This window comes from Natator depressus, chromosome 16 (assembly GCF_965152275.1).
Source record: "Natator depressus isolate rNatDep1 chromosome 16, rNatDep2.hap1, whole genome shotgun sequence".
Lineage (NCBI taxonomy): Eukaryota > Metazoa > Chordata > Testudines > Cheloniidae > Natator > Natator depressus.
In genome coordinates, this window is record NC_134249.1 from 7366316 (window position 1) to 7438404 (window position 72089).

The 72089-nt window shown below is 45.4% G+C and overlaps 2 protein-coding genes across 2 annotated transcripts in view; both read right to left on the reverse strand.

The window, feature by feature from the left end:
- Nucleotides 1-9812: 9812 nt before the first annotated feature.
- On the reverse strand, nucleotides 9813-37867 carry LOC142000009 (ficolin-2-like). The gene is made up of 9 exons (XM_074973988.1): nucleotides 37846-37867; nucleotides 29031-29081; nucleotides 27877-27912; nucleotides 26473-26505; nucleotides 18574-18609; nucleotides 15702-15829; nucleotides 12365-12494; nucleotides 11077-11215; nucleotides 9813-10062 (listed from the first exon to the last, which is right to left on the reverse strand). The coding sequence occupies exons 1-9, from the start codon at nucleotides 37865-37867 to the stop codon at nucleotides 9813-9815; spliced, it is 825 nt and encodes a 274-aa protein (XP_074830089.1).
- A 32710-nt stretch (nucleotides 37868-70577) lies between these two features.
- Nucleotides 70578-72089, reverse strand: part of LOC141999823 (ficolin-2-like) — a 12344-nt gene continuing 10832 nt past the window's right edge. Inside the window, exon 10 of the mRNA XM_074973616.1 lies at nucleotides 70578-71275. Within this exon, the coding sequence (XP_074829717.1) occupies nucleotides 71028-71275 (248 nt within the window). The 3' untranslated portion in view covers nucleotides 70578-71027. The remainder of the gene's footprint in view (nucleotides 71276-72089) is intronic.

Here is a 72089-nt window from a genome sequence, read left to right on the forward strand (position 1 = left end):
CAACCCTAATCTTCTATGATTCCCTGATTCTATAACACGGGCAAAGAACTTCTGGTTGAGCTATAGCAGATTTTTCAGAGATATCCAGTCTCGACCTAAAGTAATGGAGAATCCTCCATGTTCCTAGGTAAGTTGTTCCAATGGTTAATTACCCTCACTGTTAAAAAAGTACTTCTTTTTCTCTACTCTGAATTTGTCTGTCTAGCTTTGGCTTCCAATTGTTGGATCCCATTTTGCCTTTTGTCTGCTAGATCAAAGAGCCGGCTACTATCCACAATCCCTTGCTCATATAGGTCCTTTCCAGGCCTCAAATTATTCCTGTAGCTCTTTTCTAAGCCCTTTCCAACTTCTTTTTTGCAAGAATATTCAGAGTTGCAATAGTAAATGGTTTTAAACAGAGTTTGGGAAGATTTATAATCCCCCTGCTTCAGGACTGAAACCAATCTCTAATGCTTTGAGTTCAGGAGGAGACGTCCTAAGGCGGCAAACCATACCACCTCTGCCTACTGCAGCGTTTCTTGCACCTCTCACTGGATGCTCCAGTGCTGGACAATGTCAGAGACAGGACACTGGACTAGATGAACCATCAAGCTGATCCATTCAGGCAGTGCCTATATTTAGGCACAATGTACTGGCAAAGACAACGAGGAGTCCTTGTGGCACTTTAGAGACTAACACATTTATCTGGGCATAAGCTTTCATGAGCTAAAACCCACTTCATCAGATTTAGCCCATGAAAGCTTATGCCCAGATAAATGTGTTAGTCTCTAAAGTGCCACAAGGACTCCTCGCTGTTTTTGCTGATACAGACTAACACGGCTACCACTCTGAAACCTGTCACAATGTACTGGAGTACCATATTGATTTAGGGCCCAGTGCAGCTGCCACTGAAATAAATAGGATTCTTGCAGAGGACTTTATGAGGAGTTGGATCATGCCCTCCCCAGGTGACATTCACCCTGTGTACACAGTCAGCGAAGCGTCTACACACCACTTACATCCTGCTTCAGCTTTTATTTAGTGGGCTCAAGCTCTGCCTAGACCTTTTGCTGGCCTTCTGCCCAGGGGTGAATTCACCCTTATTGAGCAAATTATTAGCTGTTAGATCCTTTTTGCCAAATCCATGCTGCTCTGGAATTAGCAGGATTATTCTTCCTCCCTGGAGTACTAGTAAATGGACTTGGAGGGGTTTGGTTTTCCCAACACCAGGGCAAGGTTAGCACCAAGGTGAGCACAATGAGCAAAGTGTGACTGATGCATGAAACAAAGATTTCAGGCTCTCTTTCTTTAGGGAAAGAGGAAGCCCCGGAACGCTTGGGACAATAGGTAAGAACCTCTGCCCTCTCCTGTATACAGAGATTCGTTTTTAAAGTGCTAAAGTAACATGGAAACATGACTTAATTGTTGTACACAATTCTCTCGGCTATTCTCCTAAGTGATATTTTTCCTGAACGGTGAAACTCTTGAACCAACTTAGATATTAACTAACATGTGGCTGTCCAGATGATGCAACATCTGCAATAATTGCTCATAGGTTATAGCTGGCTGTAACAGGGCGGTTTGACTCACCACTGCAACGCCTCCTGCTGGTCACTCCAGGAATTAGCTCAGTGCAGCCATGGAGCACCCTCTGCAGCGGGTGTCTCGCCCATTGTCTGCTCTGTTGTCTCCACCTTCTCTCAGGGCCGCCCAGCGGATTCAGGGGGCCTGGGGTCTTCGGGGCACTTCGCCAAAGACAAGGAGCGGAAGGACCCCCGCCACTGAATTGCTGCCGATGACTCGGAGCGGTAGAAGCAGCAGCGGGTCCTTCACTCCGGGTGTGTTTGGCAGCACTGAAGGACCTGCTACCGAAGTGCCACCGAAAATTCTTGTGGAGGGAGGGGCCCTGAAAACTCTCGTGGGGGCCCCTGGGCAAATTGCCCCACTTGCTCCCCCCTCTGGGCAGCCCTGCCCTATGTGGCTGTCTCTGGACCATGGCATCCTCTTTAGGAAACAGCTTCCACTGCCATGCCCCCCAACTCCATTCTCCCCACTTTTGGGGTAATCGGCTGTCCTCAGTCCAGTCCCACCAGCAGTGGGTAACTGTAATTCCAAGTCTAGGCTATCCCTCAGGGGCAAACTGCAGTCCTTTTTGTTGGCCACTCCCCTTCCAGCAGAGCAAAGGGGGAGACCCAGACCTGCCCACTACTCTGGACCCTGGCCCAGGGACCCTTGAGCAGCAGCCACTTGCTGCCTTCCTCCACTCCCCTCTTCTGCCTGCCTTCCCTGGGCCACTTCCCCATAGCCCTTAGCACCCACTCAGCCTGTGTATCTAGGCCTGCAGTTTGACAGTGGTCAGCCAAAGCTCCCACTGCCCTGCATGCTGTCAGGAAGTCAGTCCCTCTACCAGGAGCCAGTCCTCCTCCCTTGGCGGTCAGGGAGAAACTGATCTCACCTCTACTCAGCAGCCTTTTTATAGGGCCCAGCCTGGCCCTGACTAGCTGCCCACAGGCCCTTTTTAATTGGCTGCCTGTCTGCACAGCCTCACTGGCCTCCTTTAACCCTTCTTCCTCCAGAGTGGGGCAGTCACCCCACCACATTGGCCCATGTCCGAGTACGTAACTATGTAACTAAAACCCCAGCTGTATAGGATATATGGCACAATAGGGATGTATGTATTTTACAAGCCTATCAAAGGTCAACCTGGCCGCCCACCCAGCACAGATGTTATGGAGCAGTTAGCGAATGCAGCCTGAGGTTGCATTCACTTTCTGCTAGTGCACGGTGGAGAGAATACATGCTCACCTGTCCTGATCTTTACCTCTTCCCCAGCCCTGGATCCCCCACCTCACTGGCAGGCAGGTTCTAGTGTAAGGAAAATTATGGTGCAATCAGCTGTCCCTAACCCTCTTCAAAGAGCAGACGAGATCTGCCCAGTGAGATGCGTCTCATCTAGTAAAGTCAGGGGTACAATTGGGACCTTACGTCCAAATAACCAGGTTTGAAGGCCTTGTCTACATTGCACTTTTTCCTTAAAATTTCCCACTGAGGTGGCTCCACCAGGAGAAGCAGCAGTGGAAGCACTATAGGTCACTGCATTGTGGCCGGGGGGTTGGCGAGACAGGCTCTGAGTGGGGTCAGAAGACATGGTGCCAAAAACGCTTGCACAGCCACTCTACATCAGCGCTGTCACCACTGGTGGAAGTGCATCCCTGGAAGAACAATGGTAGACAAACGGTTTTCCCATCCCATGAAAATCTGAGGTTTCAGAAAAAAACATCCTGTCCCAAATTGCCATGAAAAGTCAAAGTCTCCAATTGTCACAAAACTGAAATTCTTTTTTTTTTTTTAAAGTTGGTTTGGCACTGTCAGGCTCTGGGTTCTAGGTGATCTTGCCTGATTGTTGGAGCCATGGTCAAGAACAGGTACCAAGGGCTGAAGCCAGCTGTAGACTCGGGATTGGCTGAAACTGGGGTCTGAGGACTGGCTGTGCATGAGAAACGGGATCAGAGTCTGTAGACAAGCCGAATCAGGATCGGAGCTAGAGTCTGGATGCAGTCCGAAGCTGAGCTGGAGTCAGTTTGAGGGGCTGGGGGTCAGGAGGCAGGTGCAGGTCAGGAACAGGGCTGGAGCAAGGTCAGAGTAGGGCACAGACAAAGCTGGAGTGGGCTGGAACAAGGCTCAGGCAAGAATAGGAACCAGATCAAGGGCAGGCTGGAAGCCTGAGGAGACTAACCCCATGAGGCAGCAGGATGCTCCCTGGCCGAGTAATGGCGTTGTACTGACTAACTTGCAGCTCCTGCTCTGGTAGACTCAGAGAAATACTTGTGCCGTGGGTCATGTGACCCAGGCCCTGCCAAGGGATAGGCTGTTGAGGTATGCCTGGGGGCGTAGTCACTGCAGGCTTTGCTGGAGGGGTGAGTCATAGCAACTGCAGGAGCAGAGCAACTAAAAACACAGTGCTTCTATAATTGCAAAATATTCTGTTTCAATTTCAGCTTTTTGGTTTTTACACTATAAACATCCATCTCCCACTGAAAAGTCTTTCTGCGGAAATAAACTTTGTGTTTGATTTCAAAAGTATCCAAACAGGACATTGACAGTTTCTACACTTTTTTTTGCAAAACAGGAAATTCACCAAAACCAACCTTTTTCTACAAAAAAAAGTTTTGGCTTCAACAAAACTGCATTTTTTGATTGAAAAAACATTCCACTGAAAATTCCCAACCAGCTCGAATGTAGATGTTATAAGCTAGACTGAGGAAGCTGTTTGCAGTGCATATCAACAACTTTATTCTGCCTCCTTACTGATGAACATTACTATAGATTCCTATATGCCAATCTATAGAGTTCTTTAGATTAACTATCTACATAACATAGACCTCTCTTACATGGCACTCCCATAACAGACTCAGCTAGAAGGAGAGAAAAAGTATAACTAATATTTTAGAATCTCTGAATAGGACTTAAAGTAGCTTCCTCATGTATATCAGTGTTGTAACTTCAAAGTCTGAACTCTCAGGAACTTCCAGGGCTAGTAGCAAATACCATTTAGCCCATTAATAATCTAGAAATCTCTTTTCCAGTGGTCCATTTCTACTCCCAATGGATCCCAAGATAATTGGACTTTAAAAGTGTAAGTGTCCCCGGACTACCGAGGGGCCTTTGTGATCTTACACTTGTGTAACTTTGGAGCTGCAACCCCACATTTGAGGGGCGAAGGAAAATTTCTTTGCTACAATTATTCTTTGGGTTAGGTTTTTTGGGTTTTTTTGCACTTTTTATTTTTAAATAGCCGCTCTTCGAAGTCCTGGGGCAGATGGGTTCATGGATTTCCTTCCTTGTATCTGTATGGCTGGTTTGTTCTCTTTTGAAAGCAAATTGTTCTGGGAGTGAGAACGTGTCTGCCAAGGGCAGAAAAAAGATGCAAAATGAGAATCATTTAGGGTGGGCTATAATGCGCCTTTGCCTCCAGGTTTGAGCATGGGGTGCTGCATAGATTTACCCTTCCAAGAGCAGCCCAGGGAAAGGATTGCGCCAGGTGGGACATAAGCTATGCCACCCCTTTACTAGATTCAGATGAATCTTCCTCCATGCCTGGTGCTGGCTCATCTACCTTCTTCAGGGACCTGGAGGTCTACAATAAAGGCTTGGTCCATTCCCCTTTTCTACACGGGGCAGGAAATATTGATAGCACAGCTACTGCACCAGGCACCCAAGATTGGAGGAGACCATGCAGGGGGTTGTTTTATGCACTCGTATGCCCCAGTGCCACAACATTAGGCTCAGGTACAATATGGACCTCAAAACCCATTTTCACTGTCTTCCTCCTCCTACACAGGAGAGATGGAGCTGGAGAATATATACTGCGTGAAAAAAGGTGAGTTTCATATTCTTATGAGCCTGTTATCTCATATTCTGGTAGCATAGCTCGGTCACTTTGCAGTAGCTTAGGGTATGTCTACACTGCGGAATAAGGTCGAATTTATAGAAGTCGGTTTTTTAGAAATCGGTTTTATATATTCGAGTGTGTGTGTCCCCACAGAAAATGCTCTAAGTGCGTTGACTCGGCGGAGTGCTTCCACAGTACCGAGGCTAGAGTCGACTTCCGGAGCGTTGCACTGTGGGTAGCTATCCCACGGTTCCCGCAGTCTCCGCTGCCCATTGGAATTCTGGGTTGCGATCCCAATGCCTGATGGGGCTAAAACATTGTCGCGGGTGGTTCTGGGTACATATCGTCAGTCCCCCCTTCCCTCCCTCCCTCCCTCCCTCCCTCCCTCCGTGAAAGCAAAGGCAGACAATCGTTTCGCGCCTTTTTTCCTGAGTTACCTGTGCAGACGCCATACCACGGCAAGCATGGAGCCCGCTCAGGTAACCGTCACCGTATGTCTCCTGGGTGCTGGCAGACGCGGTACAGCATTGCTACACAGTAGCAGCAACCCATTGCCTTCTGGCAGCAGACGGTGCAATATGACTGGTAGCCGTCATCATCATGTCCGAGGTGCTCCTGGCCACGTCAGCTGGGAGCGCCTGGGCAGACATGGGTGCAGGAACTAAATTTGGAGTGACTTGACCAGGTCATTCTCTTTAGTCCTGCAGTCGGTCCTATTGAACCGTCTTATAGTGAGCAGGTAGGCAATACGGATTGCTAGCAGTCGTACTGTACCATCTTCTGCCGGGCAGGCAAGAGATGACGATGGCTAGCAGTCGTATTGTACCATCTTCTGCCGGGCAGGCAAGAGATGACAATGGCTAGCAGTCATACTGTACCATCTTCTGCCGAGCAGCCATGAGATGTGGATGGCATGCAGTCCTTCTGCACCGTCTGCTGCCAGCCAAAGATGTAAAAGATAGATGGAGTGGATCAAAACAAGAAATAGACCAGATTTGTTTTGTACTCATTTGCTTCCCCCTCTCCCCTATCTAGGGGACTCATTCCTCTAGGTCACACTGCAGTCACTCACAGAGAAGGTGCAGCGAGGTAAATCTAGCCATGTATCAATCAGAGGCCAGGCTAACCTCCTTGTTCCAATAAGAACAATAACTTAGGTGCACCATTTCTTATTGGAACCCTCCGTGAAGTCCTGCCTGAAATACTCCTTGATGTAAAGCCATCCCCTTTATTGATTTTAGCTCCCTGAAGCCAACCCTGTAAGCCGTGTCCTCAGTCGCCCCTCCCTGCGTCAGAGCAACGGCAAACAATCGTGCATCTGAGTTGAGAGTGCTGTCCAGATCGGTCAAAATGGAGCACTCTGGGATAGCTCCCGGAGGCCAATACCGTCGAATTGTGTCCACAGTACCCCAAATTCGAGCCAGCAAGGCCAATTTAAGCACGAATCCACTTGTCAGGGGTGGAGTAAGGAAATCAATTTTAATAGGCCTTTAAGTCGAAATAAAGGGCTTCATCGTGTGGACAGGTGGAGGTTTACATCGATTTAATGCTGCTAAATTCGACCTAAAGTCCTAGTGTAGACCCGGGCTTAATGTAATTCAAGTCAGCTCTTGTATTTCTAATGCGCCTACCCCCCGCGTAGCTCAGTGCAGATGTGCAACAGGGGAGCAGTGGAAGGATTATGCAATGCACTTTGGCCCTGATTTCACAAGGGCTGAATGCCTGCAGCTCCCAGTGAAATCAGGTGAGAGCTGTAAATGAAGATCAGATGCTGCAATTTTCTAACAAGAGCACAACTGATCCATTTCCTCATATCCACATAACTCTTTTGCTCAAGGAAAGTCCTTCAAGTATTTACATCTTCCAATTATAGGTCTTCATCCTGCCCAGGAGCAAAGAACTGCAGAGCGCCGTTGAGCAAGGGGTACCTCATGAGCGGCTGGTGCACCATCTACCCCTGTGACTATACGCCATGACTGTGCGGTGTGACATGGAGCCAGATGGCAGAGGATGGATTGCGAGTATGAATCAAGAGTAAAAGAACATGGCCAAGCACTCTTCAGCAAACCAGCCTACTACTCCTGCTCTAAAGTGGGATTGGAGCCCTTAGTACATGGGTTTGATAATAAAATTTGTTGTGCAAGCAAATTAAATATATAAACATACTATGGAATATTATCTAATTAGTTTTAAATTTAAAATTTGGCCTAAATATCTACAGCTCAGGGTGCAAGGGCCACATGTAATTTAAAAAAAGCCAATTGCGACCAGTGTCTAAACTAAAATCCTCCTCAGTTTACCCAACTCCTACTCAGATTAAAACTATCTAGGGCTTTACAATTTAAAACCAATGGCCCAGATCTTCAAATCAGTGAACGTTAGGAGCCTACATACCTTTGAGGATGTGGGCCAACACCTTTAATTGCACCCACAGAAGCGTGAATAGCCCAGTACAGATCCCTGAGCAGAATGATCCCATCGAGCACTCTCTCTCAGCAGGGAAGGAGTAGCATGCTGTGCTAGCTGAAAAATACGTTTTTCCCAACTGCATCACAGTGCGCCTGGACTCCACTGTCCAACTTGGACAATAGAGTGGCTTTAATGGGGGTAAAATATTTTCAAAACCTTATCAAAAATACCCACATCAAAATCTGTCTGCCTTGCCTACACAGCGTGATGGGAGAGCAGAAAAGTGAACCCGAGCTAATGTTGTCTAGGGTGACTAACGTTAACTGTGCAGTTCCGCCTTTTTGAATGTTAATTTTGCATTTTATAGCATTAGTAGTTTGAGAAAACCAGTGTTCTCCTAAGGGATTCCCCCACCAAGTCCCCTAAATTTAAGTGCCAGGTTAGCAAAGATTTTTCCCTTGCAATTACTGTGGATGCTACTTTTGGTCAGAGTTTTAGTTACATTACTTCCTTATAAGAGCTGGTGTAAAGGCTGATTGTGTCAACCAGGCAGTTTCTATCACTGTGCACAGGGAGGTGCACAATTCTGGGCCATGCTACCACACACCACCCTGACCATGAGCCATGGGGAGCTGAGCTGAGTCATGGGAAACAAATGGATTTGAACAACATGTCATGTGCTTATTCCCTATTCAGGATCCAGACCACTGTGCTGCCTTCCACCTGAGCCCTGCTCTTTTCCCTGCAGGTTTTCCAGAGATGGGCAGATGGGTCAGTGGATTTTCTCCCCGTGACGGGAACTCGTAGAGGAGATGTTTTGGAAACCAGCTGACAGAATTCTGGCTGGGGAATCACAATATCCACCTGTTAACGTCGTTTGGTAACTAAATCACTGATGTATTTTTTTCTTATGCTCTCCACGTGGACTGAGTGAGACAGACCAGTAGTGGTTCTGAAAATGCAGCCAGCAATACCCCAGCAAAGAGACTGCAAAACAGCCCTACAGCCCCTGGGAGAAGATACGTAATGGGGGAGATCCTCTAGGCCAGCAGACAACCAGCTCTTGGCTCCCTGCAAGAATCCCTGGTGCAGGAGAGGATATAGGGCATGCCAGGCTTAGATGCGGCCCGTTCCAGGGCTGGGAAGGTGTATGCCCTGTATGGTCCTGTTCCCTGGATAATCCGGCTGTAAAAGCTCAAAAATCTTGAGAAGCTAGCTACAAGCTGGGCAAGCCTCAGGGCATCCCTGACTCCAGTGGGGGGCTGAATTGCCCCCTGACAGTTCCAAGATTGGGGAGGGGAAACACAAGCCAGCCCCTCTTCCCTGTGCCAGGCTTTGCACTGGCTGACGGATGAATTGGGCCCCGACTGCATGATTTACCTACAGCTACGCCCTGGGAGTGGGGTGGAGCACAATCAGCTGGTTCAGAGTGAGGGTGGGCGGGGGCCTTGCATCCGTCCCACCTTTCCCTGTCCCCTTGGGAGCAATGTGCCTTCCCAAGGGCACAGGGAGTGAGCAGTCCCTGAGCACAGGGACAGTGTCTGTGACAGGCTTTTGTATGTCCCCACCATGCATCTGCACAAGAGACAGCCACAAATCTTGCCTTTAGATTATAAGTTGTGTTCAGGGCAGGGCATCCCTCGGGATCTGTATTGTAAAGTGCCATGTGCATTGATGGCATAGCTCATAATGATCCTCTGCTAAATCAGTGGAGCCAGTCAGGAGAGGAGCTAGCGTCTCCTTTAGCTCAATGTATCATGAGAGAGAAGAGATGGATAAAGCTTCTCTCTCCTTAGTTAGAAACAAAGTGCTTTGTTAATGGGCAGGTGTGACTCAGTGTATCACAGTAAGAAGAGACCTAGAATTCCAGTGTCGCCCTCAGCTTTCCTTCTTCAAGAACAAAGAAGAAATCCCACTCAAACAAGATTCTCCAAGCAGAAAACATTTTTATTTCAGGAGAAGCCTCCATAGGAAGCCGGTGCTCACCACAAAATGCACCTGGGAGGGGAGGGTGCACAGCCCCTACCTCACACTAGGGAAGGGGCCTGAATTTCATTTCGGAGAACTTGTAGGAATATTCATTCCCAATACCCTTGTTCCAGAGCACACCATGACCAGGACGATTATGGGCTCCTCGTAAATACATCCCATTCAGGTGGGAGTGATGGCAGCTATTGAACCACCAGGCTCCTTGGAAGGTTTTTGCACAGTTACCCGAATCCAGATCATTGTCACGGTCTGGGGTTGAAAACTTACTGTTCTTCTGGTAGGTTAATGAATCCCTGTAACAACACACAGACAGGGTTTAAACTTGAGCTTGTAGTTTCCTTCCCCTTAATCCTGGGCCAGTTAATTCTGAGGATTTAATCACCTCCGATGTTGCATCCTAGTGGTGCTGGAGAGCGGCTGCCATTATGCTCTGGGCCTACTTGAGGGTGCGGGGGTGAAACTGTTTAATAGCCGTTGCCAAGTTTGGGGTGGGAAGACTAGGAGGGAAAGACTAGAAGGAAAGTAAAGGAGGGGTGGGAGATGAGGCAACCAGTTCCTATTCGCCTGGCTGGAGGAAAGTGAAGGGAGGATGAGTGGCCCAGCTCTACTGGGTTTCCCCACAACCCAGCTTGAGGAAGTAGAGGCAGAGACATGCACCAAACTCTTCAGCTTCAGGGTGGGGCAGTGGAGGGAAAACACTCCTTGGGTGGTGCAATTCCATGATCAAGGACTATGGTGGAGAGTAAGTCAGTGCTTCTGCTCTGACCCAAAGGGTGACGTGCTGCACTGAGAGAAACAGGACAGACAGAATATGTGAGCACCTTCTGGTTCCCTGGCCTTATCAGCATGAGTACCTGAGCACCTCACCTTGGGGAGGGAAGAGACAGGGTCAAGGACCCTCATTACTTCCTTTGGATCAGGCCAAGGGCCTGTCCTGCCCCGCAGGACCTGCCCCTGCTGATTGGAATGAGGTTTTTCCCACTTGTTCCTGTGTAAATACCTGCCCTGTGCAACCAGGACGTGGTCTGGAAGGTCTCAGAGGACAGGTGGAAGCACTTTTCCCCCCTTTCCTCCCAGTTCCATGATGAGAAGCTGGAGCTTTAAAGGGACAATTGAAGCCAGAGCTTTACAGAGACTATGTTAAAATTAAAACTTAGGGCGTTTTTTAACCCTTAATTTTATGAGCTTGATGCTGCAACCCTGGGCCAGTCTTAAAAAGGGTAGGATTTGGTTTGTTTCTGCTGCAGGATGTCCTACGTCTCCATTGGATGGGCACATTTTTCCTCTGCTGTGAGCAAGTACAGCACCTACCTGCATCACCTGCCACCATGTTCCCTAGAATCAGTTTGTATTGCTCAGATTCTCCCAAAATGTTGAATGACTTGTACTTGGCAAAATATTTCTTGTTTTCGAAGTCTCCGAGGTCAATGCGCAGCTCGTTATTTCCTGGGGAACACAGGAGCAAAGTGAAATATTCACTACATTCTATCACTTTGCACAATGCTAGGTTTATTTGTGAGGACCCTCACCCACCTGGGCTTGACTCACCAGCCTGTGCTGACTCTGGGACTGCCTTAGCTAACCCAGTTTCCATCTCCCACTCTCATCTTTCCGTTGGCAAACAGAACCCACATCTAACACCCTTCACCCAGGCAGGAGATCAGAATATATAGCATCCATCCCTCTATGGCCTCCACCAGCAAGACACACAGGTATTTCTGTCCTGGCTCCATTGGTTCCAATGGGACTCTCTGTCACAGTGATTAGAACAGAATTTTGGATCTCAGGGTCAAATAGGAGCTCGAGTGAACCAGCAGGAACAAGGGCAGGGAGGGGGAACAGAAGCAGAGACAAAGCTGAGCAGAGTAGCAAAGGCTGGGTGCCCTGATGTATTTGGAATCCCACAGTGTAGCTGGATATTTTGCTACCTGTTGACCCTCTTCTGGCCAGCAAGGATCTGACAAGTGTTTCCACCATTCTGTCTACTAGAGTTCATGGAAAGCAATCCTCAGGGAGTGATACCGCAATATGGCAGTGACTGACTGGCTGGCACTGTGATGTCTCACCTTCTAGAGAAGATATATCCATGAATGCTCAAGGTTAGCCACTGCTAAGAAAGGGACAGTTTGGGGGAAACTCAGGTGTTAAATATTTGCTATTCAGACACCATATCAACCTTCAGGTTGAAGCAACCTTGACTGGAGCCAGCAGCACTAGATTGCTATCTATTTCACTTGCTCTTCCTGGAAGAGCTAAGTTCTAAGGCATAGGCGATGGTGATGGTGATTCTGGCAGCAGTTTTACCACTAATGGCCCAGTGCGGAAGGCACTGAACAGGGAGTCAGGTCTGAGCTCTATTCACAGCTCTGCCACTAACTTGATGTATGAACTTGGGCAAATTACTTCCTCTCTCTGCACCTTGCTTTATGTGAACAGACACCCTTCTTGATAAAGCATTCTGAGATGTACAGATGAATGTCACTATGTAAGAGCTACTGTAAGTGTTATGATCACTATAAGACATGTTGCAAAGAAGGGGATTGGAGGGGTGGGCAGAAGAGATTTTAAGAAAGACCGCATCCATGATTTCTTTACCAAGTGATGTCAGCAGGTGAATATTGTCATTTCCCAACCAAAATTCTGTCAGCTGGTTGCCAAAACCTCTCTTGTAGAAAGCCCAGTTACGATGAAAATCCATTGACCCATCCACCCGTCTCTGGAAAACCTGCAGGGAAACAGGTTGGAGGCTGGTCACATTCATTTTAGTTTTGTGAGACTGGCAGTTCAGGTTCCTCCAGGGTAAGTTGCTCAAATAGTGTATATTATGGTTAATCAGAATTACACAGCCCATCATTTTAACTTCCCTGTCATGAGCTCTTCTAGAAAGGAGAGAATTAAATTTAGAGTCCTTTCAATGGGCCTCATCTTGAGATTCTTATTCAATTTTTACTCAGTCTTTCCTTAGTTCTCTTCAACAGGGGTTTGCCTTAGGAGTGCCCAAGTAAAAAAAAATAAAAAATTTTATTTTATTTTTTACATTTTTTTATATATATATATATATAAAAATAAATAAATAAATAAATAAATAAATAAATAAATAAAAAAAGAGAGAAAGAGAAACTTCCCTTGTACAGAACCGGTATTTGGCAGAGTAAAATTTGAATAAGAATCTCAGATTTGGGCCAGTGTCTACTCACAATTACAAAAATTCACTTCTGTCAAATATTGAGTTGCTCGTGTAACCCCCATGTTCTTACACCATGGCATTTTATTTTATTTCAGTTCCATAGTAAGGGAAGGCTGTGATGCGGAGGAGGAACAGATTTGTTGGAAGGTTGCAAAGTCAAGCACACAGAATTAGGAAATGTCAAATTTAAGTTTGCCCATGCAACCTTAATTCAGCTCTTGAGAGTCCAATTTGGGTACTGAGTGAGCCACAGATCTCACAGGAAAAAATGGTATTTGATTTATGTAACTGAAGACTGTATAATAATGCATACACACAAAGGTGCTGAATTATATTATAGAGCCACTACAGTTTTCATTCTAATTCTGAAGAATCCAGTTGATACATACTACATATGGGAAATTCTCTCTGAAGACTGGCAAGAAAAGAGGTGTATATATATGTGTGCGCTAAAATTAGGGAGTGTAAATGTTATGCTGAAATCCTCCATTGCATTGCACATGTAACCCTTCTGCCAGGTGGAGTTGGCACCAATAAGGGCCAGGTTCAAAATCTAGGGGTTCCTCTTATAACAATACAAAACAGAACAGGCTTAAACCCTCACTCAGTAATCTTGGAAAACTAACCACCACCGTTAGGTGCCTCTAATAGGCAATACTTCCACACTTGCAAGCTTTAATTTGGGAGAGCACCACAACCACAATTCAAAAATAACATGTAATTGTAAGTAAACACCCATCCCATAGTGCATTGGGAAGTGTCCTTTGCCTCAGTTTTCCATCTTGCGGTATGAAAGTCTGACAAACGTATGTCTATTTAACACTCTACTCCCTCTGCTGCACCCCACTCACAGTTGTCTAACTTGGCTGTCATTGGTCAGCAAACACCTAGAGTGCAGAGGTGCATCCACATGCATTCACCTATCACCTCGGAGGTGCAGGGTGGCGTGCACTGAACAATGCCTCCAACTGCTCGGCAACTAGTTCCTGGCTGCTGCCACTGTTATCTCTGCCATTGTTGTCCCCTCGCTGCCATCTCTACCATTCAGTACCATCTGAGATGCTGTGTTCTGAGGTTCCCCATTTAGGCCCAGCTCTTAGGGATTTCACTGGATAGTGGGGAACCTCTGTACGGCTGCCTCTTCACTGTCTTTCACTGCAATGTTCTTCCCACACCAGCTCTAAAGCTTGGCCCCTACACTTGCTCATCAGTGATTTCAGCTCTAGTAATCACCTAACAGAAACAAGGAGCTTCTGTTGAGTCCAATCAGCTCTGGCTTTAAACACTGAAGAGAACATAAGAATGGCCATACTGGGTCAGACCAAACGTCCATCCAGCCCAGTGTCCTGTCTACTGACAGTGGCCAATGCCACTGTCCCAGAGTGAGTGAATCTAACAGGTAATGATCAAGTGATCTCTCTCCTGCCATCCATCGTCCCCCTCTGACAAACAGAGGCTAGGGACACCATTCCTTACCCATCCTGGCAAATCGCCATTAATGGACTTAGCCACCATGAATTTATCCAGTTCTCTTTTAAACTCTGTTATAGTCCTAGCCTTCACAACCTCCTCAGGCAAGGAGTTCCACAGGTTGACTGTGTGCTGTGTGAAGAAGAACTTCCTTTTATTTGTTTTAAACCTGCTGCCCATTAATTTCATTTGGTGGCCCCCAGTTCTTATATTATGGGAACAAGTAAATAACTTTTCCTTATTCACTTTCTCCACACCACTCATGATTTTATATACCTCTATCATATCGCCCCTTAGTCTCCTCTTTTCCAAACTGAAAAAAGTCCTAGCCTCTTTAATATCTCCTCATATGGAACCTGTTCCAAACCTCCAATCATTTTAGTTGCCCTTCTCTGAACCTTCTCTAATGCCAGTATGTCCTTTTTGAGATGAGGAGACCACATCTGTACACAGTATTCGAGATGTGGGCGCACCATGGATTTATATAAGGGCAATAAAGATATTCCCCGTCTTATTCTCTATCCCTTTTTTAATGATTCCTAACATCCCGTTTGCTTTTTTGACTGCTGCTGCACACTGCGTGGACGTCTTCAGAGAACTATCCACGATGACTCCACGATCTTTTTCCTGATTTGTAGCTAAATTAGCCCCCATCATATTTTAAGAGGGGAGAATCAAATGGTGTCCAGGACTCTTTAGGCAGAGCCTGCACCATGAGGAACAGGAACACCTGGCACCACCCAGTCTCCTCTTCAATGGGATTTAGCATCTCTACCTCCTGCTTAGCAAGTGAGATTCAGTCGATTGCAACACCCTCAGTCATGGCATGCTAAGCACAGTTCTGCTGCTCTTTGATCGTACAATAAAGAGAACATTACCCCACATTCAATACTAAAGTGAATTGTAACCCAAAACCAGCCAAAACTGATCACTTTTGCAAAGCCAGTCTGGCTGCTGAAAACCTAGGCAGAGTGGATATGTCCATACAAATACAGTCTGCTCCTAAAGTCTTTTCCCCAGGTCACTAGATGTCAGGGGAAAGCTCATTCAGGCCCCACTGACACACATAACTAATGTTTTAATAGGGAACTCCCTGTCAGATTCACTGAAGAAAAAGCTGTGAAATAGGAATTTGCTTTGTATTTAATATTCAAGCTATGGCTGCAGACTTTAACTTGTGCATATTGAAGACTCTGCCTAAGAGAACTCATTTTGAGACAGGCACACATTTGCATAAGCAGCCAGTGAACTTCATTACGCTCAGTTCTTACTTACAAGCCATCCCCCACCATCTGTGTCCATGTCACACAGCACGGTCATGGCAGCACAGCCATCGGGGTAGATGGTGTACCAGCCGCTCATAACGTGCCCTCTGGCTAACAGCTCCTTGCAGTTCTTTGCACCTGCAGAGAACAGGAATTTAAAACTTTAGTTTGCACCAAATGGGAAGGATTCAAAATTATCTTATTCTAATGATTTACCATTTTGAGATGTATAACTTAATTGAAAATACATGATTACTTATTTACAAAAGGCAAGAAATGTTTGAGTAAAAGGTTCTATAGCCATATAAATAAAAAGGAAACAAGGACAGAAGTGGGTGTTAAGCACGGAGGATGGGGTAGAGATTAAAGATAATCTAGACATGGCCCAACACCTAAACAAATACTGTTCCTCAGTTTTGAATAAGGGTAACGAGACACTTAGGGTTTGGCAGGGTGGTTCATGGCAATGAGAGTATGGAAGTCGAAATTACCACATCTGAGGTGGAAGTCAAACTCAAGCAGTTTAATGGGACCAAATTGGGGGTCCAGATAATCTCCATCCAAGAATATTAAAGAAACTGGAACATGAAATTGCAAGTCCAATAGCAAGAATTTTTAAAGAATCCATAAACTCAGGTTGACTGGTGCATTGCTAACAGAATACCTATTTTTAAGAAATGGGGGGAAAGTGATCTGGTAAACTTCAGGCCTGTTAGTTTGACCTCAATTGTATGCAAGGTCTTGGAACAAATTTTGAATGAAATAGTTGTTAAGAACATAGAGGTAAATACTATCTGGGCTAAAATACAACATCCTTTTACCATAGGTAGATTGATCAGGTTGGTCTGGCACACTTTCTTTGAGAAAATAACTGATTATTTAGACAAAGGAAATGAAGTAGATCTGATTTCAAGTAAGGCATGTGATACAGTTCCAAATGGGAAATTAGTTAAATTGGAGAACCTGGGGATTAATATGAGAATTGAAAGGTGGATAAGGAACCGATTGAAAGGGAGACTACAATGGGTCACGCTGAAAGGTGAACTCTCGGCTGGAAGGAGGTGACTAGTGAAGTTCCTGAGGGATCAGTCTTGGGACCAATCTTATTTAAAATGTTTTAGTGACCATGGCACAAAAAGTGGGAGTATGCTAATAAAATCTGCAGATGACACAAAGTTGGAAGGTGTTGTCAATCTTGAGGGGGACCAGAACAGCATACAAGAAGACCTGGAGGATCTTGAAAACTGATGTAATAGAAATGGGATGAAATTTAATAGTGCAAAGTCATGCACTTAAGAACTAACAACAATAATTTTTTCTATAAACTGGGGATATATCAGTTGGAAGCAACAAAAGTAGGAAAAAGACCTGGCTATGTTGTTTGATCACGGGATGACTATGAGGTGCCAATGTGATGTAGCTGTGAAAAAAAAGGCTATTGTAGTCCTAGAATGCATCAGGGGAGGTATTTCTGGTAGAGAAAGGGAAAGGTTAGTACCACTATACAAGGCACTGGTGAGCCCTCATCTGGAATACTGTGTGCAGTTCTGGTCTCCCATGTTTAAGAAAGATTAATTCAAACTGAAACAGGTGCAGAGAAGGTCTACTAGGATGATCAGCGGAATGGAAAACCTACCTTATGAGAGGAAATTCAAAGAGTTTGGCTTGTTGAGCTTAACCAAATGAAGGCTGAGAGGAGATATGAATGCTGTCTGTAAATACATCAGAGGGATAATTACCAGAGAGGGAGAGGAGTTATTTAAGTTAAGCGCCGATGTGGACACAAGAACAAATGGATATAAACCAGTCATCAACAAGTTTAGGCTTGAAATTAGACAAAGATTTCTAACCATTAGAGGAGTGAAGTTCTGGGAACAGCCTTCCACAGGGAGCAGTGTGGGCAAAAAACCAAACTGGCTTCAATACTGAGAATGATAAGTTTATGGAGGGGATGGTATGATGAGACTGCCGACAGTGACATGTAGCTGACACAGGACTGCTAGCAGCAAATATCCCCCCGTGGATGTTGATGGGACGTTAGATGGGGAGGGCTCCGAGTTACTGCAGAGAATTCTTTCCTTGTGCCTGGCTGTTGGGTCTTGCCAAAATGCTCATGTTCAACTGACCACCATATTTGGGGTTGGAAAGGAGTTTTCCCCCGGATCAGATTGGCAGAGACCATGGGGTTTTTTCTACCTTCCTCTGCAGCATGGGGCATGGGTCATTTGCAGGTTTAAACTAGAGTAAATGGTGGATTTTCTGTAACTTAAAGTCTTTAAATCAAAATTTAAGGACTTCAGTAACTCAGCCAAAGATTAGAAGTATATTACAGGAGTGGGTGGGCAAGGCTCTGTGGCCTGCGATGTTCAAGAGATCAGATAAAACTATCATGATGGTCCCTTCTGGACTTAAAGTCTATCAATCGGATGATTGAACACAGATAGATTTTCCCCACAGCATTTTCATCAGGACTCCCATTTCAAAAGAATTAAAATATCACAATCTTAATGAAAATGAATTCCTCAGCATCACACTGAAAATCTGTATATGAAGTTTATAAAATGGACTCCCTTCTAGTACTTAACTGCTGTGGCAGAGGTCACCTCAGCTGTTACTAGGCTAGAGATGGCCTTTTTCCTCATAGGGGACTCTAGTGGGACTATTTCTGTGAGTAAGGAAAACAGGATTTGGCGCATTGTCATTAGCAGAATTTATATGGAATGGAATTCCATGAAATCTGTTGCTGCTGACACAGCATCAGTTATATGATCTCTGTTTCTCAAAAAGTGAAATTCACACACTTTCCTCTCTTCATGGAGCAGATATACACTGGACTTTGATACCTGAATGGGATAACTGGCCAATTATTATCGCAAACTCACCTTTCTTACACTGGATATTGTCCAGCTGCCTCACATCTGTGCAGAGAAAGAAACCAAGTGGAAGTGGGTTAAAACCAGAGAAAAGAGCATTTTTTTTCTTAACTCTTATTCAGTTCTAACAGTTGTGTCTATTTTTCTGAGTCAAACCATTTATAAGAACACAAGAATGGCCATACTAGGACAGACCAATGGCCCATCTAACCCAGTATCCTGTCTTCCGGCAGTAGCCAGTGCCAGATGTTTCAGAGAGAATGAACAGAACAGGGCTATTGTTGAGTTATCCATCCTCTGCCATCCAGTCTCAGCATCTGACAGTCAGAGGTTTAGGGCGATTCAGAGCATGGGGTTGCATCCCTGACTATCTTGGCTAATAGCCATTGATAAGACCTATCTTCCATGAACTTCATTCTTTTTTGAACCCAGTTATACTTATACTTTTGGCCTTCACGCCATGATCTGACAATACGGGTTGACCGTGCATTGCGTGAAGAAAGTACTTCCTTTTGTTTTAAACTTGGAGTCAATAAATATCATTTGGAGACTCGTAGTTCTTGGGTTACGTGAAGGGGTAAACAACACTTCCTTACTCACTTTCTCCACAGAATTCATGATTTTATAGAGCTCTCTCATATTCCCCCTTAGTCATCTCTTTTCTAAGATGAACAGTCCCTGTTTTTTTAAATCTCTGGTCCATCGTCCTAATTGCCTTTGTTGCCCTTCCCTTAACTTTTCCAGTTCTACTGTATCTTTTTTGAGATGGGGCAACCAAAATTGCACTCAGTATTCAAGGTGGGGGTGGTACTGTGGATTTATATATGCCTTATGATATTTTCTCTTATTATTTATCCTTTTCCAAATGGTTCCTAATACAGTTAACTTTTTTCACTGCCGCCACACATTGAGTGGATGTTTTCAGAGAACTATCCATAATTCCAAGATCTCTTTCTTGAGTGGTAGCAGCTAATTTAGACCCCATCATTTTGTATGTATACACAGTTGGGATTATTTTTTCCAATGTGCATTACTTTGCTCTTATCAACATTGAATTTCATCTGCCATTTTGTTGCCCAATCACCCCAGTTAGCGAGATCCCTCTTCGTTGTCATCTTTGGACTTATTTTGAGTAATTTTGTACAGTCTTCAACCTTTGCAATCTCACTGTTCACCCCCTTTTCCAGATAATGTATTTGTTGAACAGCACAAGTCCCTGTCCAGATCCTTGGGGGACCCCACCATTTACCTCTTTCCATCTGAAAATTGACCATTTATTCCTAACCTTTGTTTCTTATCTGTTAACCAGTTACTGATTCATGAGATGACTTCTCCTACTCCATGACTGCTTACTTTGCTTAACATGCTGTGAAGGGACACAGCCTCACACTGGTATGAAAGAGACCAACAGCTCTTCTGGGCCTGTTCCACGCTAACAAGATGCACCTGCAAGGCTTGTTCAACCTGGAGGAGGAGGAGGAGCTTAAAAGGGGGAATTTCCCAGAGGAAGGGGTGGTGAATAGGAAAAAGGCTGCTCCACCTAGAGGCTGCCGGTAATAGAAGTAGTCCAGCTGAGGAAGAGACCGCTACAAGGCGCACCACTCCCAAAGCTGCCCTGATCGACAGCAAAGCAACACAACCCAGGAAGAGGGGTAGAAGGTAAACCATGCAAAGGGGCAATAGACTCTGAAAGACTAAGCCCTTAGAACTGAATATCCTGGGGCTGTCAGAGAGACTGGCCCTCTTTCCAGATGGATCCACATCTCTTACAAGGCGAATCATGGGCGGCAGGTGAACAAGCTGTTGGGAGAGGCTAACCCCCTTATGCCCCACCCCTCCCCCTCCTCCTCCTCCTCTGCCCCCACAGCCGGAGCCCAGAGCAGCACCCTGCCCCCTCCCGTGCACTCCCAGGCCTGGGCCTTGCAAGCACCAGCCCCAGCCTGCCTGCCCCAGCCTCTCCACCATGGAAGAGCTGGAAGGGAACTGGAAGTAGGCAGGAGAGAGACTGGGAGCGGAGTGTGGACAGGGCCATACTAGTCCGTTTGGGGAGGCACAGCGCCCCCCCAGCCTATGACGCCCACCGTTCATGAAGGGAAGGGAAGAGGGTGAACTGTTCCTCTGTCCGTGTCCAACAGCCTCAGAGAGCTTCCCCATGCGCTGCCAACTGGGGGAGAGAAGAGGGCAAATGACGGACAGTGAACCCTCCCCCCCAAAACTGTCGAGAATCTGGGCAAACTATCCCAGATACAAAAAAAAACAAAACACCCAACCAAACAAGCCTTAGAGCTGACAGAGCTCAGCTGTTCCGCACAGCCGGGGGGCCGCCAACAGCGATGCTGTTGAACCTGCTGCTTCAGATGCTGCAGCAGCTGATCGCCCCACAGCAGGTTCAGGCCACCCAACAGCTGCTGCTGAGGGAACGGATGACCCCGCAGCAAGAGTTCCCGAAGGAAACGTTACTGCAGACGACATCAGCGCTACGCCCGCATGCGGGTCCAGGGATTCACGCTTCAACTGAAGGGGTCCCTCCACCTGTACCAGTGAAGTTCACCAAGAAGGACTTCAAGTAAGTGAAGTCCACCATCTTGGACTATCTGGATATTTCAGAAGAAACCTACAGCCAACAGTTTAGAGCCGGGAGCTACCCCAAGGGGGCACGACCCCGAATGGTAGCACGATGACTGAAAGAACACTCCTGGAAGCGTCTCCATCCAGAGGAATGCTCAGGGACCCAAGTGGCTGAGGCCTTTGTGTCTAGAGCAATTTATAAAGATTGCCTATGGAAGGCACGGAGTGGAGACAATGGCATCTCCAAGGGAAACTATCAGAAGCAGTCAGGTTAATGGAGGAATTTGTAGAAGCCAAAGGGTCACTAAAGGCAGAATTACCTTAGGCATCAGCAGGACAAGGGACCTGGGTGGGGTGAGCCACAGTCCACAAGGAGGTGAATCCCAAAGGGGCCTCTCAGATGGCCACTTTGACACAGGGCAGGCCTAGAGGGTGAGTACAATGCAGCCAGTGGAACCATCAGGCACCCCAGAGAACTGAAGCTCATAGACAAAGGTCCAACCAGCACCCCACAGGCAAGCTTCCCTCAAGACTAGGAAAGAGGCTAGCAACCGCAGCCCATTAATAGGCTATTCCTGTGGGCTGGCAGGGCACATAATGAGGGCATGCCCACTGATGGAGTGAGAGTACGCCCAGGTGGATGGCAGAAATCCAGGCACAGAAGAAAACTCCCCCTAAGTTGATGGTCCCGGTGATGGTCCAAGGACTCGAACTCTGGCTGCAGCCAGATGGTGGTCCAGACCTCCATGGTGGGAAGTGACACCACTCCCAAGACAACAATCTATCTTCAGTGTATCCATGGCAATGTCAAGACCTACCCCAGCCAGCAACTACAGCTGGCAGTGGGAGCCCATACTGCAGTAATAACCGTAGGGATAACTGCAGCCTTAGCAGAAAAGTTGGCCTACCTTGTGATCACAGGCTAGGGTTGGCTTTTTTTTTTTGTGGGAAGTATTTAATACCTAGGCCTGGGCCACAAGCAAGAACAGAGGCCAAGTAGTAACACCAGCTCTCCGGAGCTTGGCAAGCCTTGGGGAAGAGATGTCCCAAGCAACACAGCTGCAGACCCCCACAGGGGAGAAAGAAGCAAACCATTAGGACCTGGAGGCTCTCTGATGGGATGGGAAGTTTGTGCAAGAACAGAGGAACGACCCTATGTTAAACCGTGTATATGAGCAACTGGTCCCCATAAACGGGGAAGCAGCATTCTCAGGGAGGCGATCAATACCTGCACTTTGCACTCAAGAAGGAGCACTTGTACCAAATTGAGAAGAATCAGCAAACTGGGGGGGTGAGGGACCAGCTGCTTATACCATGCCAGTACCACCAGTCCATCTTGCAGCTGGTGCATGATATGGGAGACAGAAGACACTGGCCTGGATATTCGCTAGAGTCTATTGGCCACAGGCATACACCATGACGTGACAAAATACTGTTCCTCCTGCCCAGCGTGTCGACTAGCCAGGAGCAGAGGGATCCCCAAGGCAGCCTTGGTCCCTCAGCCCTTGACTGAGATCCCCTTTGAAAGGTTCAAGTGGACGTGGTCAGACTGCAGCATGGCATCAGTACATGCTAGCGATCATTGACTATGCAGCCAGGTATCCAAAGGGGACGTGAATAACGTAGCTGAAGTTGACGTACTTAGATCCACTTACCACAGCGTCTTCACTGTGGTAAGTCGACTGCTGCTTCCCCATCGACTCCGCCTGCGCCTCTCGTGGTGGTGGAGTACGGGAGAGCGCTCGGGGGTCGATTTATCGTGTCTAGACTAGATGCGATAAATTGACCCCCCCGCTGGATCGAATGCTGCCCACTGATCTGGCGGGTAGTGTAGACATACCCTGAGTCTCTGCTCCCCATACTGTACTATGCAATGGATACTGTAGACTGAGGTTCCCAGGACTGGGGCCGAGGTTCCAGGTGCAATCCTCACACTTCTGCACAAACACCAACCTTCCCTGCTAGGGGGGTCAGATTTAACCCCTGGAACAAGCACCGCACTTAACAAGTGCACAACACTTATCTGACCCAGGCAAAGCCAGGTGCAGACCCAGGTCTGGATCCCCAACAGCAGTTACACAGACTCCCTCTCCCTAGGCACAGCATATAGCAAAACAGCTCTTCCCCATGCCTGGGTAGACACACGGTCTCTCTACCATGCGCCAATGCAATCCCTTCCCTCCAGTGAATCCGTCCAACCTGTCCATGCAGTTTTGGGCTGGCGCTGGCACGTGATGTGAGCTCAGCATCGTGGGTTGGCTGCTGGTCTCAACTCCAGGCTGGGCATTTACAAGAATCTCCTTTTGCCAGCAGCCAGTTCTCCTCCAAGCAGCTTCCTCTCTGTCCAGCCCAGGGCTCCTGCCTCTTCTTTGTTCACTTTTTCAGTTTCCCAGGCTTGTCTCTCATCCCACCCCCGTCTGCTCGTTCACTCAAACCCTCCCAAGGGTCTGAATTAATTCTGCATGTTTGACTGCCCCTTCCCCTTAGCCAGTCAGATTTGTGCAGAGTAAGGTTGCCAACTCTACTGGACCGGACACCATTGACACAAATGGGGATGCCCCTGCTGCAAAATGGGGTCTGGTCCATCCGGTCTGGGAGAATTGACAACCTTAGTGAAGAGAAATGGGAGAAAGCGGAAGGAGCTCTCTCACCAGCTCTACACCACTCAACAGGAACAAAGATCTGGTTTCTTCAAAAAGTGAGAGAGTATCTGGGCACCACTGTCTGTGGCTTATTTGAGATCAGGAACTTATTTCTCCTTCACCAGGAGAGCCCTGCAGGCTTGGCTGTATAAGAGGAAGTTACTGATTTAGGAATAGACGGTCCCAACGAGTGGACGTAGCAGTGTAATGGTCCTCATTCGAGGTCTGGTTGGGGGGTGTGGCCTAGTGGCCATGGCTGCAGTCCCTGGCTGCCAAGGGGGTTGTGGGGAGGGGAGCCTGGACCCTCTCACTCCACCGGGCTCTGACCCAGGGCCCTTTGGTCTACCAGTAGTCTGGCAACCAAGGCTGTTTAAGCTTGTCCTCCCCATGCTTCTTCCTCTCATCCCTTACACCCCCTGGGTCAATTTAGTCCATCTGCTCTGCTCTGGGCTGCAGGTCTGCTCACCTCCAGCTCTGCCACACAAATCAGCTAATTCCCAGCCTTTTAATTCCTCCAGCAGATGGAGCATTTGCTGCAGGTGTGGCGGGATGGGGCTGACTGAGCCCAAAGTAATCCCTTAACCCCTTGTTGCCCAGTGTGGGGTTTGTACACCCAATCACACCCTCCCCCTCAAGACAGAGCCAGGGGAGCTGGGGCCATCCGATTGCTACCCTCCTCCCTGGAAAAGAAGTCAGCATTCTGATGGGCTTTCCTGGCTCAATGCTGAATTTGGAACGTGTTGGGCTGGAGAGAGAGGTACCAGTGCAACAGGCTGAGGTGTGTGTCCTTCATAGTGTTTAGCCATCTTAACGGAGCATGGTCTGTGACAAGCTTGAAAGGGTTTCCCAGGAGATAGTATCGAAGCTAATCTATGGCCCATTTTACTGCCAGCCCCTCCTTCTCTATGACAGAGTAGGTCCATTCACGTGGGAACAGTTTGCAGCTCAAATAAAAAGGGAGGAACACCCTGTGCTCTATTTCTCAAGATAAAACAGCGCCCAGTCCCACATCGGAAGCATCTCTCTGCAAAATGAATTCTTTGGAGAAGACTGGACTGAGTAGGACCGGTTCTGTACAGAAGCGTTCTTTCAATTCTTGAAAAGCCTTTTCAAAGGTCTCCGACCAGTGCACTTTCTTGGGGCTGTTTGTGACCAGATCTGTGAAGTTGGTGCCTTGGGCAGTGAGAATCTCCTTGGGAACTCCTACTCGAGCAAAGACTTTCAATAGTCTCTGTATCGGTGTTGTGCAGTGGGATTGCCTCAGGATAGTGAGTAGCATAATCAACTATCACCAACAGGTATTTGTATCTGGTGGCATTTTCCCCCCCCCAGAGGACCAACAAGGTCTGTCCCAATTTATTTGAAGGGGACATCAATAACTGATAGAGGGACAAGGGGGACTTTCATCCCACCTTTTGGCCTGAATAGCTGGCATTCAGATCAGGAGTTGCAGAAGTTCTTAACTTCTTGATGTATACCAGGCCAGAAGAAATTGTTTAAGATCCAGGCCAGCGTTTTCTCCTGTCCAAGGTGGTCTGCGGAGGGGATGGCATGGGCCAGTCCCAAGACTTCTCATCAATGCAGCCAAGGTACAAGGAGCTGTGGCCAAATTTCTTGCATCTGATGGTCTTTTTCCAGCCAATATAGTTGTTCCGCCTGGATCTCAAAGTGGGGGTACTGTGCATCCCGGTGGGGATCTACGACTTTGCTGTTAACCACTGGGAGTTGTTCATATGCATGGCTCAAGGTTTCATCCTCCCTCAGGTCTTAAACAAAATCCATCACTCAAGTCAGTAAGTCCCCTTCCTGGAGCGGGGTTTGTAAAATCTCCTCATTAGGAGGATCTTCTGGCAGCACTTCCTCTTGGCTGGAACCCCCCGGAGTCCCGCACCTCACCTACTCCAGTCAGTGTCACAGCCAGGGTTCCTGGCCTACCCTGGTTCCCTTGGGCACGTCCTCCTGAGGGCAACGTGAGGACGGATGGAGCCTCCCTGAACCTAGAGGCTGCACAGACGGGGTGGCCACTTCTAGGAGCCGTGCAGAGCCAAGGTAGGTAAGGAGCCTGTCTTAGCCCTAAGCCCTTGCTGTGCTGCCAACCAGACTTTTAATGGCCCAGTCGGCACTGCCAACCAGAGTCCCTTTTCGACTGGGTGTTCAGGTCGAAAACCAGACACCTGGCAACCCTAACTGGTGCACACTAGAATTTACACCCCAGGAGGTGCACACCAATGTACAGTATAGACAAGCCCTTAGGCTCCTGAGCAATTTATGGTCAGATTTTCAAAGGTATTTAGGCACTTCAGGAGGAATCCCCTATCGGAATTTTCAAAACTGCCCATTAGGCACCTAAACTCCCATTGATTTCAGTGGGACTTGGGTACTTAACTAACTTAGGCACTTTTGAAAATCCCGCTAAGTACTTATCTGCATCATTAGAGGCCTATATACCTTTGACAGTCTGGCCCTTAGGCACTTTGAAAGTTTACCCTTAGGTTTTGAGCAATTATTGAAGATGATGCCACACTTGGATGGGCGCAAGCTACCGTATACCATGATTGTTACACTTTTCTTACATCACATCACAAAGGGGAAGATTAGTGGGTGGAGCTCAATATTGCACACAAAGAAATTAGTCAGAAAGTTTCCCGTATCATCCTACTGCTAGAGATTTAATCATTAAAACTTAAATGCTTCTCACCAAATGCTGTTGTCCCGGGGATTCCTTTTTCTCCTAAAGAAAGAAAAAAAAACAGACTTAAATACTTATACTACTCAAAGACCACGCCCTGATCTAAGTGGCGCCATCTTTTATTTATTTATTTATTTCAATTTTAAGGGGGGAAATGTTTTCCAAAAAGTAATGGGAGAACGGGGCGGGGGAGGAGGAGGAGGAGGAGGAGGAGGAGGAGGAGTGAAGTACAAAATCAAAAATATAGGGGGAAACACACAGTTCTGCTATTCCTTTCTTACCAGAAGAAGAGAGATTTAATTTAATTGGGTCATTTTCAGCTCAGGTTTTCCAGCACCGCACATTCTACGCATAAACATTTTAACAGTTGTGCTGGGATGAAGCCCTGCCTATCCAACGGGAGGTGTATTTGTTTAATACTGCATTCTAAGTTATACTCTGCCAATAAAGAGAATCACAAGGATATTCAACATACTGAACAGAACTTTTCCAAAGGAGCATGTTTGCTCAGATCCAAAACAGGAGAAGTGCAGACCCCATGAAAAAAAAAAAATCTAAGGCATTAAAAGAATTTGGGGCTACTTAATTGCTTTGATACTACTTAATTGCTTGTAAGTCCTACGTAAAGGACTCAGCACAGTAGGGGGCTGGCGTAGATCAGTGGAGCTCGCAGAGGTTCCAGTCCCATGCTGGGCCTTCAGTTGGTCTGACGACCTTGAGGCTGGGAAGAGGGCTTCCATTTCCAAACAGAGGCACCTGAGGGTAGTGACCAGAAGCTCCATTTAGGGAGCGAAATAAAAGTTGCCCGAAACTGGAATTCGTCTGAAGTTTGACAATCTGGGCCAGGTTGTTTTGTGCCTGGTGGAGGCTGCATTCCCTGGTGATTTAATCTCATTGCCCGCTCAGTCATGTTGTTAGACACCAGTCTAAGGTGAGGCCGGGTTTAGTTATCTTTTAGTTTAACATTTGCCTTTTATTTCTTCTATAGGCTGCAACCAGAAAGGACCCCGTTTTCCCTCCATGCCAATCAGCACAGCTCAGCCAGCACAGGGCAGCGCAAGCTGCAGCCTTGTCAGTGGAACTAGCAAGGACTGCTCAGGCCTGCATTCCCCTGGGGCTTGCAGAGGCATTGGCTCTGTCTCCTGGTGGTCAGAGGAAGCAGGGAATGAAGAGCCACAATCTGGCCCCCAGTATCAACTTTACCTCTTACACCGTCAGTCTCTGTCCCCATGAAGAGCACCAGAAAGGACCTGGCTCCAATCCTGCAGCCCTCATTCAAGGACAGTCGCAGGGACACCAGAGAGACTGCTGCTGTAACAGCTGCAAGATCGGTCTCCTGATCCTGACTGGTACTGAGCCATTGCCAGAACCAGACCCCAAAGCAGGAGAGGAGAACTATCCAAGGTCTCTCACCTTTTAGTCCAGAGGGGCCGGCATCACCTTTCTCTCCTTATTAAAAAAAGAAAAGGAACAATATAGTACTTGTTGCTGAGATACTAGGTGCTCAGTTGTTCCTTACAGCTACTGCCCTGCCTTGGGGGTAATATAGAGCCGTCCCATCCCATGTGGGAGCTCGGGGAGGCACCTGGAGATCTTAGGGAATGTTTGAAAGGGGTGCAGCATATGTGGGTACCCCGTTCTCCTTGTCCAGTGTGGATGGGAGATGAAGCCATGCCCCTTTTCAGAGATTAGCAACCACAGTGGTACAAGCTCTACAGAGAAGGGGCTCTGTCCGTCCTTGTACTGCTCCCCTGTATAGAGCTGGGAGCAATCTGGCTCTATGATGATAGGCCCATGAGGGCCAATTTCAGAGGGCAGGTATAAAATGGCATCAAGAGATATATGCAGGTGTAAAGAAGTTTTACTGACTCTGGCCTTGTCTACACTACACAGTTTTGTTCCCGTTTTCTAGCAGGAACTCAGGTGCACTGCTGCTAGCACTGGTGTAGGTGCTAGTGTAGACAGAACTCGGGGGGGGGGGCAGATACTTGGCTAGTGTAAATTGTCACAGCTGCATTGACTCCAGTGGAGGTAAGCAATTGGCCCCAGGTGAGGATCTGCCCCTAGGTGTTTTAGCACCATCTCATCAGAAGCTAGTCAAGTTTTCATGACTTAAATTCATTAAAATCACCTTGCCCTGTCTAGATGAGACCTTACGCCTTCTCTGGAACTAGAGCAGCTGCCCCAGAGGAAAATTACATGCCTGAGTCTTTTCTCAGCATAAGTCCATCCTCAGGGAGGTAAGTGAGTAATTACCTGTTGTAAGCTACAAGCGGAGGGAGCCACTAGGAGGTACAGGTTATCACAGGTTAGAGACATGCCCTTAGATCCACTTGGTCACGCTTGTGGATTTACCCCGTAATATCAAGGGAGGTGGGAGGGGAGAGGTGCTCAGAACTAGATTCTCTGGTCATACACTTTCTAGGCTAATTTTCCTCTCAGATACATAAGTTCAGCTCTATTGATTTCTGTGGGGCTACCCTGGTATCACTTGAAAGGAGAATCTGGGTCATTGTGAATGAACATTTGGCACATATGGGAAGATGGAAGTGTTTAAAATGTCTTACCTTTGCCTGGTGGCCCAGCTGGTCCCACCTCCCCAGGAGCTCCCCTTTCTCCTACAAACACAGAAAACTCACAATGGATACTTCACAGCTACACACAGGGAATGTATTTCTAGGGTTAACCAATGGCATGAGTGGACAATTTCTACCCTCAACCCAAATCCAAATTTCAAAAGTAAGTTTCAACCAGGGACACAGTTTAAGAATTTCCCCATCTGATTGGGCATTATCTTGGGTCTGATCCTGCATTCCTCAACGTTTGGAAGTTTTGCTTAAACTGGAAGCAGATGTTCACGCTCCTTTATCTTAGCAGCTTGTTGAAGATGTTGCATGACTCACCAACCAGAATGCCAGCGAGCCATGTTTTCAGTGCTTGCAAATAATAGCTCTTCACCTGGCCACTAAAGAGCCATGGCCACCATCTTCAACACAGAGCAGAAGTAATCTGAGCTCCTGCCACCAGTGGGGGTATTGCTGGAACCTGTTCCTCACCCCACTACCTCCCCTCCTCCTCCCCGTCTCCTTTTGCCTCTCCACTATCCAAAGTTCTGTTGTATGCAAATGTTATTTTAAATCATTACACATCCTGAACAAAACAAGTAAAGAAAAATGCAGCAAAGATGTAGGTGATGCTGCCTTATCACCTAGTCTGATTAATTTATTTTCCTGGCTTCTGACCAGTCAAAAAAAAATTCTGCAGTGAGTTCAGTCTTCAGTGAGAAAGAAATGAGAGGACATAGCCTAAGGGTGACTGGCATTGATCATCGTATTTCAGGTAGATGTTGAATAATGTGATTGCTATTTATTTCCATCTGAATTTTAACCCACGTTGAACAAAATAAAACTCCCAAACTTAATGTCCTGTTTCCAAGGCAAACATTATAAACATTCGCAAAAAGAAAAGGAGGACTTGTGGCACCTTAGAGACTAACCAATTTATTTGAGCATAAGCTTTTGTGAGCTACAGCTCACTTCATCAGATGCATTCAGAGGAAAATACATCTCCTGAAGTAAGCTGTAGCTCACGAAAGCTTATGCTCAAATAAATTGGTTAGTCTCTAAGGTGCCACAAATCCTCCTTTTCTTTTTGCGAATACAGACTAACACGGCTGCTACTCTGAAACCTGTAAACATTATAACACACAAACTGACAGTGAATTTCTTTGATCATTCTGCTGTTTCTGATCTGCCATCTCCAAAGACAATAACTTACAGCCAGAAAATTGTTCCTGCAGCTGGAATTGGATGTCATAGCAATAACTCTTAGGTTCCAACTCCATTAAATGGGGACTTCAGGAGAACTGGGATTGAGTACCAGAGGCACTTAGCTGAATTTACCTTGTGATACCTTGTCTTCACCATGTTTTTACCTCTGGATGGTTCATGTGTTATTTGCCCAGAGGTTAAAGAAAAGCTGCTATGTTGTGACGGACAAAACCAGCATGTCAGTTAACCCATGGTAAAAAACACATGAGCTCACCCACTGTAAAAAAAAAAATTAAATTAAATTAAAAAAAAAAAGTGGGGACAAGGCTACATAGTTTTACCTTGTGATCGAAAAGCACTAAACCCCCCAACCAATGGTTCACCTTATCTCATCCAGCTACCTCATAGTAAACACTACAAGTGCCTTTCCTTCACTAGGGTCTTATGAGAAAGGTACTGCACGACAAACACCTTCTTGTCAGTGAAGGCAAAGCCAGAACCTTTCAGATATATGGGCTATGGTGTGGTACATGGCAGCATACAGTAAATTGCAACAGCTTACTGCAGTACCTATTACAAAAAACTCAAATAATAGCTAAGGTCCCCTACACACAAAAATCAGAAATAATGAAAATGTGTCCTTTGGAAACATTGGAATAATCATAAGAAAACCAATGCACCAGCTATAATATGACAGAGAGAGAAAAACACTCAGCACCTTGACATTATTCTCGTTACATATCTACATTTTGGTGTGGCATGACAACATCATCTCAATAACTTCCCCTAAAGTGTAAACATGGGGTCAAATCCTTAGATGCTTTGGAGCCCACACCTTGATCTGAGTAGAGCTGTCAGTCACATTGTGGTGTAAGAACATGGAGAGTTTTGGCGGAGAAACATTAAGCCCCCCGGGTTGTTCACAAATGAGACTTTTATGGATCACTATTGAATCACCACTGAATGCATCCAATGCAGTGAGCTGTAGCTCACGAAAGCTTATGCTCAAATAAATTGGTTAGTCTCTAAGGTGCCACAAGTACTCCTGTTCTTTTTGCGGATACAGACTAACACGGCTGCTACTCTGAAACCTATTAAAAAAAAACAAACAAACAAGTTGACAGTTCTGCTGGAAGCTGCCTGGTGTGTCAAATGAGTCTCGTTTGTTCTATAGATGTTAGTGTCTATATTAGGGCACTGTTCATTGTAAATGACCAATAAAGTGAGAGACCACCATCTAGGATATTCATTAGCATATTGAGAGGACTTACAGAAAAGCAGGATGTTTGCTCAGTCTCATAAATGGGCAGAAAAAACTCCAAAGCCTATAGGCAAATCTTCTGGGCTAATTAACTGGATTGATGAACAAGTTTGTCTATCCAAGGCAAAGCAGTCTCCCTCTTGTCTATGTTAGGAAAATTTATCATGCTTGAAAATGTGTTCACTAACATGATGCTAAACATGACTTAGCACCTAGTGTAGACAGGAAGTCATGTTTAAAAACGTGGTATCTGGACATGTGTAAACACAATGGTCCTTGTTCAGATTAACTGCAAAAATTTTAACACTACGTTAGTTGACATTATGATGCATTTTCCTTGTATAGAAATGACCTTTGATGAGTGCAAGGACATCTTCTCAAATGGGCCAAAAACAGTCTTTGAAAAGAATTGTTGTGCACTCATGAAAATTAGATAATAAAAATGTAAAAGGTTTGGTAGCTAGAGAAAATGGATAAAGAAGCTATTCAGATATGAGATGGCTTAGAAATAAAGTTACATGTATACTGGGTCTGAGCCAAAGGATGAGGTAACATACTATGTGATAGCGTAGTCTAAACTCCTGGACTCTCAGACACAGAAATCAATAAGACAAGGGGGATGCAATGGAATTGAAGGAGACAACATGACTCCCATGGACATGATATTTTTGGCCACATTTCCTTCTTCCCCTTTCTTCAGTTTAACCCTACTGATTTCAGTGAGGTTTTAGATCCTTGTAACATAGGGTACACCTGCACTAGAAATGAAGGTGTGACTGTCGTGCTGGTAGACGTACCTGGAATAGCTCTAATGTAACTAATGTGTGTAACAATAGCAGTGAAGATGTGGTGGCACGGACCCTGGCACAGGCCTGCAACCAAAGTAGGTACCGAGAATGCTCAGAAGACTTGTACTTGTGGACTAGCCTGTGCTGAAGTCCACACTGCCATGTCCTCACTACCACTGATGCACACGGTAGCTAGATTAAACCTATCCGCACAGCAAATCACACCTTCATTTGTAGCATACAGGTACTGAAAGGAAGATTTTCTCCTTGTTGAATATCCATTCTGGCACATATACCAAGTAGAGAAGATGCAAATGGTTTAAATCATGCCGTGAATGAACACAGTTCTTATTTATTCTTCATTCCTTTACCTTTCTCCCCAGCTGGTCCTGCCTTTCCACGGAACCCTCAGCACCTCTCTCTCCTACAGACACAAAATACTCAGAATTAACATTTTAAAGATGCTAGTGGGAATATATTGTAGGGGTAAAGTGGGGAGTAAGGGAACCTGTGAAATCAGTTCCTACCTTCCATCCTGGAATCCAAATACCAAAATTAACTAAAAAACCCACAAGGTTTAAGAGTTCTGCCGATGTGGCTGGTCACCATCTTGAGCCAGATCCAGCATTCCTTACTCAGACAAAATTCTCATTGATCTTCAACTGCAGTTTGTATTCCTTGCACAGACAGGGTCAAGCCAATTATCTCAGCACCTTGGTGAGGCTGTGGCACAACTGGCCAACCAGAAGGCCACTGGCTCAGGTTGTGTCCTACCTGTCTGTTGGGTTTGCCTTCAGCAGGTCACTGAGCATCTATTGCGGACATCCTCTACCAGGGGAGAGCTGCTGCACCCTAACCTCTCTCTCACACACACACACACACACACTTGTTGTGCATAAATATTATTTAAAAATTAGTGTAGACCCGGAATAAAAGGAACATGAGGAGAAATGCAGCAAAGATACAGCTGATGCTAATATATTAACCAAATAAAGTAACCATTTTTTCCTCAGTCTTTTGTCTGTCCAAACCCTGGCGATGACTGGAGCAGGGAGGGGTTCCTTAGCCAGACTACATCCCCTTCAACGGTTCACCAATATCAGGAACTCCCATGATGCACCACCACTTGATCTTACCAAGAGGAAAAACCACAACACATCATGGGAGATGTAGTATGACAAGGGAGCTGAGCCTTTAGAGGAAAATGAGGCTTCTGAGCTGCAGCTCCCATGAGGTCACCAGAGTGGTCGTTCCATATCAAAATATTTTTGTTGGGGGGAAAAAAATAATCAAAACTTTCCATAACCAAAGCCCATTTTCTGACCAGCTCTAATGCAGCTCCATTACCTTCAATGCCCATTTACACCAATTGAGATCAGAGCCCAAGTTCTGTTGTCTGACTCTGTGCTAGCCCTGCCGCAAACACACTAAACCCATGTCCTTGAACAAATCTATGTACGGTACATCACACCACAAGAAACTCTAATGTTTGCTTAAAAACAGTCAACATTTGGGAGAGTCTGGTTAAAAATCTTTAATGCAAACAGAACAAATAAATCCCCTAAATCAAGCCTATTTACAGTACAGTAAAAAAAAAATCAAAATTGTCAAACATACAAGCTGATAGTGACTATTTCCAACACACCTCTGAACAACATACTAACCCACAAAGATCTTCCTACCAAGAATACAAAAAGAAGGATCCTGGGTGGACTCCTCCTGAAGGTCAAAAACAACAGACTGGACTTCTACACAGAGCGCTTCCACCGATGTGCACAGGCTGAAATTGTGGAAAAGCAGCATCACTTGCCCCATAACCTCAGCTGTGCAGAACACAATGCTATCCACAGCCTCAGAAACAACTCTGACATCATAATCAAAAAGGCTGACAAAGGAGGTGCTGTCATCATCATGAATAGGTCGGAATATGAACAAGAGGCTGCTAGGCAGCTCTCCAACACCACTTTCTACAAGCCATTACCCTCTGATCCCACTGAGGGTAACCAAAAGAAACTATACCATTTGTTCAAGAAACTCCCTGAAAAAGCACAAGAACAAATCCGCACAGACACACCCCTGGAACCCCGACCTGCTACCCAAGATCCATAAACCTGGAAATCCTGGACGTCCCATATCTCAGCCATTGGCACCCTGATAGCAGGAGTGTCGGGCTATGTAGACTCCCTCCTCAGGCCCTATGCTACCAGCACTCCCAGCTATCTTCGAGACACCACTGACTTCCTGAGGAAACTACAATCCATCGGTGATCTTCCTGAAAACATCATCCTGGCCACTGTGGATGTAGAAGCCCCCTACACCAACATTCCACACAAAGATGGACTACAAGCCGTCAGGAATACTATCCCCAATAATGTCACGGCAAACCTGGTGGCTGAACTTTGTGACTTTGTCCTCACCCATAACTATTTCACATTTGGGCACAATGTATACCTTCAAATCAGTGGCACTGCTATGGGTACCCGCATGGCCCCACAGTATGCCAACATTTTTATGGCTGACTTAGAACAACGTTTCCTCAGCTCTCGTCCCCTAATGCTCCTACTCTACTTGCGCTACATTGATGACATCTTCGTCATCTGGACCCATGGAAAAGAAGCCCTTGAGGAATTCCACCATGATTTCCATCCCACCATCAACCTCAGCCTGGACCAGTCCACACAAGAGATCCACTTCCTGGACACTACGGTGCTAATAAGTGACAGTCACGTAAACACCACACTATACCAGAAACCTACTGACTGCTATGCCTACCTACATGCCTCCAGCTTTCATCCAGACCACACCACAAGATCCGTTGTATCGTAGAGCTTGGCTGTAGACAACCACAATTGCTCCAACCCCTCAAAACAGAGACAAACACCTACAAGATCTCTATCAAGCGTTCTTACAACTACAGTGCCCACCTGCTGAAGTGAAGAAACAGATTGACAGAGCCAGAAGAGTACCCAGAAGTTACCTTCTCCAGGACAGTCCCAACAAAGAAAATAACAGAACACCACTAGCCATCACCTTCAGCCCCCAACTAAAACCTCTCCAACGCATCATCAAGGATCTACAACCTATCCTGAAGGACGACCCATCACTCTCACAGATCTTGGGAGACAGGCCAGTCCTTGCTTACAGACAGCCCCCCAACCTGAAGCAAATACTCACCAGCAACCACACACCACACAACAGAACCATTAACCCAGGAACCTATCCTTGCAACAAAGCCCGTTGCCAACTCTGTCCACATATCTATTCAGGGGACACCTTCATAGGGCCTAATCACATCAGCCACACTATCAGAGCTTCGTTCACCTGCACATCCACCAATGTGATATATGCCATCATGTGCCAGCAATGCCCCTCTGCCATGTACATTGGCCAAACTGGACAGTCTCTACGTAAAAGAATAAATGGACACAAATCAGACGTCAAGAATTATAAGATTCAAAAACCAGTTGGAGAACACTTCAATCTCTCTGGTCACTCGATTACAGACCTAAAAGTGGCAATTCTTCAACAAAAAAACTTCAAAAAACAGACTCCAATGAGAGACTGCTGAATTGGAATTAATTTGCAAACTGGATACAATTACCTTAGGCTTGAATAAAGACTGGGAGTGGATGGGTCATTACACAAAGCAAAATTGTTTCCCCATGTTTATCCCCCCCCCCCCACACCGCTGTTCCTCAAACGTTCTTATCAACTGCTGGAAATGGCCCACCTTGATTATCACTACCACAGGTTTTTCCCCTCTCCCCGCTCTCCTGCTGGTAATAGCTCACCTTACCTGATCACTCTCCTTACAGTGTGTATGGTAACACCCGTTGTTTCATGTTCTCTGTGTATATAAATCTCCCCACTGAATTTTCCACTGAATGCATCCGATGAAGTGAGCTGTAGCTCACGAAAGCTTATGCTCAAATAAATTGGTTAGTCTCTAAGGTGCCACAAGTCCTCCTTTTCTTTTTGCGGATACAGACTAATGCGGCTGCTACTCTGAAACCTGAATTTATTTTATAATTCCGCTCTTTCTGATCTCAATAATCTTAGGGCTACTCTATGAACTTCCCAAACAATATATCAGTCAAACTCTGCTTGGCTGGTATTTTAAGGATTAATTTGGATATCAACTAAATGTCCATTTTAAATCATCTCTGTATGTAAGCAAATAGAACATTAGCATCTGTAACCTGGTAAATACATAACTGATGTTTCCCTACATACCTCCAATCAAGTGTCCGCTCTTCACTATCAGCGGAGAAAAAAGGAAAATGGATATTAGCTCAGAGCAGAGACATTATAAAGCTCAAATCCCTCACCATTGGTTAAAAGATCTGCATTATAACAGATATTTTAGACATCACCAGCAAGACTAGATTCTTATTCAGCAACTGGAACGTACCTTTCATTCCTGCAGATCCGGGTTCTCCTTTGGGTCCTGAGGCTCCAGCCATCCCAGGGCATCCTTGGAGAACAGCAAGTTTGTCAGAACCACTGAGACCTACTATCCTCACCTCCGGAGAGAGAAATGAAACAATAAAAATGACACTTGTGAGGGTCTCAGGATGTGAAATATTCTGTAGATTCGGGGGGGGGGGGAGGGGGGGGGGCAGGGAACCTAAGCAAATTAGAGCCTATAGATCTCATCTGTAGAGTTAACCTATAGTTTAGCAATTATATAATAATTGGAATAGTCATTTAGTTGAATTTGTTAACTGCATTTGTTAAAGTTACTCGTCACTATATATATAGTTCTCTTTATGGTTTCACATTTCTCATGAGGCTGCTATGAGGGTTCTGGATGCTTCAGGACAATATGGTAGTTAAGTTGCCTTCTGCAAGTATTTGCTATTATTTAATATCCGTGACAGCCAGTTAGAGGCCTCAGATACCTGTGCCTCACAAACAAGTGTTAATGAATGCTTCTTTTGTTTGTGAACAGCAAGCCATGAGAGATCCAAAACCTCATTGGTTCTGCAACATCCTAACTATCAAAGTCAAAGTTTAAGTTTCTTTCCATGCTAATTAGGGAAACATAAACCTTAACATAATTTAAACATAGCACCAGAGTAACATGTACATGTGTCAGTGTGAATTTTAATCAACGTTGCATAGTCTCAGCATTCTTAACTCAACACTCACTCCAGTGCTCTGAACAACTGAGCGGTTGGCCATCAAATGAATGTCATTTTGTGATGGTCCCAGAGAATGGATCACTGGTAGTATACACACAGCAGCAACATGCTAATTGCATTATAGCAATTAGACAAAACAATTCTAGTAAAAAAGAGAAGTCCTGGTTTAATGCTATTATAGTTTCAGGACTGTCATTTGCTAACTGGCAGTTCCATAATCCACGGAAAAGTCCAGAAAAGTCCAACATCAGATAGGAGATGATGAAGTCTACAACTCACTATTAATAACAAAATTATTTTAAGGAAGGAACTGACCAATTAAACACAGATTAATCTGATCAGTTCCACTAGCTCTGTGGAATATGGCTTAGTAATAAGGCTATTAAGAGAAGCTGTGATTGGGTTTGTTTCCTACTCACCTGGGCAGCTGTCCTCATCCATGCAAACCGCTGCTGTTATGCGGAGTAAAGCAGTGAGGGTTTGCTGTGCAGCTCTCCCCATGGCTGGTGCTGGGCTCTGCAAGAACAAGCTCCACTTAGCCTCTTCTCTAATTAGCATCTCATCCGTTGGTGCCTTTTATAGGCTAAATAAAAATAAACTCCACCTCTTAAATTCTCAACTCTTCCCACCCATCCTCCACTTTACTGCTGAGATTGTTCTATGATTTCTCTATTTTAGCTCATTTTAGGTCCTGGTGGAATATTTCTACAGTAATTCCCTTGTTTAATATCCCTAGGTTTCCTTCTGCTAGCTTCAATGATTTTTCTTTAAAGCAGAGATTCTCATAGTGATTATTGATGCGGTCAGTATCACTGAGCATGATACAATATGCCCAAATCCAAAGAGCAGAGTTTAAACACCTCCAAAGTTGTTCAACAAATCAATCTGTATAAAACTATTCTTAAACTCTTGTACATTATCTTCTTCCATCAGGACATGAGAGCTGAGAGGGAAATCTTCTCTTTCATTAGACACGGTTAGCCAAAGAACCCTAAACTAGAAACAAACCAACCAACCCCAAATGAAAATATAAAGGCATTTGGTTTTACTTAAGGGCAGAGATGGGTCCCAAAACTCAGCCACAGAACTGAACACCCTTGTATTTATCAAGTCTTTGAAAACTGAACCCAGATCTTCACAGGGAACTACTTTTTTAATGTTCTCTAATCTGACATTAGAAAATGAAACACCCCAATGGATATATACAAATATTGAAACAAGATCCCTGTCATAACAGTACGACAGAGAGAGGACTGAAGGCTGGTCTTGTGACTAAGACAGAGGACTTGCAGTTAATTAATGGCATAATCTTCATCTGAATGCATGCAATTCCCACTGACTTCAATGGCATCAGTCCACACAGCCGACAGGATAATAAAACCACAGTTAACATCTCCAGTCGAAGTCAGCGGAATTACAGCAGGGATGAATCTGGTCCCAGGTGTTTTGGTTATAACTGGTTGTCTGCAATCAGAGACCACATTACCTACATTTCCATTTGTAATGCAGAGAGGACAGCAGAGAACTTTATGGGAATGGGATATTACAGAAAAATCTATCCATCACTTGTAGCCCTTGAAGTGCCATGAAAGCATAAATAGCCAAGTTTTTGTTCAGCAAAACTTTTGGGAGAAATTTTATGAATAAGGAGAATTGCAGCAAGACCATCTGAGAGCATAATAAATGCAACATGGATGTGAGGCTTGACAATAATAGAATGACAGACAATACAAATTAGAAGAACACTAATTGTAACCTTCTGAATTTTGAAAATTGCATCTACCTTTTATAATGGACTGAACTGAAATCCTAGATTTAAACACCACCTAAATTTTGGAAGTTGAAATCCAGATCGTAGCCTGTGTTAAACAGGAAGTCAGACTAGATAATCACAATGGTCCCTTCCGGCCTTGCCTTGGGATCTTTGAATCATAATTATGTAGCTAAAGCCCAAGACCATATTTAAATTTCATGAAAAAGGGATAATTAAAATTGTTCTGCACTTGGGTAGAGATGAGCAGACCCACTCCTACTACAGACTCTGTCCGTCCTGGGAAGAAGTGCAACCATAAAAATAAAAAGTCTCACGTTCCATTGAACGACATCAAGGACAGATCAAACTTCAATTTAAAACCTCAAGTAAACTCCCCAATTTTTACACGGCAACAAATCTCCAACTTGCCCAAGAGTAAATATTTAACCAGTGACGGAATGCAAAGATTGCATTTCCTGCAGTTCCCTCTGTCACAGGGTGGAAGTGTGAATTGATGACTAGGAAGGAGAGAGAAGCAGAACTCATTATTTAGAGAGCTAGCAACAGGTCACCAGCATCATTTCATCTGAACATAAATTATTGTCTTTTTCTGACCGTAGAAAATGTGCTAACCCAAATTAACCAACTAAATAATCGGAATAAAGACAGAAGGAAGGAATAGAAAAAAACCCACAACTTGTCATGGTCACAGCTGAAGTGGATCCAGTCCTGGTCCCATTGACTTCACTAAGAAGAGGAGCAGGCCCACATAGCTACTCTTATGGGGAGGGAGGGTCGCAAGATTATTGTGGGAGAGTTGCGGTACTGCTACCCTTATTTCTGCATTGCTGTTGGCAACTGTGCTGCCTTCAGAGCTGGGCAACTGGAGAGCAGCAGCTGCTGGCTGGAAGCCCAGTTCTGGAGGCAGAGCAGCCACCACGAGCAGCGCAGAAATAAGGATGGCACGGTCTGGTATTGCCACCCTTACTTCTGCACTGCTGCTGGCAGAGCGCTGTCTTCAGAGATGGGCGCCTGCCCAACAGCTGCCACTCTCCTGGCTGCCCAGCTCTGAAGGCAGCACAGAAGTAAGAATGGCAATACCACAACCACCCCCCACAAAATAATCTTGTGACCCCGTGCAACTTCCTTTTGGGTCAGGACCCCCAGTTTGAGAAACACTAGTCTCCCCCGTGAAATCTGTACAGTATAGGGTAAAAGCACACAAATGACCAGATTTCACAGTGGGAGACCATATTTTACGGTCCATGGCGTGTTTTTCGTGGCCATGAATTTGGTAGGGCCCTACTTATTGGAGTATTGCATCTACTCTGGGCACCACAGTTCAGGATAGAAGGGAAAACACTGCAGGAAGTCCAGAGAAGAGTAACAAAAATGATCAAAGGTCTAAAAAACATGACCTATGAAGAAAGATTGATAAAAAGGGTTTAGTCTGGAGAAGGAAAGACTGAAGGCGGATAGGATAACAGACTTCAAGTACATAAAAGGTCATTATAAAGAGGAGGGTGATAGATTCTTCTCCATATCCAGTAAGGACAGGACAAAAAGGAATGGTCTTAAGTTGCACCAAGGGATATTTAGTTTAGACATTAGGAAAAACCTCCCAACTGTCAGGGTAATTAAGTACTGGCACAAACATTCTAGAGAGGTTGTGGAATCTCTGTCATTGGAGATTTATGAGCAAGTTTGACGAATACCTGTCAGGGATGGTCTAGATAATACTTCGTCCTGCCTCAGTGCAAGGGGCTGGACTAGATGACCTATCGAGGTCCTTTCTAATCTTATGTTTCTATAATTTATCATTCGCTTATTTAGTGGAGAAAGTAGAAGGCTTGTCACCTTCCAAGTGAAGACAAGAAAAGACGTTCAGGTATAACGGCAAGTAGCATCATAAAGACACCTATAAACAAATAAAAATGAAGCTTTCCTGTATGGCCCTATTAAAAAAAAAATAGAGTTTGTGATGTTTGCCATAGGTGAAATCTGAAAATATTAGGAAGGCATCAGTGATGACAATATTTAAAGTTGAGTTCCATTTTGCACTTAGAGAGGGAATCGCCCTTTTTGTCATGCATGAAAAAAAATATTGCATATCCTCCGCAAGCATTCAGCAATTACTCTAAGTGGAGAATGAATTTTCTGACCATTTACAAGTAAATCTGCTAATTTAGGAGTTAAAATTAATTAGAACCTGCTCCTTTATGAAACTTAGCATCTGTCTCAGTTTTTCCTCTGTTTCAAATAAACTTAATAATGGAGTAACACAGACGCTTCAAACTTTCCTTGTAGTTAAATTTAAAATCTTATGCATAGACTATCTTTGAAGAAATGAGGTTGCAATTAAGCTATTAATGATTGTTGTATACAATTGCTATAAATATGTGGGCAACCAGGCATGGTGGCATAAATCTCTGATCCCAGTTACTTCAGAAGCTAAGGTTGGCAGACCGCTTGAGCTCAGGGGTTCTGGGCTGCGGTGTGCTATGCCGATCGAATGTCCAATGCCACTGACAGTCTGGCCAGCGGGTGGCTGAAGGAATGGCTATGACAGAATGAACAATGTGTTGTGATCGTCACTCTCTCTGTGAGGGCTGATGGACCAATCAATTAAGGTGATGCGCACAACAGACAAGCTCAGAAAGAAAAGGAGGACTAGTGGCACCTTAGAGACTAACGAATTTATTTGAGCATAAGCTTTCGTGAGCTACAGCTCACTTCATCAGATGAGTGAGCTGTAGCTCACGAAAGCTTGTGCTCAAATAAATTGGTTAGTCTCTAAGGTACCACTAGTCCTCCTTTTCTTTCTGCGAATACAGACTAACACGGCTGCTACTCTGAAACCAGACAAGCTCAGGTATTTCTTAAAAAGGGCATTATGACATCAGAAGTAACTCAGCCAACCTCCACTGGTCTCTATAGCTAATTTGCATGCAACAATTCTACTGCTTGTAATGACTCAGTAATATGAAGGAGACTAGACACGTGTGCCAGGATGGTAGATTTCTTGGTCCAGCTGTCACAGTTCTTTAAAGGGTCCATTAGCAACATGCTAGCTTGGGCATCAATGCTGGAAAGTCTCCCTGTAGGATTCATACAAGGTTCATGCGCTTGGCAACATTCAGGGCACACCCGGAGTGTTGTGCTGGACCTGTGCACACACAGCTCCTCTCAAGGGCATCAACCCTGGAATCTCGCCCAGATGACATGAACCGTGGGAAGCCTCCCAGGACTGGGCTCAAGGCCCGAGAGCAAGGAATGCGGTAGATAGAAATTGGTATATAAGAATGTTAAACAAAGCCAGTGTATTCCTTTTATCTGTTGGAGAATGTAATGCGCGGGGGGAGAGAGAATAAAGGGGAAGGTGGAAAGCTGACAGGCAGAAGCCTGTTAGCTTTTAGCAAGCAAGCGGCTGGTCTGCTGTGTTCTGTCGTGTCATTGAACCGCCACATCTCCCTATGGCACTGTCTTGGATCCACTCATACCAAGGCAGCATTGCCAGGGGAACTAAGTATAAGCTGAGCCCTTAACGTGCACAGACACTGGGACTGGACTTTCCCCGGCCCCTTTCACATAGCACTGGCCTTGCTAACACAGCCCTCTAAACCTATGTCAGTTGCAAACTAAGGGGCAGATTCACCCGTATGCTGCAGTTGCTTTGCACTGCTTTGGCAAAGCAGAAGCAAACGGAGCTTAAATAGGGGGTGCACGACAGGAGTTTTACATTGATTTAAAGAACCAGTGAGTCTGTCCCTAAAAATGTTAAATTAAAACAATGATTGGAGGTTGAGATGAATAAAACTTTTAAAAAAACAATGAAATTCCCAGACAGAAAAGTACATTAACATGTAGTTAAGGTTGAGAGTATGTATCAGTGACTTAAGGGAAAAACCGTAGCAGGATGTTGCAATATCCCCAAAACAATCATTATAAACCCAGAAAAGTCAAAAGTAAAGTGACACTCGAAAGAAAATCAAATGTTTAAATATGGAAATGCAGCATTAAGGCACCCAAATAACCTTAACTCTTCCCAAAATGTCTATAATTATAATATATTATCTATAAGAAGGAAGAGAGGAGATTGAGGTCACTGATGAACAATGCAGGAAAAGCAATAAGGTGCTAAATTAAAGAAGTTGTTTGATATTTTTGGTGGAAAAATATTTCAAATGATAAATTTTTTGTTAAAACTGAAATGCTTAGTGGAAACATATCAGTTATGGCAAAAATGTTCTCAAGAAGGTTTCTCAGGTCCAGGATGGAATTTCAGGGTGGGAAGGAAGGAAGGAATGGGAGTGGGGGGAACGGGAAGAGGGAAGAGGGAAGAGGAGGGGGAAAAGAGATTTGGCCCATAACAGACAAAAGCCAGGTGGTTAGAGCACTCACCTGTCATGTTGCAGACACAAGTTCAAGTTCTACAAATCAATATTGTGTAGTGAACACAGCTGTTGTCTTTAGGACCCCAGCTTTATTTGTTGCAGAAATCGGAAGATGTGTACCTATTGCAGGTACTGGGCTGGGCAGGCTGGAAAGTGTGTAGTGAATTAGTCAGAGGACTACAGGAAGAGAAAGCTTGGTCTCGTGGTTAAGGCATGTTGCTCCATTTGGCCCAAGGAGCTAGCCAACGTTCAAGTCTTGTGGATTGTTTCTGTTAGGAGGAAAAGTTGATAGGTGCAATCCAGTTTATTTACAAAGCACGTACACTAAGTCCTGTTTCCCTGAATACAGTAGAAACAAACAGGGGGCAGTTTCCTTGTTCACAACTCCAAGCCTTTTTCCAAACAGCACTCTGCCCAATAACCTCTTCTGGCTTCCTCCCAGGGCCATGCTGCCAGAGCTTCTCTGGCTGTCTCCCAGCTTTTCTGTTCTACATTTGTGAAGTATTTAGCACACTGGGTGCTAATGTAAATAAATAATATCAAATGTTTCTTTTCCTGTGTGAAAAGCTGAAAGGCAAAAGAGGTGAACTAGAATGCCTAGCTATGTAAGAGGACTTTAACCTATAAAAACAGCCCTTTCTGAAGCATGATAGTATATTTTAAAAGGGAGATATTGTGATATCTGGACAGACAGATTAGGTCACACAGGTTGGGGAGTAGAACTATACCTAAAGGATTCTACAGAATTTAGAGAATTTAATGAGTTAACATTCTGAGTGGACAGGACTATAAGGTAGACCTGTAGGTCTATACAACCCAACTCAGAAAAAATAAAAATGCTAGTTAAGTTTTACTACTAGAACAGTGAGTTCAGAGCATAAAAGGAAATTAAAAAGACAAATCACCAAGACATTGGGATCTGTAATACCCACTGGGTAAAACAGCAGTAATGTGGGGACTTGACAGAATCATATAATCAGCTGATGAAATGACACACTGCGATAGAATAAAAGAGGAGCAATTTCTTGATCATTTAACAACTTCTTGGACTATCTAGCTCTAGGTAACACAGTTAAGTAGCCTCTTGTCTTAAGTAATATACCGGAGTTGGTTGAAGTAGCAACTATTCTTTAGCCTTTTACTGACAGCCAGCAGTATATAATTATGGTTAAAGTCTTCATAGCTCATACCGAAACCAGCAGTGTGGCATTAGTCTTTAGGAAGTGGGATATAAAAATTAAAGAAGGAAGCTAATTTAAAAAGGATATGAAAGTCAAATGTGAAGAAATTAAAATCTTTACTCAGCATGGAGGATACTTAAGGATGTTTTATCATAGAAGTCAGCAAGAAAAGAGAAAGAAAAAACCCTATCCTGATATCCTGGAGGAGAAATTACACGAAAAAACCTGCCCTGTTCCTGCAGCCTGGCTAACTGCAAGAAAGGGTGCATGGGACCCGTTTGGCAAGTTTGGAAAAGGTGCATAAACTCTGGCAGGTAAAATGTAAGATGGAAATTAAAAGGGCTAAGGAGGAAATGCAAAAAGTAAATGACCAAAGGAATTAAAAAAAAAAAAAAACAAAGAAAAAAAAACCACCACCAAGAAGTCTGTAATACTAACAGAAGCTGGAAGCCTGAAAAAGAGCTGTTGGGTGCACTGAACTAGCAAGGAAAGAAGGGAGCTGTTAAGAACGGATATTACAACATAGTCACTTCGGTTTGGAACCAGAAAGGGACTTAGCTGTTATGATGCTCAGCATTGCAATACCTAACTTTTAGGTACCACGAAAATCACTGGGCCAACACGGCAATCCACAAAGCTTGAATTAAGCACATAGGCTCCCTATTCAGTGAATGGAGAGAGTGAGCCACGAAACCCAACGCTCTAGGCAGGGATCACCTAAGCGAACCAAGGCGACATGTCAACCAGAGGTGATAAGCCCCACCCCTCTCAGGGAGATAGGCACCTAAGCTCGCCAATAGGTTAAACCAGTCAGAGAGATGTGTGCTAATGTAAGATGCCAACCAGAAGAGTGTGTACCAAGCCCTGCCCCTCTCATGGGGATAAGTGTTTGAGCTAGCCAATGGGAGATGCTGACCAGAGAGGTGGGTGCTAAGCCCTGCCCCCTCGTGATAATGGTGGTTCCCTTATCACTTCTAGCCCAGTAGTCAGAGAACTCACCCAGGAGAAGCATTTGAACAGGAATCTCCCACCATCCCAAGAGAATGCTCTGAACACTGACCAATGGGACATTCTGATTGGAGAGGACTCCCTCCCTCTCTCCTGTTGAAGCTGTTCCACGGTGTGCAAATACTTAGTCATTGGGCTAGAAGGAGAGAAAGCATGAGAAAGAATTATTCCATAGCCCCAAGTTTAGAGCACCCCCTGTGGGAGACCCAGGATCAAGTCCCCCTTCTCCACTAATTATTTATACCCAAAGGAACAGCTTCAATAGGGGTTATTGAGGGAGCCTGACACCAGAAAATCCCATAATTCAGGGGATCACAGTGATGCTTAGAACTGGGATTTAGGCCTCTGGGACTTGGGCACCTAAGGACCTTTGTGGATCTGGGCTTTAGCTCCTCAGCATCACTCTGCACCACGGAGCAGGTTGGGGAGATACCAGCTCTGGACTTACTCTTTCTCAAGAAATAAAGAGGAGGTCCTGTCAGACACTGAGGTGGCAGAAAAGGAGGTGCTGAAAGAATCAGATGAAATACAAGGAGCAGCTGGCACTTCTGAAGGAACTTAAGTGTGGAGTGGAGTGGCTGGGCTGCTAGCAAAGACATGCAATCTCATTAAAAGAAGCTGTTATACTGGGGGGAAGCAAATTTTGTACCTGTCTTTAATAAAGATGCCCGGAGTGCTCCTAGGAATTACATGCCAAAGAGCCATACTTTTGTATTAGAGGGATTAGCCCAGACGTTTAATAAAATAGAATTATAAATTCACAATAACCAGGACATGTGGAGGGAAAAGCACCACTGAGCTGGCGTAAAGGAAAGTGATGCCTCTTCACTGCTAGAGCTATTTCACAGCATCAGCCAACCAGTGGATAAATGAAAAGTAGCTGACCATTTGCACTTGCAAAGCATTTTGACAAAGACCTTCACAAGAAGCTAATTAAGAAAGTGTAGTTGTCACAAGACAAGAGGTAAAGTTCAGACATTGACCAGAAACTGGCTAAGAGAGAGAAAACAAGGAGTAGGAAGAAATGGTCAGTTTTCAATATGCAGAGAAGTTAACAGCGTCCCACTATTTAGGGCTGGTGTTTACTGCATTTCGCAGAGCTGGTAGGGAGTTCTCAGTCCATCTTTTCTTGACAGAAAATACCTTTTGCACAGAACTGAACTTTTCCAGGGGATCTTCGTTTGGGACAGAAAGAAAGGTTGAGATAGCAGAATTTCCGGTGAGATGGAAATTCTGATTTTTGACCAGCTCTAGTATTACATGGGATATGGAGAAGGAGAGACCACTCTAGAGCGAATATCGGAGATATAATTATTGAGATGAGTCTGGACTAAAGTGCATTGAGAAACTTCAAAAAGGACCTACCAAAGTCGGACAAATGGGCAGCATGATGTGAATTAAATTCAGTGGAGGCAAGTGCAGGATAACACACACTGGAAGGAATCATTTGAGCTACTCATCTTCATTGCTGGGATCTAGCTTAACAACAACAAAAATTTTAAAGCCAAGAAGAGAGACCTGGGCATCTCTCTGGGCAGAGCTCAGTGAAAAGCTCTGTCCTATATTTTAAAAAAAAAAAAAAAAAAAAAGGGAGGGTGGATAGGAAACCATGAATATATTTTAGGGCTGTCGATTAATCTCAGTTAACTAACACAATTAGCTCAAAAAAATTTATCCTGATTTAAAAAATTCTGATTAATCGCAGTTTTAATCACACTGTTAAACAGAATACCAATTGAAATTTATGAATTTTTGCATGTTTCTACATTTTCAAATACATTGATTTCAATTACAACACCATACAAAGTGTACAGTGCTGACTTTATATTATTTTTATTACAAATATTTGCACTAGTGTTTTTTAATTCACCTCATGCAAGTATTGTAGTACAATCTCTTTATTGCAAGAGTGCTACTTACAAATGTCGATTTTTTTGTTACATAACTGCACTCAAAAACAAAGCAATGCAAAACTTTAGAGCCTACATGTCCACTCAGTCCTACTTCTTGTTCAGCCAACCGCTCAGACAAACAAGTTTGTTTACATTTACAGGAAATAATGCTGCCCATTTCTTATTTACGTCACCTGAAAGCGTGAAGAGACATTCACATGGCACTTTTGTAGCATTGCAAGGTGTTTACATGCCAGATACGCTAAACATTCATATGCCCCTTCATGCTTCGGCCACCGTTCCAGAGGACATGCTTCCATGCTGATGCTTGTTTTAAAAAAAAAAAGCAATCGTTAAATTTGTGACTGAACTCCCTGGGGGAGAATTGTAGGTCTCCTACTCTGTTTTACCAGCATTCTGCCATATATTTCATGTTCTAGCAGTCTTGATTGATGACCCAGCATATGGTCATTTTAAAAACAAACACTTTCACTACAGATTTGTTTCTTTACATTAGTTCTTCTCCCTGTCCTCCCTCCCCAGGGAATAGATTAAAGCAACACAGCCTCCCGAGAATGCTACAGGCTGTTTAGTCTCATAGAATCATTTCCTTATCCCACCCCACCCCCACTTTGGCCCAGATTGGGACGTGATGTGAACTCTGCGGATGCGCCTCAGAACTCAGACTGCACGATCCAAGGACAGCAGCCATGCGTGAGGTACATCCAATGAAGTGAGCTGTAGCTCACGAAAGCTTATGCCTTAGTCTCTAAGGTGCCACAAGTACTCCTGTTCTTTTTAGGGAAAGGACAGGCATGTTAATGGGACTTTTGTGTTGCTGGACTTTTCTTTCTTTCCTTTGTACATTTATGAACCCTGTTTGTGCTGTTTCCCCAAAATAATGCTGCATTGTTTCCCTCCTTTTATTAAAAGGTTTTTTGCTACACCCAGACTCTCTGCTTGTGAGAGGGGAAGTATTGCCTCTTAGAGGCACCCAGGTGGGTGGTGTGTAATTGTCCCAGGTCACTGGGTGGGGGCTCGAGCCGGTTTTGCATTGTGGTATTGGAACGGAACCCCTAGATACTGAACCCGGCCCTTGTTGCTGCCAACCCTGATGGGCAGAAGGGTTATGTTAATTTATAAGGGCGGAGTGGAGGTCACAGTCAGAGGCTTGCTGTGTGAAAGGGGTCACCAACACAAAAAGTTTGAAAACCACTGAGCACTTGCCTTTGAAGTTTGTTTGTTTAAAGGTGCAAACAGCCAAATTCTGAGGTCATTTTTATTTAACTGTGCAGAGACTGATGCCTAGCTTACAAAATGGGCCATTGTGCTCCAAGCAGGCAGCTACAATTTGTGGACTAAGGCAGGACGCACCTGCAATACCAGGCTTGACTCTGCAGGGGGTGCTACAGAGCAGCCCCACCTGTGACAGGTGTCATTTCTGAAGAGCCCTTTTTTCCTTTATAAAAACAGAGATCAATGTCAGAAGCCCAACTCTCATAAGCAACAACAAATCAGTGTGTAGACTCCAGCTCTTAAGAGCAGCCCACCTGTAAAAAAAAAAAAACAGCACCTTCATCCCATGCCCGGAGCAGCCCTATAATAATTGATCTATCTACACAGAAGCAAAACCCTACGGTAATGAATCTGTGGGCTTATCACTCAAGATGCCCACAATAAATGATGTTGTATGTTGAACAAAACATTCATGAGCAACCCTACAACGATAAGCAGCCAAACCCTTGTTCTTGTTGGGTTAATCAAAAAACCTTGTGAGTGCAATGAATGAAAACAGATTTCAGTTTCTAGGTAAAATTTTTTGCTTTTTAGGAATTCTCTCTTACCTTGTCCCTGTCGAGGTTCATCAGTGGCCGTTGGCCACCGGGGTGGAAAGACTGGGAACTCCAGATTTTCTACCCAAAATTTCAAAAGCACATAAGTGACTCCGCAGCCTAAGTTCCATTTTCAAAATGGATCCAGGCACTTACAGTCTGGATTCAGGAAGGGACGTAGGGGTGACTACACTGAGCATAACAAATCACTGGGACTGACAAAGCCAGAGTTCAACGCTCAGGCTCCCTGTAAGATGCATGGAGGGCGCCTCGGAATAAGATTCACAAAAGCCAGCGTGTTAGGCAGCTCCCCACCTGAGCTAGGCAATACCAGATACCAAGGAGAGGGCTGTGTCCTAAGCCCACGCCTCTCGGGGAGTCTGTTGCCTAAATTAGGGCTGAAGGGAGGCACTCCCCCCCCACCTTCTTTGGATTCTCAGTTGCAACCCCTCTTGGGATTAGGCAGAATGCTATGCCATAATGTGGCCAATTAAATAGTTGAGGCCCTATCTTTTAAGAAGAAATTCAGGGTCCTGACTGATCAGTCTCCATTAGCCTGGTTATATAAAACAAAGGGCTCCCATTCAAAACTATGATGGAGCATGACTCTCCAAGAATATGATATGGAGATTGTACATCTAAAGGGGAAAGAAAATATGGTGGCATAGAGCCCTGTCCAGGACAGGGCTCTGACCTGTTGCCTCCAGGTCAGACGGTGTCTAACCCTCCAGCATTTTTGTAAGGGGGGGGGGGCAGAAGGTGTGACCCTAACAGCGCCCCAATGCAAGAGGGCAAGGGGCTCACTGGCATCTGGCAATAATTTTCAACTGGCCTGACCAGTTTGGTGTACCCCCATTCATTAATGTCAAACTGTATCTGATGTCAAGTATCAGAGTAGCCGCTGTGTTAGTCTGTATCCACAAAAACAACGAGGAGTCCGGTGGCACCTTAAAGACTCACAAATGTATTTGGGCATAAGCTTTCTACCCATGAAAGCTTATGCCCAAATAAATTTGAGCGTCTTTAAGGTGCCACCGGACTCCTCGTTTTTGTATCTGATGTGTGTCATGTAACATATAATTGGAAAATTAACACTCTAATCATTAATACTTTTGTATGGTAAGTGCCAAAGGGATCACACAGATCTGAAGGAAATGTGGAACTAAAATGTGTTTACCAGACACATTTACAAAGCCCGGCCTCTTCTCCTCACGCTCCTCGTGTGGCTGGGCTCCAGTTGCGGCGCGTGCCCTGTTGCGAACTGCAGTCTGTCACCCCATCGCCAGCACCCAGGAGTTTGAGGTGTGTTTATCCCCATCTCCGAGTGCTGGGAATGACGCTGTACCCCCATCCCCCTCACTGCATCCCTCCCCGTCCCATCCTGTCCTGCCCCCAACACCTACCCATCCCAGCCCTGTACGACTTACAGTGCTCTCCCACTCATCCTCTTCACTTCCCAGAGCCACCACCCCCCCATGTCTCTCATCCCCCACAGCCCTGCACCCCATTATGTCCCTATATACTCATGCCCCCCACATCCTCATGTACCTGTAGCCTTCTGCCTCCCTCTGCATCCCCATCCACCCAACATACCCCCTCCTCTCTCCTTCACAGCCTCCTCTCACTCCCACCCTGCTCTCACCCTTGGCCTCTTTCCCTCCCCATCCTCTCTCCTCCACTCCCCTCTTTTCCCCTCCAGCCCACCCTTCCTGGCTGGGTGATTTAGACAGCCCCTGGAAAAGTGTCTCTCTGTAGGCAAGTTTGTGCATGCATGCACTGTATGCGTTTAAGAGACTGTCTCTTGGTGTTGGGAGGTGAAATTGCCATGCGTGCGTGTAGCTGCATGAATACAATTTGCAACTTAACTCTGTCTTTTATTCCTTTTGCTAGCTTTCAGACACAAAAATTGACGACAATGTGTGTGTGTGTGTGTGTGTGCGCGTGTGTATTCATTTTATAACAAGTTTTTAAAAGAGAAGGGAACTCTAAAAGAAATGTACTATTTCTTAAAAAGTGAAAGTTGGTGACTGGTAATTGCAGAAGAGCCAATGCATCATACATTTCTCCCCGCCTTTGTCTAGCTACATTATGAACTCTTTGCTGCACTTTTTTTTTTTTTAAATGAGTATGTCCAGCAACTACCACCCTGGCTCTCTGATCTTAGTTGGGGTCTCTAGGCACTAAACAACTGTAATATTAAATAATGTGGCAGTATATGCGTTAGTGAATGCTAGATGTGCATCTATCTAGCATGTGCTTCTGCATGCAGGTGTGGGAGTCAGTTTCTACAGATTTATTTATATAGGTATCTGGACAGGTGTGCATTTCTGTGGTTGTGCTCTATGGATTTGTATTTGGGCTTCAGGAGTGGGCCTTTAATGGACCCGTGGCAGCTGTGATAATGTGTGGTCCTAATTCCACACACAGAATCATAGAACTGGAAAGGACCTCGAGAGGTCATCTAGTCCAGTCCCCTGCACTCAGGGCAGGGCTAAGTATTATCTAGGCCAGCGTTTCCCAAACTTTTTTGGCCACGGATCACCTGACATATATTTACGGAACACTTATATTTTGTAGTCGTTTGGTTTTCAAATAAAAAAATTGCATTATTTATGCTCGATTTTATTTTATAAAACAAAGTAAAAATACAAATTTAAAATAACTTGAACTAAATTTCTAACTGGAAAGCGAGTATAAAGTAGTGTAAAAATCAAGTGCAAGACCCTTTTTTTTTAAATTACGATTCTTTCACGGAACACCTATTCACATCGTGCAGAACACCAGTGGTCCACGGAACAGTTTGGGAAACGCTGATCTAGACCAGTGGTTCCCAAACTTTAACAGCCCATGAACCCCTTTCACTAAATTGTGAAATCTTGCGAACACCTTCCTAAAAATAAAATAAAATAAATAAGAATATTTCCAGGGATTTAAGTTTAAATTTCCTCAGTGCGATGGATGTGCTTGCTTTGCTCTGCATAGCTCTTGGAAGTCCAGAACCACCGGAGAAAGAAAGTCTCGGGTCCGGTTCAGCACCAAGTCTGTTTCTGTATTTGGTTTTCAGATGTGCATATGAGGAAAATGTTGAAAATAGTAACAAAATTGCAGCAGCTTTTTCTGCCAGAAGGGGGTACTCGTTTCTTAAACTCAGCCAAAAGTTGATCAATGAGATTTCTGAAACTCCTTTTCAGTTCATAATCACAGGAGATCTCAATGAATTTCTCTTTCCTCAGTGCTCAATATCCGTGTTGAGAAAGTGGTATCATCGAAAGGGCTGCGAAGCCAATCATGCTTGCCTGACATAGCTGGAAAGTATTCCCTGAAAGTTGTGCGAAGTCCTTTTAGGTGTGCAATTATATTGGTTTTAGTGCACTGATCCAACTGAAGTTGATGTTCTGCCAGGAAGTCATGAAGATTACTGAAACACTCAGTTTGTTTTCCAAACGTCTTTCCCAGAACTGCAACTTCTTTATCATGGATTCAGCTTGCTCTTGCACACTGAAAAAACTGTTGGATTGAGGGCTTGAAGAGAGAAATTTAGGTCATTAATCCTTGAAAAAATATCTGCTAAATAAGTTAGGCTCTGGAGCCAGACATTTTCCATACAGCTGGCAAGGTGGAAAGGGTGGCTTTTGAGGGAAAAAAAAAACAAAAACAAAAACTAGGATTTTGGTTCCAAACTCAAACAAGCACACAAGGATTTTGCACTGTGAGAGCCATCTAACTTCAGTATGGGTCAACAGACAATTGTGTATACTACCCATTTCTTCACAAAGTATGTGAAATATTCTGGAATTTGTTGGCCGTGATTTTATGAAGTTCACCATTTTCACTGCATTGTTCAGCACTTCCTTCAGTCCCTCAAGCATGCGTTTTGGTGCGAGGGCTTTTCTATGGATGCTGCAATGGAGTCCAAGAGACTTTTGATGCAACCTTTTTTTGTTTGAGCTACAAATCCAGTATACTTCCCCGCCATTGATGTGGCCCCATCAGTGCAAATGCCTAGGCAAGGAGACCAACCTCTTTCCTTTTCTTGAAAAGCTGCATTAGTCAGATTGAAGATTTCTCCAGTCGTACGTTCTTCCAATGGTCGGCAAAACAACAAGTCTTCTTCAACCAGACCTTCATTCACATAACGTACAAACGGTACCAAAATAGCTAGATTAGCTACATCAGTTGATTCATCCAACTGTATAGCATAATATGGACTATTTTTCACTCATGTACAATTGTGATCTCTACATTATTTGACATGTCATTAATTCTTTGTGACAATGTATTATTGGACAAAGGTACCATGTCAATCCTTTTTGCAGCCTTTTCTGTGAGCGTGCAACGTCTTTTATACATGGACCAATCAAGCTCTCTGCTATGGTGTGGGCTTCTGATGCTTTTGCTACAAGTGCCTTTTCATTACCAGCATTTGCTTTGGATAGAACACTGGCAATGTCACTTTTCCTCTAGCTAATTTTCACTTGAAAAAAATCAACAGGCTTGTCGAGTTGTGCAGGGTGCCTAGTTTCTAAATGGCACTGAAGCAGAGAAGGTTTGAGGCTGCTGTTTGCTAGAACATCACCACAAATCTCACACAGTGGTACTGGACGTTCTTGATCACCAATGCACATAAAGCCACATTTTATATAATCGTCGTCATATTTTCTTTTCTTTGTAAGTGACTTTCCAGGACCATCTTGATCATTAGACTTCGATTTCCCACAGCGTGGACTTGAGGAAACACTAGCTGATTCTTGCGTCTTGACACTTTCTGTTTTTATTAGAACTTTTGTGCACAAGTTCAATGGATAAGTGGCTGAAAACGGAGAGAGACTGCTAACAACCAACAAACTAGAAAATGAGAAGATTCACTCAAGTCTCACTGAAGCAAAACAGCACTCCAGAGAGAATGACAATTACCAAGGCGCCTTAACACTGCTACACTGGCTACACCGTGCTCCCGGCTGGTTTTGCTTGCAAACAGCTTTTCTTCCACCATGAGGTCTGTCCCCACGAGGGTGCCCTCCAAGGAGCAAATTAGCTTGGACCACCCCCCCCACGTACAGCGTGGCCCCAGCTCACTCTACCCTCGATGCCAACTTCCCCTGTCTGACAAGGACAGGGGTCCGAGCTGCCACTTGCGCACCTGGAGTCTCAGCTGCCGCCCTGCCCATCACAGGGCTCAGGCTGCGGGCTCCGCACCCCGTGGGGCTCCTGCTGCTGGACCCCCATTGACCACCCCAGTCAACTGAGCTCCACTGAGCTTGGGCTGCAAGTCCCACTGACCGCCGGGGCTTGGGCTGCTGGCCCCAACTGCCTGGCCCCGCTCTCCCTGGGTCTCGGATTGCCAGCTCCCCATGGAGCGCTGGGGTTCAGGCTGACGGCTCCCCTGCTGACGGGGGCAGGGCTTGGACTGCCAGTCCCAACTGCCCAGCCCCATTGTCCCTGGGGCTCAGGCTGCCAGCCCCACGCGGAGCACTGGGGTTCAGGCTGATGGGGGCAGGGCTCAGCTGCCAGCCCAAACTGCCCTGCCCTGCTCTCCCTGGGGCTCAGGCGGTCTGCCCTGCAACCAGGTCCCACTACTGCCTCCAATGCCCAGGGTCCTCTGGCCACTATTACTGAAATTTTTCTGGCGCACCCCCTGTAATGTTCTGCAAACCCCCAGGGGTTCGCGAGCCCCAGTTTGGGAACCACTGATCTTGACCATCCCTGACAGGTGTTTGTCCAACCTGCTCTTAAAAATCCCCAATGATGGAGATTCCACAACTTCCCTAGGCAATTTATTCCAGTGCTTAACCACTGTGACAGTTAGGAAGTTTTTCCTAATGTCCAACCTAAACCGCCCTTGTTGAAATTTAAGCCAATTGCTTCTTGTCCTATCCTTGGAGGTTAAGGAGAACAATTTTTCTCCCTCCTCCTTGTAACAACCTTTTATGTATTTGAAAACTGTTATGTCCCCTCTCAGTCTTCTCTTCTCCAGACTAAAACAAATAGATGTTTTTCAATCTTCCCTCATTGCTCATGTTTTCTAGACCTTTCATCATTTTTGTCGCTCTTTGGACTTTCTCCAGTTTATCCACATCTTTCCTGTAATGTGGTGCCCAGAACTGGACACAGTACTTCAGTTGAGGCCAAATCAGCGTGGAGTAGAGCAGAAGAATTACTTCTTGTGTCTTGCTTACAACACTCCTGCTAATACATCCCACAATGATGTTTGCTTTTTTCGCAACAGCCTTACACTATTGACTCATATTTAGCTTGTGATCCACTATGATCCCCAGATCCCTTTCTGCAGTACTCCTTCCTAGGGAGTCATTTCCCATTTTGTAAGTGTACAACTGATTGTTCCTTCCTAAGTGGAGTCCTTTGCATTTGTCCTTATTGCAAATAGGATGAAATTCTTCAGACCATTTCTCCAGATCATTTTGAATTTTAACCCTATCCTCCAAAGCACTTGCAACCCCTCCCAGCTTCGTATCATCCGCAAACTTTATAAGTGTACTCTATGCCATTATCTAAATCATTGATGAAGATATTGAACAGAACCAGACCCAGAACTGATCCCTGTGGGACCCCACTTGATATGCCCTTCCAGCATGACTGTGAACCACTGATAACTACTCTCTGGGAACGGTTTTCCAACCAGTTTTGCACCCACCTTATAGTAGCTCCATCTAGGTTGGATTTCCCTAGTTTGTTTATGAAATTACAATAAGTTTAGTGAACAAAAAACATGGAGCTGGTTACAAAAAGTGGGAAGAGGGGAGGGAAAGAAACATGAAAACCTTTGTGGAATTTCATTTTTTTTTGTTAACCTTTTTCACTATTTTGCTACCAGCTCTAGTTTCCTATAACAAATAAAACCTGAACTTAGCAGAATACATCTGTCAAAACAATAAATATGCCTGTTTGGGCCTTGCAGCGAAAATGAGCAAGAGAGAGAGGGAGGGGCAGCACAAGCAACGGAGGAAGGGGGGGATGGAGTGATTGCGGGAGCCTCAGGGAAGGGGCAGGGCAGTGGACAGGGCAAGGGTGTTTGGTTTTCTGCAATTAGAAAGTTGGCAACTAGAATGGGTTGTCATGGCAGGAGGGCCTTGCCTGCACACACACAAATGTGCCACATGATACCATAGCAGGCTCCTCCAAATCTGTGAGTCGCAAGAGCCAATGTGCCAGAGCGGGGGACAGGCCCAGACCCACAGGACAGGAGCCGCCTTTGCGGGGTGAGTATGGGGCGGCCGGACTTGCTCTCCAACCCACTGGGACCTTAATAGCACTTAACATTAAGCACCCCAAAGAATATTTTCACCCTCTGCCTGTGGCTCTCAAGATTTCTGAACAGGTGTCTGCTTTTGACTTCAACACATTAGCACATTTTCATAACATGATAACAGCAGCATCCTGCCCGTCACTCAGGACTGTAACCTTGGCCTTGTTCTTGACTCAGACACCTCTAGGTCCTCACATCCAGGCTATGTCTAAACCTTGCAGATTCCTTCTGCATCTTATTGCTAAGATGCAGCCTTCCCTGTCCATCCACACAGCTAAAACTCTTGTCCAAGCTCTCATCAACTCATGGCTCAATTACTGCAACATTCTTTTCTCGGGCCAGATTACGTGTATCAAGGCCAAACTCAGACCCATTCAGAATGCTGCTGCAAAGATCAGGTTCCCCTCAGAGCCCCCTAGGTCTCCAGGCATAACAAGGAAACTCCTTACAATTTAAAGTCGCAGCGTATAACATTAAATAGAGTTTTCAAATATACCCCAAAACTCTTTACAGTGTTGCCCTTCCTAGCATGAAGGATCTTGTTACCATTGTACCTAAGCTCCTACACAATGTTGAATCTATTTATCCTCGCAACAGCAATGTAAAGTAAAGACAGGGCTATTTCCCCATTTTAAAGATGCATACGGAGGCCTGGAGAGAACGAGCCACTTATCCAAAGTGTCCCAGATCCACCAGATCTGTGCAACACCCCAGCTTTTCAACAGTCTCTTGGAGGAACTTCGTGTGCCAGATCCCAAAGCGGTCCCACTCTTCCTTCAGAGGAGGCAGTGGCGGCTGTGTGGCCTACTAGGCTGAGCTACTGAGTTCCAGCACTCCAGTTTCACACCTTGAGCTCTGCTCAGCAAGTCCAACGGAGGCAGACTCCTGGTAGAGACCTGTACATTCTTCACGGACTGATGTACCCCAGCAAGTATTTGCAGTGACACCCAAGCAGAGTTTTCAAAACAGATTGGGATTTATTAGTCAGCTGGAACACAGCATTACAAGCCCTTAGGTTAGCGCAGAGAAATAAAGGTTTAAGCATAGTCCTTTCTAGTCAAGCTAGAGCAATTCACCAGCTAAGCTGTAGTAATCTCCATTTTCAGGATCTCTTCCAACCCTAATCGTCTATGATTCTATGAAAGGGAGAGACCTCAGGAGGTCATCTAGTCCAATCCCCTGCTCAAAGCAGGGCCAACACCAACTAAATCATCCCAGCCAGGGCTTTGTCAAGCCAGACCTTAAAAACCTCTAAGGATGGAGATTCCACCACCTCCCTAGGTAACCCATTCCAGTGCTTCACCATCCTCCTAGTGAAATAGTGTTTCCTAATATCCAACCTAGACCTCCCCCACTGCAACTTGAGACCATTGCTCCTTGTCCTGTCATCTGCCACCACTGAGAACAGCCTAGATCCATCCTCTTTGGAACCCCCTTTCAGGTAGTTGAAGGCTGCTATCAAATCCCACCTCACGCTTTTCTCCTGCAGACTAAATAACCCCAGTTCCCTCAGCCTCTCCTCATAAAAGTCATGTGCCCCAGCCCGCTAATCATTTTTACTGCCCTCCGCTGGACTCTCTGATTTGTCCACATCCTTTCTGTAGTGAGGGGATCAAAACTGGACACAATACTCCAGGCGTGGCCTCACCAATGCCAAATAGAGGGGAATAATCACTTCCCTCAATCTGCTGACAATGCAGCCCAATATGCCGTTGGCCTTCTTGGCAACAAGGGCACACTGCTGATTCATATCCAGCTTCTCATCCACTGTAATTTCCAGATCCTTTCTGACTTCCTTGGTCAGTTCCAAACTTCCAGGTAAGAGCTGCGAGCTTCTTTCGCAGCCTAAAGCCTAAACTTAACCCTCTGTCCCAATCCTTTGTTTTCAAACTGATGTCTCTGCTGAGCTTTGCTGCTGAGTGTTGATTCACGAGTCATAGGAGCTTGCATTGTCTCTCTGGACCCCAGTTGGTCTGGGTCAGTTTCAACCAGTTCATTAATGACTCTGCTGCTCTGGGTGGAATGAACAAAGTGAGACACACACATGCGCCTTTGTCTCTTACAATCTTCTCCCCCCCCCCACCACCACCACAGGGTAGCAGTGCACAGTATAAGGAGAAACTGAGACACACATAGGACTCAAATATACTACAAAAAATTCCCCACTTCACCACACAAGGCCCACTCAGCGTTTGTGGCAGAGAACTGAACCCTAGTCTTCCCAGACACGGGCTAGTTCCCTAACCACTAGAGTATGCTTCCTCTTCAACAGCTGTGATATTCCCTTTACTTAGCATAGGTAATACAGAGCCACCAATTACTGGCAATGGCATCTCTAAAGCTTTTAATGGTGACCATTTTATTTTTCTGAATTGCATTAACCTCAATCAGAGAGCAGAAATATATTTATAAGGATACACTCAGACCTTTGCCAGTTCGTTGAGACACAAACCAGCATAGCCCTCTGTATACAAATCAATGTTTTATTTAACTATCACATTAATTTTATACCTGTTGGCCACAGGCCACTTTCCCAGTGTGTGGTGTCATCTACACCCATGGTTGCATTTTAATCAGCTTAAGAAAATTTGTTGTTTGAGTCAAAATTGCTGCAATGTCGGCAGTGGGCAGAGACGCACAGGACAAGTTTAGGCAAACTGTGTAATCTCCCGAACACTTCTTTGATTAATATGGGATGCCCCGTAATAATTTGTGATTAATATAGAGTGCTCTGTAATTTGTGAATACTGTATGTTGGTCTGGTTTTCTGTATAAATATTTTGATTTAAGCGCCTCTGTCATAAATATAAAGGGAAGGGTAACAGCCTTCCTGTATACAGTGCTATAAAATCCCTCCTGGCCAGATGCAAAACCCTTTCACCTGTAAAGGGTTAAGAAGCTCAGGTAACCTGGCTGGCACCTGACCCAAAGGACCCATAAGGGGACAAGATACTTTCAAATCGGGGGGGGGAAGAAGGGGGAGAAAGGTTTTGGTCTGTCTTTTCTGTGTGTGCTTGCCGGACACAGGTCAAGGAAGCAAGCAATCCAACTCCATTAGAATTAGTAAGTACTAGCAAGGGAATGTGTTAGCTTATTTTTGTTTTGGCTTGTGATTTTCTCTGTGCTGAGAGGAAGGTGTATTCCTGGTTTTCTTTTTGTAACTTTAAAGTTTGGCTCAGAGGGAAATCCTCTCTGTTTTTGAATCTGATTGCCCTGTAAGATTATCTTCCATTCTAATTTGAGAGTGGTGCTTCTTTTACCTTTTTTCTTTATTATAAAGTTCTGTTTCTTTTAGAATCAGATTGGGTTTGGTTTTTTTTTCGTGCCCTAAAAAAAACCCAAGCTTGGCCTGTGCTCATCTTGTTTATTCTCAAGCCTCCCCAGGAAAGGGGGTGTAGGGACTTGGGGGAATAATAGGGGGGAGTAGGAACTCCAAGTGGTCCTTTCCCTGAGTTTGTCTAACTCGCTTGGTGGTGGCAGCATTACCTAATCCAAGGTATAAGGGAGAATGTGTCCCTTGGGGAGTTTTTAACCTAAACTGGTAGAAATAAGCTTAGGGGGTCTTTCATGAGGGTCCCCACATCTGTACCCTAGAGTTCAGAGAGGGAAGGGAACCCTGACTGCTTCTCTCTAGTAGACTGTCTAGGATGGGTCAGGCAGCGAGCCAGCAATGGCTCAAGATGGTCACGTATCAGTCTCCAACAAAGAGTTAAGGAACAAAGCCAGAACTATCAGTAGTGAGGACTCTGGCTTGGTCTTTTCACAGCCTAGGAGACTGATTTAACTGGGGGCGGGGTGGGGGGCAGAGGGACAAAGCCCATGAACACTAGAATAGACAACCTGCAGAACAAAGAACACTTGCAGTGTTTAAAAGCACACTCTCAAGTAATAGGAGGATAACCGGACTGAAAAGCCATTCAGAGGAACCTGGGGGTAAGAACGAAGCAGGATTTGAAGCAGCTAGGCCTGCTAAAGTCACCGTTATGGGATGGTAGGACTTCAGGTCAGATAGACATGCGTGTAGGCTTTTTATAATCCTTTGTCTCGCTGCTGCATAAAATAGGTTTAAGAAAGCTGTTTGGGGCCCATCTCATTGTCACAGGATCCCAAAGGGAGCAATCACGGGTGCTCGAAACCTCGTCAGATCTGCAGGATGAAAATGGTAGGTATACACCGCGTAGCCTTACCAAATCTTGGTCTAGAGAAACGGGGGGGGGGGGGGGGGGGAATTGTGAACCTCTGCCCTAAGACAGGTAAGTGTAGGAGCCCAAGACCTGAGCATAGGGGCTGGGCATGCTTCCGCCTCGCCAGCTTGAAGGAGTAACAATCCAAATACAGGGTTCCAGAACAAAAAAAATGTTCCAGCACCACGGGACCCGAGTGCACTTGGAGAGACCCAAAAGGGGACAGAGGTGCAGCTAGCCCTGTAAGCTTAGGCTGAACCAGAGCCAACAGGGTCAGAAGCTGATATTAACTTGTTATCCACAAACAAAACCAGCCATATACTCACAGCCTCAATAACCTTTATATTAGATGAATGAAAAATAAGATCAAAAGCAATCTTACAAAGAGCACATTGTCTCTTTTTCTCTGCATCATGCTGCATGCATACTGAACACCAAATGGGGCATGGGCTGGCAGGGGGTGGGAGCAGGTTTAAGACCATCTTGGGGATTTTCACTCCCTGAGTGTCTGGAGATTGATTTGATTGCGGAAGTGATGACCCTGACCTTCCAGTGGGAGGGGGAGCCACCCAAACACTCTCCAGAACTCTGATCTTTCCCCCTCCTCCACACACCGGTTGACGCATGAATCAGCTCCCTTAGCTGGGGAGTTCTGCACAGTCAGAGGTGGCAGTAGGGGTAGAGGGATAAGAAACAATCAAGTGAATAATGGAGGCTCTAAAAAGAAGATGTGAGCATCTCCCACCCTCAGGCCCAGGGTAATGAAGGAGACCCTGTCCACAAAAACACAGAAAATAAGTGGTATGGAAAGAACTATTTATCCGAGTAGCACGATAAGCGCAGAGTGCTCTTTTCACTGGGAGCTGCCTGCTGGGTTAATCTGGCCTACTTTTCATTTCAGAGAACTTTCAGGAATAACTGTGACCACTTCTTGCCCTTCCTTCCATCAGCTAATGCCAGCAGCATGGCTCCCTTGTTTCCTCTTCTAGTAAAATCCACTCAGGCTGGAGTCATGACGATGTGCCTTTTAGCACCACCCCTGTAGGCTGTAGCACATTTACCTATTCTCAGGTTATTGTTGTGGTCCATGGTTGTACATGGCAAGTTCTTATGAAGGGAGAGGGAATCACCTGGGGAAAATATGACTGCAATTTCGTTTCTGTTTATCATAATGTTAAAGTTTAGTTCACCAAATGCTGGACTTATTAGTTCCAAGTTCTTTTGTCTCCCTTTGGCATGTTGTCAAATTTTTATACATTTTTTTTCCATTTTCATAATGAATATACATCGATGCAAAGCTCTGAATGTCCTAGTACACCATTCAGAATGCAATTAAAACTCAGCCAGACGGCTTAAAGTTGGCATTGTGTGTGGACCTAAAATCTTATGTCAAGTACACTTAAGAAATCCAATACACAATAAAGATGTAACCCTTCTTCCAGATGTTGTCAGCAGTGGCAACGGCCAGGTTCAATATTAGCAAAACCAGCTTGAGCCTCCACCTGGGAAAACAAAACACCTCTCCTGGGTGCCCTTACTAAGCAATGCTTCTCCATTCACAAGCACAGAGTCCATGTATAACACAGGAAAAACTTATTAAGAGAAGAAAATTTGGGAAAATACAGTAACAATGACTCAGAAGCATGCAAATAATAAGTAAAACTCTCTCCCAGAAGCATCTTGGGCAGTAGTCTTTTGCCTGAGTTTCCCATGGGGAAGTCCAATAGACAAATATCCCTTTAACACACCACTTCCTTCACTGTACCCCACTCACAGTTTGTTGGCATAAGTTTGTTGTCAGAGGTTAGCAAAGTCCCAGAGTCCAGATGTGCATTCAGACAGGTTCACCTCCACCGCCTGGGAAAAGGGAGGTAAGGTTTGCTGCCTGGCTCCTGTGAAGAAATGCCTGTCTCTTGTCTCACTGCTTCAGTTTGTTGCCTCTCATTATATGACCTTTTGCCACTGCTTTACCACTGATAGCAATTGGGCTACTACTTCTTTAGCATCTCATTTTCCTGGTTTACCGTTATCACTAGGAAGAGAGGAAGATTCTTAATTGAATCTATTCAGCTGTGTCTTTAAACTCTGCAGTCCCAGCAAGGATAAGAATGTTCAAATAACACATAAGACGCTTCAACAGAAGCCATACACCCACCCAAAAAAAAAAAAGCGAGAAACATTAACATTCCTATCTTCATTTCTCCCCTCCCCCAGCTTAGCTTTTGGCTCACTACCCAGCTGTTCAAGAATGGGCTATAGGTTATGGTGATCCCCCTTAATCAGGGCATATGAAGTATAATTCTACTGCCCTTTATTCATACAATACAGGAAATAACATTTAATTACCCCTACATCTAAGACTTATGTGAATTTTAACCCAAAACAGCCAAAAATGATCACGATGATACAGTAGGAGTCACTTATGCAAATAAGATCTGGTCATGAGGTCTTTTCCTCTCATTCATCAATAGATGGCCACAGAAAGCTCACTCACCCCATTGGCTTACATCTATAGTCACTGAGGTGTACTGACCATAAACTTATCTCCTGACAGAATGGGTGTGATCTCAGATTTTAATAAATGCTTGTAAAGGGATATATACTCCAGTTCATCCTGACAGTTTTGTGTGATAGTTTTAATACTTTTTTTTCCAAGGAGAATTTCTGCATTCTAAAAAAGTCAAAATTTACCAAGTTCTCTAGCAAAAAATGTACCTACCTCAGAACAGAGAAGTGCTTGAGATTCAGGAGTATCTTGCTTCCCCTTCTTCTAAATTATAATGAAGAGAGTTACCATAATTTTGTCTCACGGAGCTAGTGCTCTGGCAATAAGCTTATAGCACCCAAAAATCCCCACAGATGTCATTGATCTACCTTGAACCTGTGCTGCTGAGATTGATGTGGAGGTCTGGGTGGTTTTTGGTTTTTGTTTGTTTTGGGAAGTGGGGGTGGGGGAGAGTTTGCTAGAAGGCACCAGCCCAAAGCAGGTAGGTGCTACTTTCCCATTCCATCTCAAACCGCTTGTCACAGCCCTTAACTGGACCCTCATGAAATTTCACATCCCTGATATCAGGTTCAGAATTCCTGCCTAGAAGATGGGTGGTGTGACGGGGTGAGGCCGGACAGCTATAGAAAAGTAGTGGGAGATATATATTAGCCCCAGGCTAAACAAATCCCTGTGACCAGGATAAGTAAATGGCAACTGCTCCAGGTCAATTAAGACACCTGGAGCCAATTAAGATCTTTCCAGAAGGCAGGGAAGATAGCTAGGTTGATTGGGACACCTGAAGCCAATTAAGGGCTGGCTGAAACAAGTTAAAAGCCTCCCAGTTAGTCAGTTGGGTATGGGAAACTGGGTAGTACAAACCAAAAACAGGTAGAAGGAAGGCAGCCCTGAGGTAAGGGTGAAGGAGTTTTTGGGGAAGTAGCCCAGGGAATTGTACATGTTCTGTTTCTAAAAGGTCAGCTAATGTAGGTGATGCTATTAGGGTTCCTGAGCTGGAGCCTAGACTCTCTATGGAATTAATCAGTGAGGCTGAGAGACAACAGAGATGGTGTGAGAGAGAGTTGCTTCTCTTCACCTCCCTTGCTGGCTTATGATGAAAATAACTTAGTAGGCTATGACCCTTCTCTCTAGAGAGAGAAGGGCTATGTGGAGGGTCACACTGAGCCTGAGGCTAGCAAAATCTGCCAGGAAGTGTGGGACCCAGGGAGACAAGGACAGAGCTTTGTCACCGGGGGTAAACTATTAAAATAACATTTATAAGGAATGAATAGTAACTCTATTCTATCCCCTATAGTTTCTTAAGGGGACATTTTACCAGTATAGTTTCTATGACTGTGTTATCACCGGCTAAGTAAACTTGATTTGATTTAAAAGTGTATTTTTCCTCTGAGAGGCTATTTCACATTCCAGATGGAAAAGAATTTATCTTGCTTTTGCAATAGGCTGGTGTATATTTATTAGAATTGCATGACTTTCCCTGGCTGTGAGAGGTATAGAATAGGGGTGAGCAAACTCTTTGGCCTGAGGGCCACATTGGGGTTGTGAAACTGTAGGGAAGGCTGTGCCTCCCCAAACAGCCTGGCCCCTGTCCCCTATCCACCCCCTCCCACTTACTGTCCCCCTCAGAACTCCTGACCCATCCAACCCCTCCCTGCTCCTTGTCCCCTGACTGCCCCCTCCTGGGGCCCCTAACCATGCCCTATCCAACCCCTGACAGGCCCCCTGGGACTCCCACACCTATCCAACCTTCCCCTGATTGCCCCCCCCCATCCTCAGAATGTCTGCCCCATCCAACTGCCCCCTGATTCCTGTCCCCTGACTGCCCCCTGGGACCCCCTGCCCCTTACCCAACCTCCCCACCCCCTCACCATGCTGCTCAGAGCAGCAGAACTAGAAGCCATGCTGTCTGTGCGGCCGTAACTAGGGGGCTGGGGGGACAGCTGGGGAGGGGCCGGGAACTCAAGGGCCAGGCAGGACGATCCCACAGGCCGGATGTGGCCCACGGGCTGTAGTTTGCCCCCCTAAGAATCCACCTGCTGTGCTGCCAGGAAAGTCTTCCAGAATCAGTTTATATTTTTCCATCTGCCCTCTATTTTTGAATGACTTGTACCTGGCAAATACACTGTTCTCAGAACCTCTGGGATTAATACAAAGTCCATTATTTCCTATTAAAAATCTGAAAATAAATTATTCAGCATGCCCCATTAACAGTCTGTACGATCTTTCAGGGACCTTTTTGGCACGCTTTGGCTGAATGAGGATTCAGCTTGTATCCACTTTCCCCTCTCCAACTGGAGGGGGCTCTCGCCTGCCTGCTGCAGGAGGACCAGGCCATGCAGGCTGAGCTGGCTCAGCCTGCAGCAGTACCCGGGCCAAGCAGAGCGTGCTGTGCCTGCACCAGTGATGGGCAACACCAAGGGACCTCAGCCACGCCCCCACCAGTGCTCCTGGGGGGCAGAGGCTGAGGGACCTTGCTTATGGTAAAGAGTCAAGGACATGGAGCTTTGGCTTGATTTGCGGGGGGGTGAGGTCAGGGCTTTTTCCCCAGCTTGGCCAAGGAAGGGGTGGAAAAGGAAATGTACATTATTTACAGTATTATGGTTTATTTGTATGTATATAATTTAAAATTTTCTCGGTGTTAATAGTGGCCCGCAGTGCTTACTGCAGCTGCACGGGGGGCCTCAGGGAGTAAAGTTTGGGAATCCCTGCCCTAGAGAAGCCCCTCAGCCCCTATGGTTTGGCTTCTGCCCTGGCCTTGCATGCAATCCATTCCTTAGCTGAAACAATGGAAGCCACCACCAATCACTAAACAAAAGGGCATTTAACTGATTCCTCATTCAGCCTGAATGAAAGGCAGCTGTCACGCCTATCAACTTCAGTGAAGTCTGTGACTTCTTATAGATTAAAGACAGGCTGGTTGGAAGCCACCTAACCTGCACGTTAACAATAATATCTAGTTCCTATCTAGCACTTTCCACCCACAGATCTCAAAGAGAAAAGGAAAGCGGGGTGGGGGATATGGGGAAGGAAGAGGCACTATCTGAGCTTCTACCCTCTTCCTTTTCATTTGGGGGCTTCTTCAAACAGAAGGTGGCACTCCAGGGGAGCCTCCCCACGAAAAGCCAACTCTGGAGAGCAAGGGAATTGGGTGAAGGGACAGATAATCTGTCGCTTCACCACCTCAAACATTCCCTGTGTAACTGCTTGCCCCTGTATCTGTCTAGAACTCCAGCCTCTTCCTCTGGCCCCCTCCCATGCTGCCCGATAACCCTTCTTCCCCCAGTTCACCTAACAATCCTTTGCTCTCCTATAACCCTCTCTTCCCCCTAACACTCAGCACTGCCTGTAACTTTCCCTCATAGCCTGAGACTTTTTCCCCTCTGCATCAGTTTTGGCCCAGTTCTTTTTTTTAATTTTTCTGTGAACAATTGAAAATTCAAGTGGAAACTAATTTTTTTTGTTCATTTTCATAGAAAATTTCCACAGGAAAAATTAAAAATTTCAGACCAGCTCTACTCCTTAAGCCTTGCGGATTATTTACTGGGGCTCTCAGCGCATCGCAAAATGTTTCCCAGGTCCTTCACCCCTCACACAACATCTCTAGTATCTCCCATAGTTCCCTGAGCCTCAGAAAACATATCCCAGGGTACATGCTTCACAGAATGTCACCTATGGCTCCCAGCCTCACAGAATGTAGTCTGAGCTCCCTGTGCCTCAAAGAACTTTGTCCAAGGCTAGCAACCTCTCACAGGAGGTCTCCTGGGGCTAACTATCCCTGACAGATTGTCCCACAGAGCTAATAACTCCCAGAGCTCCCGTCCCCTCGGAAAAACACCTTTAGGGTTCCCTACCCCTCAGAAAACTGCCATCAGAGTAGAGCTCCCCAAATATCCCTTGGACTTCTAATTGCCTGTAGAATGGCCCCCTCAGATTCTAGTTCCTCACAGAACCTTCTGGGTCCCCCACACAAGCAGAGAGCATCACGGGGTGCTCCTGGAAGCCTTCACAGAATTCCTTACACCTTAAACATAAGGTTAATGCCGCACTTCCTGAGGTTAAGCTGATTCCTCAGCCTCTGACCTTGTCCTTTAAACCTAAATGTAACCTCCAGCTAATAACCTGTCTCTGACCCTAGACCTAAAACATACTTCCAGGCCTCAAAGCCTAAATCATTATCCCCTACTCCAAAACCACCACAAACTTTGACTAAAACTAGTCCCTCACCCTTAGACCCACACCCTGTCCACCTCTGACCCCATCCACTTAAACCTAAATCCCTGTCATTTAAACTGGAATTGAAGTCTTTGCCCTGTAAACCTAATGCCCTGGCTGCACCCCTAAGCCTAAATTCAAGCCATGCCCACTTAGCCTGAGCCCCAGTAACCCACTTCAAACCATGACCCCTAAACCTTAATCCCCATTCCCTAAATCCAACTCCATCACCCCTAGTTCTAAAACTGAACCTCCTCTCTCTAATCTTAATCCTCTTCACACTAACACTAAACTGACATCAGCTAATCCTGCCTCACCATCCCTTAAAGCTAAATCTATATCCCTATGTTGACTGTCTGCCAGCAGTGAGAAATGTCACACATGGAACTGCGGAAATCTTCCCGCTTCTTCTACAAGAGGCAAACCTCACACCAAGTACCTTCCACAGGCTTTGGGTAGGGGAGTAGGAGACCTAGTCCTTCCCATGCCCCTTATCCAAGCAGCCCAAGAGGTCACTCAGAACTGGAGCAATTGATCCCAGGGATGCAAGGCAGAGAGAGTCTTCCAGGTGCAGTGCAGTTGCTCTCCTTACCCCTAGCATTTGCCGCCTCTTTCAGGATCATGCTCTTCTAAAAACTTGTCCATTAACATTTGCCTATTAAGCTACTAACAATAAAAACCAAAGCAAAAGCACCATGAGGCCTGGTTGAGACTAGCACAGGTTGGCCATTAGAACAACTTTTTATTACAGTTATACTTAAAACAGATATGCAACCCCCCAAAAAGCAAACTGAAGGTTCCTACCTCAGCTTTCACTGTGCCCCCATGCCTGCCCTCCCCCACACTCCACCTGTGGGCTTGAGACCAGCATGAGCTGCCCCAGAAATGTTTCAGCTGCCTTGCTGTAATGTACATTTATGAACAACGTTATTGTGTGTGACTGACTGAGGAGCTGAAGGTCCATTTTCAAAAGTGAAGGTCAATGGGACCTAGGCTCCTAAGTACCTAAATCATTTGAGAAAATGGGGCTTAGGCTTCTATGTGACTTAGTCTCCTTTGCCCCCAAACTCCTCTCTTCTATGGGGAATAATCGTTGGAAACACCATGAGATGAACTGTTCTTACGTTACCTGGCTCTGCTCCCTCAGGGATGATCACACTAATGTTATTGGCATGGACTGAGTTTTCAGGGAGTACGTTTTATTGTTAATAGCCTTAAGAGTCTTATTACGGCAGTAAGAGCACTGGCTACTACCCAAGTTCCTTTCCTTCCACTTAATGCTAGAAGGCAAAAATAGATTTACTAGGACAGAGAGGGAGGGAGGCACTGAGGGACTCATAAATATTCATCTGCCTAGTTTACGAAAGGAAACCTATCTTTGTTCACAACAGCCGGAGATAGGGTATGGATGGATGTGACCCCTGCTGGAGTGTGATTGCAGTGTTTATCCCTAGGGCGATATAGAACAATGAAACATTGTGGAACTCAGCCATGGGGGAAGTGTCCTACAAAGAGTGTCAAAGTTCAAGGATTTTTACAAATGTTCTGTGCTGTGTTGGTGTAGCTGTATTGGTCCCAGAATACAAGAGACACAAGGTGGGTGAGGGAATATCTTGTATTGCCTTCTGTTAGTGAAAGGGACAAGTTTCTGAGTTACACAGAGCTCTTCTTCGGGGCTCTTCTTCTTCAGGCTCTGTGTAGCTCAAGAGCTTGGCTCTTTCACCAACAGCAGCTGGTCCAATAGAAGATATTACCTCACCCACCTTGTCTCTCTCGATTTTAAAAAATGGCAGCCTAATCTGGATGACATTGGACAGGGCTGGAACTTCTGCTGAGCACAGACAGAATCTTGACTGTGAAACAAAATGCAACCTTCTATATCCACAATAAAAAAAGAACAAAGCAAAAGCACCACGAGGCCTGGTTGAGATTAGCACAGATTGCCCATTAGAACAACCTTTTAGTAAAGTTATACTAAGACATGCAGCTCAAAAAAAAAAAAAAAAGCAAACTGAATGTTCCTACCTCAGCTTTCACTTCGCCCGCAGGCCTGCCCTCCCCCATGCTCCAGCTTTGGGCTTCAGACCATCATGAGTGCCCCAGAAATGTTTGAGCAGCTTTGCTGTAACGTACATTTATGAACAACATTATGGATGGGATTTTCAAAAGCGTCTGAGTGACTGAGGGGGCCTAGGACCCATTTTCAAAAGTGAATGTCAATGGGATCTAGGCTCCTAAGTACCTATATCCCTTTAGAAACTGGGGCTTAGGCTCCTATATCACTTAGCACTTTTTTAAAATGTTACCCAAAGGGTATGTCTACACTGCAATAAAAGACCTGCAGCACGGTTGGGGCTGGCCCAGATCAGTTGACTTGGGCTCACGGGGCTCTGGCTGCCCGGCTAAAACTTGCAGTGTAGGCTTTTAGGCTTGGTCTGGAGCCTGGGCTCTGAAACCCTGTGAGGAGGGACAGTCTCAGAGGGGTTCCAGGCCAAATGCAAACTGCAATTTTTCGCCCTGCAGCCTGAATCCCAAGCCGCAGCTGACTCAGGCTCTGAGACTTGGTGTCATGGGTTTTTTATTGCAGCGTAGACATACCCTGAATGACTTAGAAGCACACATGCCATTGACTTTTAATGGAACTTTGTATTCCTAAGTCACTCAGGTCCACATTGTTAAAGGGATTTAGACACCTATCTCCCAGGCACCTACATACCTGTAAGAATCAGGCCAACAAGACACCATGCCCATCCTGCAAAAGCCCTTCCGCATGACCTTTGTATAGGATTGCAGAATGGGGATGCTCATTATCTGGACAACAGAAACCTGCAGAGAAGGATATTCCTATGTCAACCCTAATTATCTGGAAACAAAGAAGTGCAGCCTCAGTTCCATTATAAAGAAATGTTTTATTTAGTTCTCAAAATGATCAGCAATGCAGAGCAGACAGCATGTGAAAGATTTCCAGTTGTTCTCAAACCCTTTGATCCATAACTCTGTCTCTCCCCACCTTGCACTGCCACTAGATGAACCATGGAAAACCTCAGCTGGCAGGTAAGGTAAGGCTGACTGTGTAACAAAGTGTAACATTCTATATCCACAATAAAAAAACAAAGCAAAAGCACCACGAGGCCTGGTTGAGACTAGCTCAGATTGCCCATTAGAACAAACTTTTATTAAAGTTATATTTAGATTCGCAGCTCAAAAAAAAAAAAAAAGCCACCATGCAATAGCAAGTCAGGTGCCAGAAGAAAGTAGCAATCTTAAGGAGAGGGGGAAGAAACTCAAAATAATTGATATACGCAGTGGCATACAAAATAAGTTTTACTCCTGTGACGCGCTCACTGCTGTGTGATCGCCTGCCTTCCTGCTGGGCTAAACGGGCCTGAATTTCATTTCGGACCGTTTGTAGGAGTAGTTGTACCCTTTGCCTGCCTGCCAGTTCACCCCGTCTGCAAAGCTGCTGTGGGCTCCCAGCCAGTACATCCCATTCAGGTTGGAAGAATGGCAGCTACTGTACCACCAGGCCCCCTTGTAGGTTGTTGCACATGCATTCGAACCAGGATCTTGCTGTCGGTCTTTAGTGGAGAACAGCATGTTGTTGTGGCCGGATAACGAATCCCCTGTGTGATGTAAATGAAACCACTGTTTATGGCAGGTTGCAGGCAGTTTAGTTCCTCAGTGGCCAAATCTAACATTCCTGGAGTCGTGCTGTCCATTTCCCCCTTTCATGAGGCACTCGGAATCCCTGGAACTATAGAAGGAAGTCTGAAGCTCAATTTAACCGCTTCCATCTGGGTTCCTGATGCAGCAGGTGCTGGGTTACATACCACCTCCAGCTCTTCTGAGGTGCAGGTATTCCACAGAACGCCTGTGGCTAAGTCACCTGACTAGGACTAGGATTGTCACACACCTCCTGGGTAACCTGGGACAAGTTGCTAGAAAGTCAACGGGAGTTGGGTACCTTAAGCCTCTCTGAAAGTGGCAGTGATAATATCTCGGCACTTCAGTTCCTTAGCTGTAAATCATAATTCCTTACCTGCACCCCCTGCCTTGTCTATTGAGATTGCCACTTCTCTTACCACGTACAGAACCGATTAACTGATTGTACAACAGTACCTGATCTCGTTTCGGTCCTCTAGGTGCTATCGTGATATAAATAAACAATAACAGTACAGGCACTTCAAAGATCATGGCTGTTGACTGCAGCAACCCCAACAGGACCATGGCCAAATTCCTTTGGGGAAGGATGGGATGAGTTGAGAATCCATTTAGAACCAGAGAATTATACACAGGAGCCCCGAAAATGGACCCATATCAAACCAGAGTGTGAGATCGAGTATTGACAACAAAACAGCTAGCTCCTCAGCTCCCTGGTGGGCAGGTGGATGCCAAATAGACTGTCTGGTTCCACCAGAAATTTCACTCTATTAGTGT

Bases quoted from the DNA above. Each gene is read 5' to 3' on its own strand.
- LOC142000009 (XM_074973988.1), bottom strand. From the start codon at position 37,867: ATGGATGAGGACAGCTGCCCAG. The intron at 27,913-29,030 runs GTAAGACATTTT...TTTTTTAATAAG, and splicing joins AGCTGGGCCACCAGGCAAAG to GAGAGAAAGGTGATGCCGGC. The intron at 15,830-18,573 runs GTGAGTTTGCGA...TGTTCTCTGCAG, and splicing joins CAATATCCAGTGTAAGAAAG to GTGCAAAGAACTGCAAGGAG.